Source organism: Onychomys torridus, chromosome 6 (assembly GCF_903995425.1).
Source record: "Onychomys torridus chromosome 6, mOncTor1.1, whole genome shotgun sequence".
In the NCBI taxonomy this organism is placed as follows: domain Eukaryota; kingdom Metazoa; phylum Chordata; class Mammalia; order Rodentia; family Cricetidae; genus Onychomys; species Onychomys torridus.
Genome location: NC_050448.1, coordinates 69877568 through 69946783, shown reverse-complemented (window position 1 = coordinate 69946783; position 69216 = coordinate 69877568). Strand labels below are relative to the sequence as shown.

Below are 69216 nucleotides of genomic sequence, written 5' to 3'. Positions count from 1 at the left end.
GCTTAGCACAGGTATGGGGATGTCCTAAAGGGGCACAAGATGGTGGACTAAGACTCGGGCCTCAACAGTCCCTCCTGTTACTATTTGGGGATGGCAGCCAAGTACCTGTATGTTATTAAGGTTCACTTCCTCCAGCTCTTTGTCATTGCTTCGAACTCGCTTTAGCATCTCTTCAATGTTTGTGGGATTTGGGGGTTCATCTGGTACTGGCTTATACTTGTCAGGCTGTACCACACCTGTGGGGATAAGAGCAGAAAGGAAACCCCAGCAGATCCCCCATCATCTCTCCCCATTGGCCCTTCATGCACCATGTCTTACACTTACAACCTCTTCTTTGCTGCTGGCCTGCCTGCCCAGAGCTCTGGGGGCTGGGGGTGGACACGCTTCCCTGGCACACACTTCCCTGGCACACGCTTCCCCGGCACACGCTGCCCCGGCACACTCACTGCTAATGCCTTCAGTGTTGCAGATCTCTCCACTGCAGATGGCATCATAGTACTGCTTGTTGCTCATTAGTGTGTACATGCCCAGGATCGCTAGGGAGGGTAAGCAGAGGGGCACGGGGTTACGGAGGTACCTGCCCCAAGCCTGCCTCTCTCTCCTGACCTTCCACCCCTGCAGAGTTTCTCACCCTCCCTCAGCTCCAGGAGCCTCCTCCATAGACCTGCCATGGAGTGATTTCTAAACATGAGAGGGCTCAGGGAAGGCCCCTGAGGAGCCACTAGAGGGTAAGGACCCTCTGCAGAGATCCTCTGCAGGTTTCAGCCAGAACAGGTCCACTTTCATCTGCCTTCACAATCCCTGGAAAGTGGCTCTTGAGATGTTAACTTATTAAATTAAAAAAAAAAGAAAGAAAGAATGAACCAGTGTACAAGCAAACAAATAAGAAAAGTTAACACCCACTGCCTGAGGCTTTCTTGGACGTCCTGTCCTGGCTCCGGTCTCTCCTTCTAGTTCTGTGTCAAGATAAGGATGCCACAAGCCCCATCCTTCCACCCTCCTCAACTTCCTGCAGCTGCCCACCTGCAATGTCACACATCTCAGCATCTGTAGCATGGGACAGTGCCTCCTCCAGCTCGGGCTCCAGTGTGATCTGTTCCTGTGCTGGGATTTCTCTCTTGGGCTGAATGTATGGTTTCCCTGATAGAGAGATGAAGGGACAGTTCAGGTGGAGGTCATTTCTTCCAAGGTGGCAGCCTCCACCTTCCTTTCCTTCTCCATGTGGGTTCAGACCGAAGCCTGAATTCTCCACAAGCACAGGACTCTTCAGTCCTGTCCTCTTCTCTCTCAGAAAAGCTGAAGAGTACAGGCTGGTGAGGTGTCTGGAATCTCAGCATTTGGCAAGCTGAACTAGTGGGTCAGCTAGCTCAGGACCAACCTGGGCTACACATTGAGATCTCAAAAATAAAAAAACAAATAAAAAATAAAAAATAAAAAGATTGGAGAACAGCCTAGCATGTAGCTGTCCAGGATCTGAGTCCCTGACAGAAGGCTGCCAGAATCCGGGTGGGAAGGTAACGGGGGTGCAAGAGTCAGCCACTTGGTTTCTGGAGGGCATAGACGTCAGGGCCCATACCCTTCTTCTCGCCGGTGAAGGGCACCAAGTCATCACGCTCCTTGACTTCTAGCGCCTGTTGCTCCAGGTACTGCAACAGGGCATCTCGGTCTAGTGGCCCTGTGGGACTCTTCTTGGTCTGATCACGCTGTCTCAGTCCAGCTGGCAGGAGCATATTCTTAGGGATGAGTTTGGGGACAAGTCAGGTACTCTCCAGACATCTTTTTCCTGGCCCTTCTGGGATTCCAGGTCCTGTTGGTAGCCCTGGTCTCAGCCACCCAGCATCCACTATCCTTCCCACATGTGCAGGGATGCCCTGACCCCTGTGCTGGTACCCTATCTACCTCAGGCCCTGGTCTCAGCCACCCAGCATCTACTATCCTTCCCACATGTGCAGGGATACCCTGACCCCTATGCTGGTACCCTACCTCAGGCCCTGGTCTCAGCCACCCAGCATCCACTATCCTTCCCACCTATATAGGGATGCCCCAGTCCCTGTGCTGGTACCCTACCTCAGGGTCCATTTCTTGTAGCTCACAGTCCAGCTGTTCTAGCTCTTCAGGGCTCAAGGTCCTTAGGATCTCGTCTTCATCTATGTCTCTGTATTTCTCCAGCTCCTTCTGGTATGATGACATGGTGGCCCCTCCCCCCTCCCCACTGGGTGACACTCACAGCCTGGGGGGGATATGGGAAAAGTTGTTAAACGTGGACACTGAGGACACAGAGGTCCAGCCATGGTTAGAACACTGAACTAAGTACCTTGGAGGCCAGGGTCTACTTGGGATGGAAAGATTAGATTGTTTGTTGTTACAATTTCCCTGCCAGTTCCTGCACTTTCCAGCCCTTCTGGACGGGGAGTCTGGGCTCCAGGCTGGGGCTGTCCGCCCACTGTGTGATGGAGAAAATCTGGCAGCACCCTCCCCTACAACTTTACCGGACAGCTTCTCTTGCCCTAACACAGCTGCTGGAGGCCCTGCCAGCCCAGCTGGCTCCATGCCCAGTTCCCATTGAGAGGTGGGAGGGGGTGGCAGAGAGCTTCAGGGAAACTCCTCCTCTCTTTCCCATTACCCGGGCCCTTTTCGAAACTGGGTAAGCAAGGAAGAGTGGCTGAGTTGGAGTGGTGGCCTCTTACGCCATCCTCATCTCCTCCTCAATCATCAAGGACCAAGGTCTCACTTTTCGTGTTTGCTAAAGTTCTAAATCGTAAGGGAAAGTAAGGCTTAGAAGCTGGGGTCCTTCCAGATTGGGGGCAGGGCAATATGGCCTCAGAAGGCATTCAGTTCCCATAATCTGTCACCAGAAAGATGACACTGGAACACTGGGCAAAACTGCCTTCTCCTTGGGGTAGTGGGATGGTTAAACTTGCAACCTTTCACAGTGTGAACAATGTACTCTGCGTACACATCACGCTCAACACGGAGGGTGATCTTGAGACACTGACGACATAGGCTGTACAGAGTCCAGGCAGGGAAGTGGCAGAGACAGACACTCGACAGAGGCAAAGACACGCCAGCTCACTTTCCTTAGGCCACTCTTCCCATCTCCCACCAGGCCCTCACCCACAAGACCCCTCTTTTCCTACCTACCAGTCCTGATTGGCACCTCTCACCTCCCCTTGTCAGTTGGTCCGTCTGTTCTCCTGGGGCACTGACCGGTCAGCAGGAGGAGTCTGGTGCCGGGGGAGAGAGTGGGGGAAGAGTGAGCTCAGCATTTTATTATTTTAGCTCTGGCCAGGTGGGGAATGGGGGGAGATCACATAGACACAGACCCCATACCTTGCCTGGCCCCGAGCGCCTCTAGTGGTCAGTATCAGCCATGACACCTTCTCTTCCTACAAGCAGGGGAGATCAGATGACTCCTCCTGAGTGGTACCCCTTCCCTTTAAAGCACTGAATGAAGGTGGTACGTCAGTGCAGCCAGGCATAGGGCCTCCACCTGTCTTCCCGCACAGGGGAGGCTGAGGCAGGGCTGCTACCAGATGGAGAGCAGCTGAGCTGTATAATGAGTTCATAGACAATGCGGGATGCAGAGCAGAACATTGTTTTTAAAAGCGGGCAGGAGAGCTGTGCAACTGTGAGGACTGGGGTTAACATTCCTGCACCCACAAAACAAGCCTGTCATCTCACACAGACCTGTAACCATTCCTGCACCCACAAAACAAGCCTGTCATCTCACACAGACCTGTAACCATTCCTGCACCCACAAAACAAGCCTGTCATCTCACACAGACCTGTAACCATTCCTGCACCCACAAAACAAGCCTGTCATCTCACACAGACCTGTAACCCCAGCTCCTGTGGGCAGCAAAGACAGAGGTCACTGGGGGCTTGCTGGCTTCTTATAGCCTAGAAAGCAGGACCCCAGGAACAGGAAGAGACCCTGCCTCAAAGGAATAGGTGGAATTACACAAGACACGGTTAGCCTCTACATATGCACGCCACCCAACACATGTATATACACACATACACATACACACTCTCTCTCTCTTTTTTTTTCTTCGTTTTTTTCGAGACAGGGTTTCTCTGTGTAGCTTTGCGCCTTTCCTGGATCTCGCTCTGTAGACCAGGCTGGCCTCGAACTCACAGAGATCTACCTGCCTCTGCCTCCTGAGTGCTGGGATTAGAGGCATGCACCACCACCACCCGGCTTACACTTCAATGTAAGGATTTTGATTTGGTATTTAACTTTAGTTCAATGAACAAATACTTGAGGATTAAATATGGACAACTCAGGTAAGTATAATAAAAATGATAGGCTTGAATAAAAGCATCTTTATGAAGCCTATTACTTTGTATAATAAATACATGCTAATAAAAAAAAGAACAAAACAGGCTGGAGAGATGGCTGTTGTTAAGAGCACCGACTGCTCTTCCAGAGGTCCTGAGTTCAATGCCCAGCAAGCACATGGTGGTTCACAAGCATCTGTAATGAGATCTGATGCTCTCGTCTGTCCTGCAGACATACCAGAAGACAGAGCACTCACATTAAGTAACAAATAAATCTTAAAAGATAAATCAAAAGGACAAAGCAGGAACAGTGATTTGTACCTCTAGGCCTAGCACTTGGAGGGCTGAGGCTGAAGGACTGGTTGAGCCTAGGAGTCTGAAATTAGCCTGGACAATTTAGTTAGAACTTGTGTTTTAAGATAAGAAAAAAAGCTGAGCAGTAGTGGTGCACGCCTTTAATCCCAGCACTTGGGAGGCGGATCTCTGTGAGTTCGAGGCCAACCTGGTCTACAGAGTGAATTCCAAGATAGTCAGGACTATTTCAGAGAAACCTTGTCTTGAAAAAAACAAAAAACAGAAAAAAAAAAAAAAAAAAAGAAAAAAAGAAAGAAAAGAAAAAAGAAAAAAAGGCCAGGCAGTGGTGGCACACACTTTGTTTGCTTGTTTTCAAAACAAGTTTTCTCTGTAGTTTTGGTGCCTGTCCTAGATCTTGCTCTGTAGACCAGGCTGGCCTCGAACTGACAGAGATCCACCTGGTTCTGCCTCCTGAGTGCTGGGATTAAAGGCGTGTGCCACCACTGCATGAAAGAAAATGGCCCCCAAAGGGAGAGGCACTATTAGGCAGTATGGCTTTGTTGGAGTAGGTGTGGTCTTGTTGGAGGAAGTGTGTCACTGTGGAGGTGCCCTTGAGATCTCATGTATGCTCAAGCTTTGCTCAGTGTGATACTCAGACCACTTTCTGTTGCCTGCAAGATGTAGGACTCTCAGCTACTTCTTCGACACCATGTCTGCCTGCACAGAGTATGTCCCACCATGGTGATAAGGGACTAAACCTCTGAACTATAAGCGAGCCACCCAAATTAAATGTTTTCCTTTGTAAGAGTTATCATGGTCATGGTGTCTCTTCAGAGCAATAGAAACCCGAAGACACTTGGTCTCAAAAAGAAAAAAAAGAAAAAAGAAAAGGGAAAAAAGGTTGGGCAGCCATGGCACATGTATTTAATGCCGGCACTTAAGAGGCAGAGGCAGTGGGTCTTCCTGAGTTTGGGGCCAGCCTGGTCTACAGAGCGAGTCCTAAGACAGCCAGGGCTACACAGAAAAACTGTTTCAAAAAACAAAAAAACAAACAACAACAAAAAAGGGGCTGGAAAGGTGGCGCAGAAGTTAAGAGCACTGGCTGCTCTTCCAGAGGACTCAGGTTCAATTCCCAGCACCCACATGGTGGCTCACAATCACCTATAACTCCAGTTCTAGGGGGATCCAGCAACTTCTGGCCTCTTGTGTACACCATGTATGTACACTGTGTTCATATACATACAGACAAACACCACACACATAAAAGAAAAGGACAGTTCCTAACAAGAGCGACCAACAGTACAAAGGACAGGGACAGGGTGGGACAGCCAAAAAAAACGAACCTTAGCCCTTGGGAGGCAAAGGCAGAGAGGTCTTATATGGGGCCATCCTGGGCTATGCAGGGACCCATCTCAAAAGAGAGAAAAAGAAGAAGGAGGGAGAAAGAGGAGAAAATAAATGAGGTGTCCCAGTGGTGGACCACTTCTCCAGCACGAACAAGGCCCTGTGTTAATCCTAGCACAAACAAAACTAAAACAACCGAAATACACAAACACACTCACAGACTCACAAATAAATCTTGCCCAATCCTACACACCACATATAAGGATTTTGCCATTTTATTAGCATAAAAAAATGACAACAAAACCAAACCATGAACAGGGAGGAAAGTTGGAAAGAAAAAAACACACCCAAGATCTGCTGGGACAAAGGAAAGAGCAGAACCGAGCCCTGGTCAGCAGAGGAAAGACGTTTCTAAAGAGCAAGTATCTACTTGATGACGATCTTCTGACGCAAGGCTCGGGGGCCAGAGCCAGGGAGAGGCTCAGGGGCTGGGGGCCCAGGGCCCAGGGCCGAGGCAGTGGGTGGCAGTCCATGGGCAGTGATGTACTTCTTGTAGGCCTCGCGAATGATCTTGAAGGCTCGAGCAGTGGCATAGGGTATGTCTGTAACAGGGTCCCGGTACAAAGCTGGACGATGGGTCACGGGGCAGACCTCCCGAACAGGGACCTTGGGGGGTCGCCCTTGGGGGAAGCACTCTTCAAATGTGGCATCATCACTGAATGTGATGAAGGTACGTGAGCAGTGAGCAGGTGGAGCAGCAGGTCCAGTCCCAGCATGTGGACTCAGTGCAGGAGCTGTAGGAGCAGGATCAAGTCTGAGGGCAAAAGACAGAAGAATCACAAAATGCTGAGAAGGCAAGAAACTCATGCCTGTAACGTCAGTATTGAAGAGACCAAGCGAAGATGATTCCCCTGAGTTTCAAGCCACTGCAGAGACAGAGCGAGTACCCGTGTCAACGAAAAAGAGCTGGGCATAGGGCTGGAAAGACAACTCAGCAATCAGAGCACTGGGTATTCTCCCAGAGGACATGGGTTTGAGTCCCAGTGCCCAAACAGTGGCTCACACCATCTGTCACTCTAGTTCCATGGGACTTGTCTCCTTCTTCTGGCCTCAATGGGCACCAAGCCAGACATACATGCAAGCAAAACACTGATACGCACTTAAAAATAAACAAATCATGAGTATGGGACTAGCCTGGGCTACATAGCGAGTCCAGGCCAGCCAGAGCTACAGAGTGAGACGGCTCAAGAAAACAAACCAACAGGAAGGAATGAGCCGAGTGCAGGATAAGATCTGCAGTGTGTCGTGGGGAAAGCGTCTACAAGAAGTCAGGCACACGGGAGGGACTCACCCTTCCACATCCACACTCTCCTCCTTGGGACCAGACTCCCCAACAAGCGGTACTGTCACAGAATGGTAGGTGATTATTGGCCCAGGGCACTTCCGCTTCTTGTGGACCTGCTTCTTTTTGTCCGCCTCAAGCCTTTCATAGGTCTCTTCAGGATCAGAAGGAGAAAGGAGCGAATTGTCAGTTTCCTTTCCCACACTCTAGCTCTGGCCCGTGATCTATTGTAGGAAGAGTTCATTTCCCAGCATATTCCTCCCAACCCCAAATAGCCTGTCAGCCTGCTCCTGGCCCAGACATGACGTCAGATCACGCAGCATTTGTTCAGTTTTCAGCTGAAATACAATTCCTGATGACAGTTTCCTTGTTGGTTTGCGGGGCAGACATGGTCTCATTATGTGGCTCTGGCTGGCCTTGAATTCAGAGATCCACCTGCCACTTGCTCCCCAGAAAGTGCGGGGACTAAAGGCATGTGCCACCACCACCTGGCCAGCTGGGACTGGTAAGTGTGAACTTTCCATCTGTCAAATCTCATTTCTCTGCCTCCAGGTTTCAGTTTTTCTCACAGTACCTCGTGTCTCCACCTACTTCCCCAAAGCACAGACTGACCCAGTGAACGCAAGTTGAGCTCCTCTGTGATCTTGGCCTCCCTGAGCAGCTCCTCCTGGGTCAGAGGTCGATCACAGTGGGGACCCTTTCGCCTCCGGGACTGTCCTTGCCTCTCTTGAACACGAAGGAAAGTTTGTCGAGTGTGCTCAGCTGTAGACTGACGCATAGACTTCCGACCTGTAGAAAGTGGGAGGGAAGAAATCTCTGAATTAGTTTCTACTTTCTCTGTCCTCCTCCTCCTCCTCTTTTTTAAAGATTTATTTATTTATTATGTATACAGAAGAGGGCGCCAGATCTCATTACAGATGGTTGTGAGCCACCATGCAGGTGCTGGGAATTGAACTCAAACCTCTGAGCCATCTCTCCAGCCCTCCTTCTTTTTTTAAAGACAGGATTCCAACAATGTAGCCCTGGCTGTCCTAGAACTCACTATGTAGACCAGCCTGACCTCACTCAGAGCATCCTCCTGCCTCTACCTCTGGAGTGATGGGATTAAAGGCACGCAACATCATACCCAGCTAAAAATTAAAAACAATAGCAACAACTTAAGCTTATAAAAAAAATGTAATACAAATAATGCCTATAGCCTTTAATCACATCATCTATTGTAAACATTGCACCCCATTTCAGGCTGTATATTACTATTAGTTATATTAATTAATTAATTAATTAAGTTTTTTGAGACAGGGTTTCTCTGTGTAGTTTTGGTGCCTGTCCTGGATCTCACTCTGCAGCCCAGGCTGGCCTCAAACTCACAGAGATCCACCTGCCTCTGCCTCCCAAGTACTGGGATTAAAGGCATGTGCCACCTGGCTTACAATGATTTTTTTAATGATTTAAGGGTTAAGTTGTACACAGCTATCTCTTAAATATCTTAGTTTTTGTGTGTGTGGTATTGAGGATTAAGTACTCTACCACTAGTTACATCTCTAGACATTTTCCTAAGTTATATTCTTTTAGTACCTTAAACTTTTTTTTTATTACATTCATCCATGGGGGGGGCGGGGATGGCACATGTGGAAATCAGAATTTTCAGGGGTTGGTTCTCTTTCCACCATGTGGGTCCTAGGGACAGAACTCAGGTGGTCAGGATGGCAACAAACACCTTTACCTACCAAGACATCTTGTCAGCCCTCATAGTTTTTAACCGGAGACATTCTCACTTAATTGTTGGGTGGGCTTGAACTTGCTCTGTAGCACAGAAGCTGGCCTTCAACTTGTGATTCTCCTGCTGTGGCCTCTTGACTGGTCGTGATCCAGGCCTGCACCATCAGACCAGGTACATTTCCAAGAATAAGGATTTTCCCCAAACTGAAGAGCTGGCTCAGCGGTTAACGTGCTTGTTGACCAGTCATGCCCACTGGAGCTCAGACACTGGCACAATGGAACGAGCCCCCCAGGAACTGTAACTCTAGCGCTCCTGGCCTCTGTCTGCGTCGCACATACAAGTGCACATACACCCCCGTAGGCAGACACACACACACACAGAGACAGGATTCTCTGCACATGACAATGTAGTTATCAACCTTAGGAAACTCACTGTCAGAGCCATCATCCTGGAGCTCCAGTGGCAGCAGTACCTTCTCCTCTCGAGCCTTCTGAGAGCTACTTGCTGGGGTGCTGACCTTTCGAGGCCTCAAGCTCTTTAGAGGCTCCTAGGGACACAAGAAAACAGAAGAGATAGGGTAAAGGTGAGGGTTTTATCAGAGAAAACTAGCACCCAGCAGGAGGAGAACACAGTTAAGAACAGTCCAAGGAGCTGGGGATGGTGGCACATGCCTTTAATCCCAGCGCATGAGAGGCAGAGACAGGCAAGTCTCAAGTTTGAGGCCAGCCAGGGCTACATAGCAGGAAAGAAAAAAAAAAAACCCTTTCCTTGGTGTCCAAGGAAATCAAGGTTCCTGTACCTTATAGGCTTTGGTGACGACTCTGCGCTTCCTTCTTGGCTCTTCTGCTTCTCCGTCACTGGATGGCTCATCCCCTTCATCAATGTCGAAGTCGGAGTCTACCTCATCCTCCGTGTCAGACTGGTCTCCCTGGTACTCATCATCTCCAGACTCCTGAGGACAAAGGGAGATGAGAACTGGCTGGCACCATTAGAGTTCCTGGAGGAGGAGGTGGACTAATTCACTTCCCTGATAGGGACTCTCAGATTCTTTCCTATTTAGCTTCTCACTCCCCACAGACAAAGCCTTTCTAGATCATGGTTCCTAGCTGAGTACCACTGCCTTCCAGTGTTACAGACAACTAGCCTATTCATCTATAACACCATGTTCATAACTGGGGATCTAAAGGATGTGGTTTGGCCTCATACACTGAAGGACAGGACATAGTTATGAAAAGAAGTTATAGCTGAGCCATGAGTCATGATGGTTCATGCCTATAATCCCACATTCAGGAAGCCTAGGCAAGAAGATTGCTGTGAGTTTGAGGCGGGCCTGGGTTACACAGTGAGGTCTGGGACAGCGTAAGCTACAGAGTGAGTCTCTACTTGAAACAAAAACACGAATAAATAAATAAGTTCTAACGCAAAGAAACATAGATATAAGATTCCTTGGCTAATTAGAGGTTCAAGACAAGCCTGGGTTATAAGAGATGCTGCTCCCAAGAAACTAAATAAGGGAAGAGGCCATAGCTCAGTTGGCAGAATGCTTATCTAGTATGAATGAGGCCTTGGACTCAATCCCCAACACTCCATATCCAGGTGTAGTGCTGCATAACTGCAATCTCAGTGCTAAGCAGGAGGGGGTCACAAGTTCAAAGTCACTGTGGGCTGGAGAGATGGCTCAGAGGTTAAGAGCACTGGCTGCTCTTCCAGAGGTCCTGAGTTCAACTCCCAGCAACCACATGGTGACTCACAACTGTCTGTAGCTCTAGATCCAGGGGATCTGACACCTTTATACAGGCACAAATGCAGGCAGAGCACCAATGCACATAAAAATAAAGATAAACAATATTTAAAAACAACAATAATAAAAAACAAATTCAAAGTCATCTTTGGCCATGTTGCCAGTTTGAGGCCAGCCTGAGGAACACAAAACTCTGTCTCAAAAACATAGAAACTGGGGGTTGGAGATTTAGCTCAGTGGTAGAGTGCTTGCCTAGCAAGCACAAGGCCCTGGGTTCGATACTCAGCTCAAAAAAAAAAAAAAAAAAAAAACCCTAGAAACTGGGACTGGAGCTAGAGACGGCACTTACTGCAATTCTGGAAGACTGGGGTCCAGGTGTAGACACCCACATAGCAGCTGACAACCACCTATATGTAACTTCAGTTCCAGGGGATCCTACCCTCTTCTGATATCCACCAGCAGTACATACATTTGGTGCACAAACAATCAAAAAAGCAAAACACCCATATACATAAAATAAAAATAAATTAGCCAAGCAGTGGTGGCACATGCCTTTAATCCCAGCACTCAAGAGGCAGAGGCAAGAGGATCTCTGTGAGTTCAAGGCCAGCCTGATCTACAAAGTGAGTTCCAAGACAGCCAGAGCTGTTATATAGAGAAACCTTGTCTCAAAAACCATAAATAAATAAAATAAAATAATAAATAAATAAAACAAAAATAAATCCTTTTTTAAAAAACTCACATAAACAAAAACAAAAATAGCCAAATGTGGCACATACCAGAAAGGATCATGAGTTTGAGGCCAGTCGGGGCTACACTTTTGGCTGGAACTACAGCTCAGTGGTAGAGTGCTTGCTTAGTATGTGAGAGACTCTGGGTTCAATCCCTACCAGTATTTAAAAAAAATAAAAAAGCTGCAAGCTGGGCAGTAGTGGTGCACACCTTTAATTCCAGCACTTGGGAGGCAGAGGCAGGCGGATCTCTGTGAAGCCAGCCTGGTCTAAATAGTGAGTTATAGGACAGCCAGGCCTATGTAGAGAAATCCTGTCTCAAAACCAAAGGCAGCCTTTTGTGATCATCTCACTGCCACCAAAATGAAGTTCAATCCCTTTGTGACTTCTGACAAGCGAGAACCTCCAAAAGCATTTCAGTTTACCTTCTCACAGTCAGAGGAAGACCATGTCTTCCCCTCCTCTTCCTGTTGGTTTTTAAGACAGGGTTTCTCTGTGTAGTCCTGTCCCAGAGCTCACTCTATAGAGCAGGCTGGCCTCGAACTCAGAGATTCGCCTGCCTCTGTCTCCCAAGTGCTGGGGTTAAAGGTGTGTGCCACCACAGCCTGGCTTTGTCTACCAAAGAGCCGAGACAGAAGTACAATGTTCAGTCTATGCCCATTCGAAAGAATGATGAAGTTCAGGTTGTCCGAGGACACTACAAAGGCCAGCAGACTGGCCAAGTGGTCCAAGTGTCCAGGAGAAAATAGTCATCTGCATCGAACAAGTGCAGCGAGAAAATACTAATGGCACACTGTCCATGCGGGCATCCACCCCAGCAAGGTGGTTATCATCAGGCTAAAGCTGGACAAAGACTGTAAAAAGATCCTGGAAAGGAAAGCCGAGTCTCACCCAGTAGGAAAGAGGGGCAAACACAAGGGAGAAACAATTGAGAAGATGCAGGAGTAGGGGCATTTCATATACAACTTCCATTAAAGACTGTTTAAGTTAAAAAAAAAAAAAAAAAAAAAAAAAGCTGCAAATTAGAACAGCCTGGCAATCCAAGAGGTCTAAACTTTAGACTTTACTCCTTTAAAAAAGCCACAGTCTGGGAAATTTTTCTTCTCTTTTCCTCAGGATCTTTATGTGTGTGTGTGTATGCTAAGTGAGTGAAGGTCCCTATGGAGTTCAGAAGACAGCATGCTGGGAACTGAACTCAGGTCCTTTGGAAGAGCAGCAGTACTTGCTCTTAATCACTTTGTTTTGTTTTTATAAGGACAGTCTCATGGTAGTAAACCAGATTTGAGCTAACTGAAGTTTGCTGAACCTGTACAACTCTGAAGGACAAAAAGGACATGGGCCTTGATGTAATAAATGGTAGCGTTTAAAACAGCCAAGAGGGAAGAATGAATCACAGGCAGGTGGAAAAGCCGACACGCACACAGCATGTTTACGGAATGAGGGGTTAGACCCAAGCACAGAGTTTTTCCCTGCCATGAAGCTGTATTAGGCCAGTGAGGTGGCTCAGCAGGAAAGAAGCTTTCCTCCAAGCCCAAGGACCTGATCCAGAGGACAGAAGCAACTCCTTCAAGCTGTCCTTTGACTTCACGAACAGATGTGGCACATGAGCCTCCCCCACAAATAAACAGCAAACAATGGAAGGAAAACAGGAGCCTGTTAGCCGGCTGCTCTAACTCTGGCACAGCCTCCTTCCAATGTGAATGCTCCCTAGGTTCAAAAGAAGCTACCCTTTTCCAATGGAGAAACACACTGATTGCACGTGGACACGGATTTTGCTTACATGCGTGTATGTGCATGTGTGGGTGTGTGTCTAGCGCTTAAGGCAGCCAGAAGAGGAATCAGATCCTTTGGAACCATCGTGTGGGTGCTGGGAACCAAATCCCGGTCCTCTGCAAAAGCAGCCAGTGCTCTTATCCTGACTCCAGCCACGCTATGGAAAAATGTAAATGTCAAGGTAATACGTTTAGGACTTAATGTGTAGACCAATGAGTCCCCACATCTCCTGACCTTTCCCACTGTTGATCAACACTGCTGAGGTAGAGTTACTGAGAGAAATGTGTTCTTCATGTGTGTTGGGACAGAAAAATACTTGAATACTGCTGTGGATAATGGGAGCCGCTTGTAGATTTGGGGTATGTACATGGACTGTCTCAGGAAGCTATGGGAGCGAGAAGGGCTAGAGCAGGGAACTCAAGTGCAGCCTGGGGTAATTCAGGTTAAGATACAAATGGCAGCTACACTGGAGGAGGGGGTCACCTGATGAGGGGAAGTCAGCTGGACCGGACAGCAGCCCCTGAGCCATGCTCTCCTCAATCAGTGACTCAACTAATGGATTAACTGTGGTGCACATGTTGCCAAAGCAAGCAAATAACAAATGGCTGAAACCCCGAGCCAGCCAGGGTTAATCCAGCACAAATGACGACCATTCTTTCTAACTAATGTTTGTTTTTTGTTTTGTTTTTCAAGACAGGGTTTCTCTGTAGGTTTTTGTTGTTGTTGTTGTTATTGTTGCCTGTCCTGGAACTCACTCTGTAGCCCAGGCTGGCCTCGAACTCACAGAGATCTGCCTGCTTCTGCCTCCTGAGTGCTGGAATTAAAGGCGTGTGCCACCATGCCAGGCTTCTCCCTAGAATTTAAGGCTAAATAAGTTGATCTTTCTTGAATATACTATATACTTCAGTCTGGCTGCCAGCAAGCTTACAGCTATCAAATGCCATTTCCATTTTAGCACAGATTCTTGGCACAATTACTTCTGATTTTTCTAATTAATATTTTTATTTAGACTGAAAGTTCCATACATTAATACATTTTGTTTTGCTCATTTTCTATTTTTACTGCTCCTAAATTTTGTTTCTATTGTAACCGTTCTTAAATCTTTTTTGGAAGCATGAGGTGCACCTATTAAATAACAGCTCATAAAATGACAGAGATCTATTTTAAACTAGTTTATTAAAGCTGTGGACATAGTAGAGGCTCCTAGTCAGCCATAAAGTCTTAATACTTTTTCTCAAAAATTGCCTTCAACTCTACTCAATAGTGTCCCGTACCCACCTCTATCCCATAGAGCTGGGAGATGGAGCCCAGGTCTTCAGGCATGCTAAGCAAATTAGCCCTGAACAACAGTGACATTTCCAGGCGGCCCTTGTCCAGGTTTCTTTCTTTTAGGCTTATCTCACTAGTTTTATATAGATGGCTGAGTCAGGATGCAACTGGAAACAGCAAAATCTGACTGGGGAGGTGGGAGGGAAATCCAAGGGTAGTGACAAGTACACACAGTTCCAGGATTCAGGAGTCTGAGGCAGAGGGCTGCCTCAACTCTGAGGATGGCTAAGTAACCCCATTTTAAAAAAAGCTATAAAAGGCCAGGCATACAGCATACGCCTTTAATCCCAGCACTCAGGAGGCAAAGGCAGGTGAATCTGAGTTCTAACACAGCCTGGTCTGTAAAGCAAGTTCTAGGAGGAGGTACTCCTGGGTACGGGGGACATCTAAGCTGACTATGGGAGGCAGGGGCAGGTGGATGTCTGTGAAGCCAGACTGGTCTAGAGAGTTCCAAGACAGCCAGGGTTATGTAGAGAGACCCTGTCTCAAAAACACAAAAAGAAGTGCTGGGCCTTTCATCACAGCATGTAGGAGGCAGAGGCAGGCAGATCTCTGAGTTCAGCCTGATCTATAAAGTGAGTTCCAGGACAGTCAGGGCTGTTACAAAGAGAACAGTGTCTCTAAAAATCTAAAAAACAAAAACAAACACCCCCCACCCAAATTCCAGCTCAGTCCTACCCCCTCTAGCCTGGATTCTTTATTCTACACCCTTAATCTTTATTCTCCTAGAGAACAAAAGCTGGATTCTTTATTCTACACCCTTAATCTTTATTCTCCTAGAGAACAAAAACAGACTTGGAGGTCTCACACCAGGACTTGAATGCCTCTATATAATCTATTTAATCTCTCCCCCCACTGTTCATCCAACCAAGGCCTACTTTTTATAATGTCCTCAGTTTAAATGTTATTTTCCCATGAGTGCCTTTTTTTTTTTTAGACAGGGTTTCTCTGTGTAGCTTTGCACCTTTTTCCTGGACTTGATAGCCCAGGCTGGCCTCGAACTCACAGAGATCCATCTGCCTCTGCCTCCCAAGTGCTGGGGTTAAAGGCGTGGGCCACCACCGCCTGGCTTTTTTGTTTTTTTTTTTAAAAGATTTATTTATTTATTTATTTATTAATTATGTATACAGCATGTATGCCTGCAGGCCAGAAGAGGGCACCAGATCTCATTACAGATGGTTGTGAGCCACCATGTAGGTGCTAGGAATTGAACTCAGGACCTCTGGAAGAGCAGTCAATGCTCTTAACCTCTGAGCCATCTCTCCAGCCCTGAGTGCCTATATTTAACCACTCTGGGGCCTTCAAGAGGGCTCAGTGGGTAAAGCAGCTTGCTGTCCAACCCTGGCCATCTGAGCTGATTACAGTGGCTCCTAGGATATGGAGGGTGAACTCTGATCTTCATATGCAGGCACACAATTACAACTTAAAAAACAAAACATGCCGGACAGTGGTGGCACATGCCTTTAATCCCAGCACTCGGGAGGCAGAGGCAGGAGGATCTCTGTGAGTTCAAGGACAGACTGAGCTACAGAGTGAGTTCCAGGAAAGGCGCAAAGCTACACAGAGAAACCCTGTCTCAAAAAACAAAACAAAACAAAACAAACCCCCACAAATCTCTCGCCTGTTACTAGAGCATCCCATATTTCCTTAATTTTAAGACTTTATCATAAAGTATCTTAGTTGACTGTGAACCCAGACAGTTCCCCTGTAGGGTGGGGTTTCCTTTTTAAATTTTTTTCCAGGGGCTGGTAAGCCAGAATCCAGGGCTTACTAGGCAAGTGGTCTACCACTAAGCTACAAACGATAGTCCCAACCACAGGGCAGTTTTTAATATGTTTTCTAGAAGCCCATCACAACCTATCACATATGGTACGCTGACCTGGGTGCTCAACATAGAGTCAATCAATGAATAGTTTCTATTAATAAAAATTCAGTCGAGAGTGGGCCCTGAACGTAAAAAACAAAAACAAAAACTGAACTCTAATGTTACAGACCTTACAAATCAGAGAATGAAAAGCCAAATTTAATTAGAAAACTGCAATTTTGTTTCTATGATGGAAATAAATGGGGATTCTCTTAGAACAGCCAATAAAGAGTCATCTAAGAAAATCGTACAGTGATTTGAAAGCTGAAAACAGAGATGCTAATTTTCTGTTTCTGAAGTGGTTCCTTTTTGTAGAAACCCCACAGCAGGACAAGAAATTGCAAAGCCGACACAAAGACACACTGTGTCTCAGCTCTCAACACCTCTCTACTCCCCGCCCCCTTCCTCTTTGTCCAGGGTGTTCCCGACACCACTCCGCTTCCTCCCCTCCCTCTTCCTGGGCCCGGCTCTTGCCTCTGTGAAACCCCCGTAAGTCGTCTGGTAGAATTCATCTTCCTCCTCTGCCTCCAGGAGCCCAGAAAGCCGGTTCCCAGCGGTCTTCCGAGGGGCCCGGCCCCCGGCCAAACTCATAGCGGCCACGGAGACTGCGCCGCCACCCGCAGCCCCTAGCCCAGCTCGGGTTCTCGGGATCGGCGCTCGACACTGTTTCCTGTGGGCGGCCGCCAATGGCGGAAGTCCGGCGTCTACAGGCAAAAGCAGCCGAGCGTAGAGCGGTTCTAAATCCTTCCTCTAAGGCTCCTTCTCCACCAAGGGGTCGTGGCCACTCTCAGTCAGAGACTAGGAACCGTACCAGGAGTCCCCCTCACCCCACCCACCTTTTTGTTTGTTTGTTTGTTTTTTCAGACAGGGTCTCACTGTACAGTCCTGGCCGGCCTGGAACTGTCTAGAGCAGGCTGGCCCCGAACTCATAGAGCTCCTCCTGCCTGTCTACCGAGAGCTGGGGCTAAAGGCGTGAGCCATTCGGCCCCAGAGGCAAGCTCGCTTCCCCCGACACACACACTTTGGTTTTAATTCTGCTAGTAGGAGCCTTTCTAAAAATCTTGGCTTTTTCACTTCCCACCTCGAAAACTCCAATGGCAGTCAGTTCTATATTCTCAGCAACTATAGGGCAGGCAAATTCAAGTCATGCCTAACTAGTGTAGTAGAACTGTTTAAAAATTTAAAAATGAAAAGAAGGCTGGGGATATAGCACAGTGGAGGTGTGCTTGTTTAGCATGCTCTCTGGATTCTATCCCTATCATTTCTCAAAACCAACATTACTGTAATTAAGAACAGAACCTGAAGCCGGCTGGTGGTGGCCCAAGACTTCAATCCCAGCACTAGGGAGGCAGAGGCAGGTGGATCTCTTAGTTTGAGGCCAGTCAGGGCTACAGACGGAGTTCCCAGACAACCAGGGTTACACAGAGAAACCCTTATCTGGAAGACAACAAACAAACAGAGAACAGAACCTTAAAAGTAGAGGTGGTGACAGAGATCTGTAACCCCTAGCACTTGGGTGTCTGAGGCAGGAGGATCACAATTTGTGGCCAGCTTGGATTAGCATAGGAAGTTCCAGGCCAGCCTTAGCCCCATAGAAAGCTTTTTGTCTAAAGAAAGAAAAACAATCACCTACAAGCAGCTAAGTACCTGGCCTAGTGTTCCACACCTTTTTAATTCCAACACTTCGGAGGCAGAGGCCAGGGATCTCTATCAGTTAAAGATCTATGCCTGTTCTACATTGCAAGTTCGAGGCCAGCCAGGGCTACAAAATATGACTCTGCCTCAAAACAACAACAACAACAAAAAAACAAACAGCAGCAACAAAAGCCCAGTGTGATATTCTAGACTTGTAACCTCAGCTCTTAGGAGGGAGACTGGAAGATCTGGACAAAACAAAATAAATCCATAGACTTACCTTGAAAGTTGTGTGACCCACGACAAGTAGCTTTCCATTCCCGAATCTCACATTTTTCACCTGTAAAGTGAGACATGATTGTTGAGGCAAAGGGATATAAGCCTTGTAAACTGCTTAGCAGTGTTTAGTAAGTTCATAGTAAATGTTAGTAGGAAACTGTCATTAACGTGAGCTTCTAGGTCAATGGTTCTCAATCTGTGGGGTCGTAACCCCTTTAGGAGGTCAAATGACTCTTTCACAGGGGTTGCCAAAGACCTTTGGAAAACATAGATATGTACATTACTATTCCTAACAGCTATAGAGTAGCAATGAAAAGAATCCCATGGTGGGTGGTCACTCATGAGGAACTGTACTAAGGTCCTTCATCTCCCTGTCTCTGCAGATTTGCCCCTTCTACATCATCCTGTTTTGGTATCACTCTTCCATCACTCAATTCTGTCATATTTCTAGGTTTTTCCTTCACTTTAGCATTCCTTTCCTCTCTACTGGGAAATTTAAAATCATATAGGACAATGAAGTATTCCCAAACACCCAGTCTTCTCTTTCTAGACACAGCTTCTGTAATCATGGAAAGGATGTCTCCTAGAGCCTCTGAAATAGTTGCAAATTCAAATAGTCTGTGTTGTCAAGACTGGGTCAACTTTTGTTCTCATTGTTTGTTCTGAAATATAGCAACTCTTATAATTCTATGCTAATACTTGTTAATTTTATTCCAGTGACTTATGGTCCTGTCCCATTTGTTTATGATCTTTTGAATACTTGTTTGTTTCGTTGTTTTGAAACAGGGTATCACGGTGTAGTTCTGGCTGTCCTAGAACTCTCTCTGCTGGCTTCAAACTGACAGAGGCCTTCCTGCCTCTCTGCTGGAGTTAAAGGTGTGCACCACTACAACTGCCTTGTTTTGTTTGTTTGTTTGGTTTTGGTTTTTCGAGACAGGGTTTCTCAGTGTAGCTTTGCGCCTTTCCTGGAACTCAAGTTGGAGACCAGGCTGGCCTCAAACTCACAGAGATCCGCCTGCCTCTGCCTCCCGAGTGCTGGGATTAAAGGTGTGCGCCACCACCATCCGGCTTGTTTTGTTTTGTTTTCTTTTTTTTTCTTTTTTGAGCTGAGGATCGAACTCAGGGCCTTGTGCTTGCTAGGCAAGCGCTCTACCACTGAGCTAAATCCCCAACCCTTGTTTTGTTTTCTTAATACATGGTCTCATGTAACTCCAGCTGCCCTCCAAATCCCCTTACAGCTGAGGCAGGCCTTAAATGCCTGATCATTCTGCTTCCATCTCCTAACTGCTGGAATTGTACGTGTGTGATACCATTCTTGATTTTTGTTTTGTTTTTCAAGACAAGGTTTCTCTGTGTAGCCCTGGCTGTCCTAGAACTCGCTCTGTAGACCAGGCTGGCCTCGAACTCAAAGATACAACATCTGCCTCTGCCTCAGGAGTACTGAAATTAAAGGCATGTACCACCACTGTCTGGTCCATTCTTGACTTTGTTTTAAAAAAATACATTTAAATTTTTATTACATTTTTAAAACTGAGTGTATTCATGTGTGTGAGCACATGCCACTGTACTGGTGTGGAGGTCAGAAGACAATTTTCAGGAATTGGCTCTCCACTTTTACTATGTGGAACCTGGGGCTCAAAGTCAGGTCATTAGGCTTGATGGCAAGCATCTCTACCCACTGAGTTTTGTTTTTTGAGATAGGGTTTCATTATGTAATCCAAGTTGGCTTAGAACTCCATAGTAACCCGGTCAGTCTTGAACTGGTCTGCCTTGGTCTTTTGATTGTTTCATGCCATGTTGAAGGGAAATTTTTTCCTTTTTGCTGTCCCCCCCCCCTTCATTGATGGGAATTGAACCCAAGGCCTTGGGAATACTAAGGAAGCACTCAACTACTGAGGATCCATGTGAGGATAAGGGTTGTATCTGTTCTATACTAGGAATTCTGAGTCCTGGGATAAAGCTGGGGCTAGGTAATTAATGAAAGACTAAATAAACAAATAAGGTACTCATTCTTTTACTGTTTTTTTTTTCCAGTGCCAGTGATTAAATTCAGGGTCTTATACAAGGTAGGCAAGCTCTCTGCCACTGAATTACATCCCTAGCCCCCAAGGGTGCTTTGATAAAGCACGTTCACATGCACTCAAGACTGAATGGGTGGCCCTACTTTGAGGTCACCAGATTGCCTTCCTCCTGAAAGTATGTATTGGTGAACTCCCTTTTCCATTTCCTCAGGAGCACTGAGCCCACGCATTCTGCTCTGCCCTTGCTTCCACACCTTGCCACATCACCCCAGTTCTGCTATGCTAGGAATGTTACTAGGGAAGAGTATCGCCATGATTCAGAGGACACCTCAGGGATTGAGTTGGAGCTTGGACAGAGAGATTTAGGGATAAAAATGCTTCTTAAACATTCCTAGCTCTCCTTTTTGTAAGATAAAGACATGCTACCTTGCCTATTGCCTAGGCTGTTCTGGAAATCGAGATTTTTCTCTCTTAACTTTCTGAGTAGCTAGGACCTAAGTCATGTACCACCACACCCAATTTTTTTAAACAATAATTATCTTATTGTTGTTACTATTTTAAGACAAGGTCTTACCATGTATCTCTGGCTGTCCTGGAACTGGCTTTGTAGACCAGGCTGGCCTTGAACTCACAGAGATTAGCCTGCCTTTGCCTCCCAGTGCTGGGATTAAAAGGCTTGCATCACCACTGCCCTGCTGGATCAATACCCTTATCCCACCTTAGTGACCCAGGGATAGAACTTGGGTCATCAGGCTTGGTACTTTTATCTGACTGAGACATCTTGACAGTCCCCAGGCACCTGAAAGCCTTTTTTTGGAAATATGGACAAGTTATTCAACATTATTTACTGAGTACCTGTGAGACAGATCCTATGCCTCACACTGTCTGATTCAGAATCAGCAGTGTGCTATTCAGCTGGGTGAAGGTTTTAGTTATACATAACATACAATACTTCCGTGCTATCCACTCACAGCACGGTTTGTCTACTTTCAGTACCCAAGGAACACAAAGAATCCAGCAGGTGGCGGTAAGGAAACCAATGTTTAAGTCTTGAAGGAACAGGAAGGAATCTGAGGTTAATGAATGGGAGATATTTGATTCTGGTCCTGGTTTCCCTCCGGATAAACATCTAGGTAGGTATCCAGGCTACCTTAGGGCCAATAATCTGAGGGTTGTTTTTCCATGCCTTTTTAAAATTCATTTCTCAAATAGTTATTGAGTGCCTTCCTTGTACAAAGACGTGACAGGAGATGGACATACACGAATGAAGCAGTCTTTGGAAGCTCGGTTTGTTTGAAAGGTCCTCACTAGGACCTCCGCAATGTTCACAGACACCACGGTTCTTTGCTAAACCTGGGCAGAGTTCATACGAAGATTAGGCTAGAATGGAATTCCTCTGTTTTCCGTGCCCTTTGGAGTACAGGTAATTACACTGAACACTAAGGAGGACTTTGGATCGGAGGAAGATTGTTGTGATGCAGTCTGATCGAGTTCTGTAGTCGTTTTCACCGGTCTTTTAAACTTTGTTTTTAATGTATTTTTCTTATTATTATATTGTTGACAAATCCCTATTGACTTATTTATCTAACATTTACATTTACTGAACTCTGTCTCTGTGTCTAGCATTGTTTGAAGCAAACCAAACAGATCTCGTCTCAGGTCTTGAGAAGGAAGGTCCCACACGCCCGCACCGTAAACAGTAAAGGCTGGAAGAATTGATGGTTGTGATGTTTTGTAGTACACAAGTGCTTAGCATCTCGGACTTGACACCAGAGCTGCGTCCTGGGTTCCTTCCAGGGCTGTCATTTGAAGCGCCCAGTCCTCCCGAGTCCAGCTGATCCTCACCCAGAATTCACAGCAAGCTGAACGCCGCACGGCCAAAGATACGAACCTATATTGGCCTACCGAGCCACCGTAGGCACACGGCCTTCCGCCGGTGGATTCCTCGGGGTGTGACGTGGTGTGTCACGTGATCCGCGCTCCCCTCCGGATTGGCTCCGCTCCTCTCTGGATTGACGGCTGGAGCCGTGAGAAGGTGGGGCGCAGGCGCAGTGCTGGGATTTCCTTGGCCGCCCACCCTGAGCGGAGCGGTGGAGTTGGCGATAAACAGGCTGCGGCTGGGGAGCAGGGGGAGGGGGCACGGGCTTTCGGAGGACTCCTGCCGCCTGCTTTTTCCTTTAGGGGCGTTTGAGCGGGGCCGCGGGGCCGCGGGCAGCCGGCTTGGGTGCCGCTGCCTTGTGAGAGAAGGTAGCTTTCGCGGGGAGCAGTTAGGTTGCTAGGAGGGTGAGCGACGGCGGCTCTCCCCCATGCCGGGCGAGTGGTGCGGCCCTGAGCGGGTCCTGGAGCCTGGACGACGCCTGTGAGAAGCCCGCAGAACGCGGGTTCTGTGAAGAGACGTGGGGAAGATTCGATTCCGAGAAAAGGAAGAGCCGACTTGAAAGGGAGCGAGGCCGCTGACGGGGAGGGGGCGGCCAAGATGGCGTCCGCCTCCTCTGGGCCAGCGGCGGCCGGGCTTTCGTCCCTGGACCCCGGGGTCCCTGCCGGCACCTCAGGTGAGCCGGGGGCGGCGCGGGCGGCGGGCTGGGGAAGACTGTGAGATGGGGCCAGCAGCCGGCCCTGCGGAGGGACCGGCCGCGGGGGTGTCCGACTGGTTGTCCCTAACAGCCTGGACGGTCCTGAGGGGTCTAGAGGGGTTTGGGGGAGGATGGGCGCCAGCGGCCGTCGAGAACTTTGGGGAGGAGGGGGAAGATGAGAGCGGGAGTGGGTACAGCTTCGCCGGCGTGCACCAGGCCCTGGCTGCAGTCGCCAGCATCTGAATTCAAACCTACTAACGTAAATGGAGTGTGGGTAGATGGAGGCGAGACTGATGTGGAGTTAATAGAGCAAAACGTTGAGGGGGCAATGGGACCTAAAAGTGTTGGAGCGTGGAGGGGTGCTTTTGACTGCTGAGGAATTAGGAAATTGTGAACCTGATTGGGAGTAAGAGTTCCTGGAGTGGCCTTGCCCCACAGACTACCTCTAATGCGTCATCCCTCCACCCCTCAAGTCCTGTCCGCAGCCGCGCAGACACACTGATTTTCTCAAATTAACTCTTTTGGTGATTCCTAGCCTTGGCAAGGAATGGGGAGTTTTGTTGTTTTGTATATTGAGACGGGCACTTTCTCTCCCTGACTGGCTCGAGATCCCTAGGGCTGGGTTTACAGGTGTGTTCCCCAGCCAGCACAGAAGAAAAACTTGGAAGAATCTCAAAGATGGGGAGTGGTGGTGGTGGTAAAGGTCAGAAGACCCTAAAGCGGGCGTGGGGGGAGAGGGAGGGATGAAATGGGCTTGAGTTGTAGAAGAGCCCTAGTTAGGGCTCGGAAAGAAAGATGGGGAGGGGTGTGTGTGACTCCTGGTGCTGTGAGGGAATATTGCATAAGCGGATATGGACTGGAGGAATGCTTACGATGATGTGTGAAGAAATTGCAAGGGAACTGGGCAGTGTAGAGAGGTCAGTCAGGGTCGTTAGAGGTTGATGGAGATTGGGGGCTGAAAGGGCCCACAAAGAAAAGCCACAGATTGTGTGTAGGCGGGAAGCTGTGTATGGGAGGTGAATCAGAAGCTGTTCTAGAGGCTCTGTCAGGAGTGCCAGTGTTCCTCAGTAACTGTTGCCTGAGCAGCTGGGTGTTAGATGCTTTTCTTGAGAGTTGATTTTTTTTCTTAGGCCTGGGATTTTGCCCTTACCATTTTGAATGGGCTTGAGTTCCACCTTAAACATTACAGTTTAGACAGAGGAAACATAGTCATAGATACCCTCTTCTTAAGCTGCAATTTTATTTATGTGCCTCTATTTTTAGTTTCTCGGAGGGGTGTCTTTTGCCTTTCCTCTAAAAGCATTAGAGAGCCATAACAATTCTTGTTGCTTTATAAACGTGAAAAAGGATAATATTTACTAAAGTGATGGTTTTCCTTTTAATTTACTTACTTGATTTTCGTTTTTGTTTTTTTCTAGACAGAGTTTCTCTGTATAACAGCACTAGCTGTTCTGGAACTCACTCTGTAGCCCAGGCTGTCCTTGAACTCAGAGATCCACCTGCCTCTGCCTCCTGAGCTCTGGGATTAAAGGTGTTCGCCAACACCACTTGGCTTAGTTGATTATTTTTCTACTGTATGTATGTGCATAATATGTGTGAGCACATGTGTCAGAGGCTAGTTTCCTCCTTCCACCTTTATGAGAGTTCTGGTTCTTGAATCAGGTCATCAGGCCTAGACAGAAAGCACCATTGCCAGCTGAACCATCCCTCCTACTCAGATGACTTTCTTTTTAATGCAGTGGCTTCTTATTTGAAATTCTTAAGTATTTCCTAGCCAAGCATTCTTCTTTTCTTTTTTCCCTCAAGACAGTGTTCCTCTCTGTAGCTCTGGCTGGCCTCGAACTTGAGAGAGATCAGCCTGCCTGCCTGCACAGTGCCAGAATCAAAGGTGTGTGCCACCATGCCTGACTTCTAGGCATTCTTGTGAGTGATAATTTAAGCAAGCTTCCCACCTATCAAGTTAGGTAGTATCTCTGCTAAAAAACAAGTTAATCTCACTTCTTTTAAAAAAAAATTTTTTTTTTTTAGTGTCTGGCATGGCGGCATATGCTTTTAATCCCAGTATAGGGGAGGCAGAGGTAGGAGGATCTCTGGAGTTTGAAGCCAATCTGGTCTGTGTAGCAAGTTCAGAGATAGCCAGGACTACATAGATCTTGTCTCAAAAACCGAAAAAGAAAAAAAATGTGTGTGTGTGTGTGTCACTTTGTGTGTGAGTGCCCTAGGGACAAAGAGAGGCCTGCATCCCCTGAAGCTGAAGTCCATACAGTTGTGCGCACTTGACAAGGGTGTTTGAGGTTGGATCCTTTGTTTTGAAACAGGGACTAGAACTTGCTTTGTAGACCAGGCTGGCCTTGAACTCGCAGAGATCCACCTGCTTCTGCTTCCTGATGCTGATATCAAAGGTGTGCCTCAAACTTTCCACGTAGCAGATGAGCTTGAACTCTTTAGCTTTCCCTCTCTACCTTGTAGGTGCTAGAATTATAGGCCTAATTCCACCATGCCTAACTTAGATTACCTTGAACCTTTTTTTTCTTGTTTTATTTTTGAGGCAGGGTCTCTCAATGTAGTCCTTCCTGACTACTCAACATATAGAGCAGGCTGGCCTCAAACTCATGAGATCCTCCTGCTTCGGCTTCTCAAGTGCTGGGATTACAGGTGTGCCTCACCACACTGGGCAAACCATAAGCTCTGAAATGATATTTACAATCTTTTCCATTAGAGTTGTTACCATGTTTGAATCTGGAGGAATCCATTATAAATGAATTGTCAAGCATCCATCGTGTGCTTGTCCTTATGCTTTGATTGGTAATAAATGATGATGTAGTTTGCCACTTGGGTTCTGCTGTTTGGTGTGTATTAAAAAACGTATATGGCCGGGTGGTGGTTGCGCACGCCTTTAACCCCAGCATTTGGGAGGATCTTTGTGAGTTCGAGGCCAGCCTGGTCTACAAAGTGAGTTCCAAGGAAAGGCGCAAAGCTACACAGAGAAACCCTGTCATGAAAAACCAAAACAAAAAACCCAAACGTATATGTTCCCTTTGTTTTTCCCATCTTCATTATCTGGACAATGGCACCCACTTAATAAAATCAGCCCTGGTGAAGTACTGTTGACGACCATCTGTTCACGGTTCTGAGATCCTGGTTTTCTGTTCTGCCAGTTAACAACTTGAAATTCAAGTCGTCAAGTTCAGCTTTTACTAGAAATGAGAGCCAAGAGTTTCTGTTTGGAGTGTGCGTTTGTTGTTATTTTGAGATAGGGTCTGATGGTGTTGTCTTGGTCTAGAGAACTCTCTGTGTAGACCATGCTGTTCTGGAACTCAGAGGACTAAAGGTGTACGACATCATACCTAGCTATTTGGAGTCTTGATTTGAAATCAGGGTAGAAGTTACGAGGGCAGTTAAATGCCAAGATGTACATTGCTCCACTGAAATAAAACTCTGATTAAAATCACATTTGCCTCCCCAAAGGAAAGGCATTTGAAACCTTAGATGATCTTCAGCTCTAGTTCCTTTAGAACAGTTTTGAAATAGTCACCCCTTGCTCATCTGTTGGGTTTTATCAGAGCCATAAATGATTTGTGAATAATCCCACAGCTCCTATACTCACCCTACCTAGTTAGCTTTTTTGGTTTGGTTTGGTTTGGTTTGTACACCAGTCTGGCCTTGAACTCGGAAATCTGCCTGCCTCTGCCTGCCTCTGCCTTCCAAGTGCTGGGATTAAAGTTGTGTATCACTGCACTTGGCAAGCTAGTTGTTGTTTCCTTTCTTTCTTTTCTTTTAATTTTCCATTGGTGTTTTTCCTGCATGTATGTCTTGTGTGAGGGTGTCAGGTCCCTAGAACTGGAGCCACAGACAGTTGTGAGCCATCATGTGGGTACTGAGAATTGAACCCGGGTCCTCTGGAAGAGTAGTCAGTGCTCTTAACCACTGAACCATCTCTCCAGCCCCAGCTAGATGTTTTTCGAGGCAAGGTTTGCTGTGTAGCTCTGGTTTGTCAGTAGGGTTATAGTCCCACACCTGCGGTTCTTCAGATTTCTTGTTTGCTTTTTGCTTTGTTTTTTGTTCTAATCAGCTTGAGCTACCACATGTGTTTCATTAGGCCTACTTTCTTCTGCTTTTAAATTTTTAATATTTTTTATTTTGAGAGTGAATGTATGTACGCATGTATGTGTTCATAAGTGGAAGCTAGAGAACAACTTAACAGGTATTGGTTTTTTTCCTTCAGTCATGTGGGTCCTCAGACTTCCTGTGTACTTGGTGACAAATGCTCTTACCCACTGAGCCATCCTGCTGGCCTAATCTCCCTACTACCTTTTAAATCACAACACAGAACATCAGGTCTTACTGGACTCCAGCTCTGGACTCCAGGGACTTCAATCAATCCTTCTGCCTAAGACTGCTGTAGTTACTAGCTGATATACAGGTACATTCAATTCAACCACACTTGGCTTTTCAGAGTATCATTGTTTTTTGTTTAAATATATTTTTGCCACGGCTGTTTAAGCTCATGTCAGGTATAATTACAGTTTGTTTTATAGGTGTCTAGTATCTGAGATTAGTTGATATGTATACTTTAAAGTTAGCTTTGAGTGTCAAAATGGTATGTTTTACTTGTTGCTGTCTGTGGACTCCTGGTTGATACTAACTCTTCTGATTAATACCTTTGCTGAAATATATGCTACCTAAAACCTATAAAATATTTTATTAGCTTGTTTTTTCTTTGATCATATAATGGAAACTATGGCCTGTGGTATGAACAGAGATAACAAGAATCAGAGCTGGATAAAGGGGAGAAGGGTTTTGGTTTGGTTTTTGGTTTTGCTTGCTGGCTTTTTTTGAGCCAAGATTTTTTTTTTCTCCTCCTCCGCTCCCCCCTCCTCCTCCTCCTCCTCCTCCTCCTCCTCCTCCTCCTCTTCCTCCTCCTCCTCTTCCTTCCTCTTCTTTTCCCTTTTCTGAGATAGCGTCTTCCTGTGTCACCCAGGTTGGTCTCTTTATTTATTTACTTGTTTGTTTATTTGTTTATTTATTGAGCTGAGGATCAAACCCAGGGCCTTGCACTTGCTAGGCAGGTGTTTTACCACTGAGCTAAATCCCCAACCCGTTCTCTTAATTTATAATCTTCCAGCTTCAGCCTCCTAAGCTGAGAGTACAGGTGGATGACACTGCCTAGTGTTATTTTATTCTTTTAAGTTCAACCTTATCCTCCCCTCTCCCTTCCCCCTTTTCCCGTCACTGTAGCACTGACTGTCCTGAAACTCATTCTGCAGATTAGGCTGGCCTTGTACTCCCAGAGATCCATCTCTTCTGCCTCCTGAGTGCTGAGATTAAAGACCTGCACCTCTACCCCCAACAGAAAGCAGGAGGATCGGGAGTTCAAGGCCAGCCTGGGTAACATGAGACCTGTCTTTAAAACCTTCCCCCACATACCCCCACACACCCCCCCCCCCGCAAGAAGATTAAAATTACAAGTTGCTTTTTTTTTTTTTTTTGACCAAAGATAAAAACACACTGGTGAAGTACACTGTTTTCTCTGTAGTCACCCAGGTGGAGGGAATCTCTCTTTCTATATTCCAAACTAAGCCCAACATTCTGTTCCAGATTTTATTAGGATAGATTAAGTAACCAAGGAGAGTTATGAGGGAAGGGGAAGAGGTCTTTCTTAAAATATAGGCTATATATGATTAACTAGACTTTTTTGGTTTTTTGGTTTTGTTTTTCGAGACAGTTTCTCTGTGTAGCTTTGCGCCTTTCCTGGAACTCACTTTGTAGACCAGGCTGGCCTCGAATTCACAGAGATCCACCTGGTTCTGCCTCTTGAGTGCTGGGATTAAAGGTTTGAGCCACCACCGCCAGGCCCCCAAAAAGTCAAATTTTTGTGTGTGTGTGTGTGTCTGTGTCTGTGTCTGTGTCTGTGTCAGTGTATGCCACATGTGTGCAGGTGCCTGCAGAGGTCAGAAGATAGCATAAGATCTTGGAGCAGAAGTTACAGGTGGTTATGAATAGTCAATGCAGTGCTGGAAACTGAGTTCCCATTCCTGGAACAACAGTCAGTATCTGTTGCACCCCCAAATTCATACCTTTGAACTTAGACATGGAGGTCAGAAAAACTGAGAAAGTCCAGTGTTTCAGAGAAAACATAACTCAGCTTTGGGCCAGCATCAGAAAAAAGAAAGAAAAGAAAAGGCAGAGTTAAATTAAAAAAAAAAATTCTGTCTCAGGCAGGCTTCATGGAGGAAACTCCATTAGCAGTAGCCTATATTTTTTATTTTGCTGGTTGAGGGAAGTGCTGTTGGGGCAATTAATGCTTGTTTTGAAATCATAAAAACTAACTTTTTCTGCTGAACTATGCATGCATTTTGTTCACATAAACCTCCTCCCCCCAGTACCGGGATTGAATGCAAGCATATGCTAGTCAAGCTCTACCACAGAGTGCTATTGTTAACCCTGGAATATGTGTATAATCCTGCAAAACTCCAGATGGTTAGAACCAGAGTAGAGTGTCATGACATAACCCTGAGTTGCAGGATTCCCAGGGCTCGGGCAGAAGCAGGAGGATTGCCACAAGTTTGAGGCCTGTCTGGTTTACATAGTTCCATGTCAGCTAGGGCTATAGAGCAAAAGAGACTCTCCCCCACCCCAAGAAGATAAACCCAAATTTGGACATAGAATTGGGAGATGGCAGTCTGTCAAAAATCCTTTTTAATTTTTTTGAGACAGGGTTTCTCTGTGAAGCAGTTCTGGCTGTCCTGGAACTCACTCTGTAGACCAGGCTGACCTGGAACTCACAGAGATCCGCTTGTCTCTGCTTCCCAAGTGCTGGGATTAAAAGCATGCACCACCACATCCCAGCCTGTCAAAAATCTTAAATGCCTTTTGACTATGGCTGGCTAATTCAAAAGTCTCAGGTCTTTTAAGAAAAGACTTGGCAGCCAGCAGTGGTGAATCTGTGAATTCAAGACTAGCCTGGTCTACAGAGTGAGTTCCAGGACAGCCAGAGCTACATAGTGAGACTCTGTCTTGGGAAAAAAGAAGGAAAAGACAGCCGGGCGGTGGTGGTGCATGCCTGTAATCCCAGCACTCGGGAGGCAGAGGCAGAGGCAGGTGGATCTCTGTGAGTTCGAGACCAGCCTGGTCTACAGAGCTAGTCCAGGACAGGCTCCAAAGCCACAGAGAAACCCTGTCTCGAAAAACCAAAAAAAAAAAAAAAAAAAAGAAAGAAAAAAAAAGAAAGAAAGAAAGAAAGAAAAGGCAGATCTTTTTTTTTCTTCATAATTTTGAGCAAAATATTGGTGTTAAGTGATATGGTGAAATTTGTTCTCGTGGTACTGGAAGTAAAAGTTCATTAGAAGGAAATAGTTATTTTAATTTCACTTCCTCATTTCCTAAATTAGGCAGCTGAGGTTTAGAGAGTTTTACTAGAGACAAGGGTGCTCAGAATGCTATTAAAAAGGATCTTAGTAAACTTACGGCTCATTCCTTGGTATTTCTGGTATTATGTTGGCTATTAGGTGACAGGACTGGTAGATTAAACTAAAACATGGGGTTTTTTTTAAACATTTATTTGGTGATGGGGCTTGTCAGGGTGTGCATGTATGGTCAGAAAACAGCTGTGAGAGGCAGAGGAGTTGGTCCTCTCCTTCCACCGTGGCTGGTAAGTGCCTTTACCTAATGCACCATCTTGCTGTCCCAGTTCAAACTATTTTTGTGCACCCGTGTGTGTGTGTGTGTGTGTGTGTGTGTGTGTGTGTGTGTGTGTGTGTTGAAACAGAGTTTGACTATCTGGGAATTTGCTCTGTAGACCAGGCTGGCCTCCAACTCACAGAGATCCACCTGCCTCTGCCTCCTGAGTGCTGGGATTAAAGGCGTGTGCCGCCTCCGCCTCTGCCACCTGTCTCAAACTACTTTTGAGCTTTTATTTTGAGGCCCTTCCTTGACTTTTCTGACTTTCCCTGAGAAAGGAAAATTGATAACCTGATGAGAAACAAAATTGAGCTTTTCTTTGCAATGTGGCTTCGTTTTAATTGCTTTGATTCAGTTAGTGTTATGGAGGTAGTAGTGGTCAGTCCCTGCCCTCCCCACTTACTTTTGATACAGAGTCTAATCTGCCCAAGCTGGCCCCAAATTTACTTTGTGTTAAGGCAGATCTTGAACTCCTGGTCCTCTGGCTACTTCCTGGGTTCGAAAATTAAAAGTGCGCTGTTCAGGTGTTTTTGTTTGTTTTTTTCAGGGAGTGGAGGGTGGTGGGTAGTGTAGTGGTGGTGTTTCAAGACAGTTTCTCTGTGTAGCCCTGGCTGTCCTGGAACTCGCTTTGTAGACCCGACACTCAGATCACCTGTCTCTGCCTCCCAAGGGCTGAGACTCAGGGTGTGCCCCACCATCCCTGGCCAATTGTAAGTTTGAGTTACTGTTTAACCTCTTGAAGCACAGTCTTCCTATGTGGCCTCTGCTGGTCTTAATCTTGAGATCCTCTTGTCTAAATTTTCTGAGTACTCAGATTACTGGCATGTGCCACCAGGCCTAGGCAGTATCTTTTTTTTGTCTTAGAACTAACTGTGTGATCCGCAGTACTTCTCTGAAGCATGCTGATATTTCTGAATATTTTTATTTGGAAAACATACTGTGCCTCCCGCCTGAAGGGGTATAGGTAGAATGATTTTCAGTATTCTAAATTAGGGGAGCAAAGAGGTATTCTGGATAGTTCAGCAAACAAATTCGCTTTGTTTTTTGTTTGCTTGTTTGTTTTGTTGTTGTAGAAAGTTTTTTGTTGTTTATTTTGCTGGAGTTTTGTTTGTTTTTTAATCCTTGGCTCTTGATTTTATCTAACTAGTTCCTAAGAGTTAGCATTTTTACTTTGTGAAACATTTAAGTTATGTTATTGGTAAGCGGTGGATTGAGTCTCTGAAATACTTTGTCTATGACCTGTTCAGGCAAAACTAGTCTGAGGAATGCATGTCCGGCTAGCCTCAAGCATCTGCAAATTATATGTGTACTTCAAACACTGAAGTCAGTCACACAGTGTCTTTTAGTTTCTCGACTGCTGGATGATGTCATCTCATCTCCAAAGGAAATGCTTCTCCTCTGAAAGTGCTGGGAGAGGCTTTGCTATTGAGGCCAATTCTGTTTTGTTCCACATGCTAAGGGGAGCCCAACTCACTTCAGAGTTACTTGCTGTATGAAGCTATCTTTGTTTAAATTATCACCTCTTTATTTTTAGAGATTTCACTTTTATTAAAATGACGTGTATCTGTGTGTATTATATGTGAGTGAATGCCATCTGTGTGCTAGTGTTCAAGGAGCCAGAAAAAGACATTTGGATCCCTTGGTGCTAGAGTTGCAGGCTGCCCCCTGTTGTGGGTGCTAGGAACTGAACTCAGGTCCTCTGGAAGTATAGAAAGTGTTCTTAACCCTTGAGTGCTCTTAACCCTTGAGCACTCCAGACTCAGTTATCACCTCTAGTACATTTTTCCTCTGAAATGCACTGTTTTCACACTTCTCAGAATCATGCTGATAATTTTTCTCTCCTCTTTCTTGACATTTTTTAAAAATTAGTATTATTTTTAGTATTAAGGGTGTTTTGCTTTCATGTACCACATATGAAAGGTGTCCACAGAGACCAGAGAGAATGTTGGATCTCCTGGGACTGGAGTTATAGACAATTATGAACTACAGTATGTGTGGCTGGGTCCTCTGGAAGAGCAGCCAGTTCTCTTTAACTACTGAGCCATCCATTGTCACTCTATCACTACCACCCCCTTATTTTATCATTATTATTATTTTAAGTCTTCTAATTCTTCTTTATTTGAAATTCTGTTTCAGGTTGTCTGGTATTACTGAACAAATTTGTAGAGACCAAGATTGGTGTTTTGCACAGTGGCTAGAAACCAGTCCTTCCAGTGTCCTCCACAAACACAAGCTAGGGTGCTGCAAAGGACTAAACTGGAATGCTTCCCTAAACTGGTACAGAGTTACTCAGAAGTTTTTTTTTAAATAGCTAGGTGTGGTGGTGCATACCTGCTGTCTTAGCAATTTGGGAGACTGTGGTATGAGGACTGCTGTGAATTCAAAACCAGATTAGGCCACATAGTGAGTTCCAGGCCATCTAGGCAATAAAATAAGACCCTCTATTTTGTTGTTTGTTTTTAAAAGGGGCAGGAGAGGTAACTGAGCGGTCAAAACTGCTGGCTGCTCTTCCAGAGAACCTAAGTTCAGTTCCCAGCACCCATATGGCAGGTCACAGCTGCCTGTAACTCCAGTTCCAGGGAACCCGAAACCCTCTTCTGGCCTCCACAGATACCAGACATGCACATGGTGCACAGACATACAGATAGACAAAACAATCATACACATACAAGTCTGGCTCTGCCTCCTGAGTGCTGGGATTAAAGGCATGCGCCACCACCGCCCGGCTCTGCTTCTATTTTATGTTTTAGGATTATTGGATCGTGACACCACACTTTGCCAGCCAGCCTCCTCTGTTTATTACTAATTTCTTATACTTTCCTCTATGTGTATATATGTATGTGTGTGCATAGATTTGTGTGGGAGGATGTCAAAGAATGACGTGTAGGAATCAGTTCTGTTCTTTCTTCCCATGTGGGTCTCAGGGATAGAACTCAGGTTGTCAGGTACCATGGCAAGCACCTTTACTAAATGGCCCTCTAGGCGGTTCTTTTCGATTTTTTTTTTCCTTCTAACTTATTTTTGTAGCATAGGACAGTGATTTTGTTATGAACTTTAGTTGGGGGTGGTGGTAGTGGTAATGGTTTGTTGGGTAGCTGTTGAGCACTAGAATATTGGGAGCTAAAGATTTTAAAACAGGAATGACACTAAAGCTTTCTCTGTGTGTCTCTTTAGTTTGTAATATATAGATTAACATACTTCTTGGGTTGGAGAGGTAGCTCAGTGGTTAAGGGCACTGACTGCTTTTCCAGAGAACCCAGGTTTAATTCCCAGCATCCACCTGGCTCAATTCCCAGCTCCCACATGTCAGCTCACAACTGTCTGTAACTCTGGTTCTAGGGGATTTAGCTCAGTGGTAGAGTGCAACACCCTCTTCTGGCCTCCATGGGCATATGGGCATGCACATGGTGGATGAAGGCAAAATACCCATACATATAAAATAAAATGAATCAGTCTTAAGCTGTGGGTAGTGGTGGTGCACACCTTTAATCCCACCACTTGGGAGAAGAGGCAGGCAGATCTCTGAGTTTCAGGGCAGCCAAGGCTATTTGTTACACAGAGAAACCCTGTCTCAAAAACCAATGAATGAATAAATAAATAAATAAGAGGTTTATACAAGGCTGTTAAACAGAAAAACCCTGTCTCAAAAAAAAAAAAACCCCAAAAAATAAATAAATAAACAAGTAAATAGACAAATGAATAAATAAATAAAAGATAACTATGGTTCAAGAAAAATAGAAACTAATCAAATCAAGCTGATACCAGCATATATACAGTTTCTTATTTGAGGATCTTTTATATATGAATATGTGCATGTATAATTGTTTTCAAGTATATCGTATTCTTTTTGGTTTTTTTGAGACAGGGTTTCTCTGTGTAGCTTTGTGCCTTTCCTGGAACTCACTTGGCAGCCCAGGCAGGCCTCAAACTCACAGAGATCTGCCTCTGCCTTCTGAGTGCTGGGATTAAAGGCGTGCGCCACCACCATCCGGCTATATATCGTATTCTTTTTTTCCCCATTTTATTCTTCTTTATTTGGGTGTTTTGCCTGCGTGTATGTCTGTGTACCACATGTGTACAATGCCTACAGAAGCCAAGTGAGGCCATCAGTCTTCCTGGGACTGGAGTTAACAGAGTTATAAATACTTGTGATCTGTGGGTGCTGGGAAAAGGCTTCATCTCTTCAGCCCTTAAACTTTCTTTTAAAACAACTTTTTTTTTTCTTTTCAATAATTTACTGTGGAGCTGGATGCAGTGTTTCACACCTGTAATCCCAGAGTTTGGAAAGGTAGGGCAGAATGTTATGAGTTCAAGGCCAGGCTGACTGAAATTTTATTTTATTATGACATGCCTCTAAGCTATCTATAAACATGCATTTAAAAATAATGATTATTTTTGCTGGGCAGTGGTGGTGCACGCCTTTCATCCCAGCACTCGGGAGGCAGAGCCAGGCAGATCTCAGTGAGTTCGAGGCCAGCCTGGGCTACAGAGCGAGTTCCAGGATAGGCTCCAAAGCTACACAGAGAAACTCTGTCTCCAAAAACAAACAAACAAACAAAAATAATGATTATTTTATATAAGATAATGGTTATATAGTATTCCACTTTAAACTACCCTGTGATTTATTTATCCTTGTTTACTTATATTCTTTCCAATACAGTTCTTGTACATTTATACTTATTACATACATTACTACAGTGAATATTCTTATATATGTGCCCTATATAGAAGAAGCCTGTGTATGGAATAGATTTAGATCTGAAAAATTTGTCCAGTTGGAATTCACTGGAAAGATAAATGATTTGGAGTAAAAGTTTTGTGACTACTATTTGCTTTTTTTTTTTTTTTTTTTTTTTTTTTTGTGGAGCTGAGGATTGAACCCAGGGCCTTGCACTTGCTAGGAAAGCTCTCTACTACTGAGCTAAATCCCCAACCCCTATTTGCCTTTTTTGAAACAGGTTTTCTCTGTGTAGCTCTGGCTGTCCTGGAACTCACTTTGTAGACCAGGCTGTCCTTGAACTCAGAGATCCACCTAACTCTGCTTCCTGAGTGCTGGAATCAAAGGTGTGCGCCTCCACTGCCTGGCAAGTACTAAAATTTTGTGCCAGAACTACATCTGTTGGATAGGAACAGTTTGCCTAGAATAACTAAAGCAGTCAGTTCACAGTGTGGTGCTGGAAACTGAGCACCATGGTGTGAGTATAGATTTTTATTGAATAATGTGAATATATTTAGTCTACCATAACAAATAGTACCCCAAAAGTAAGTGATAACTTTCTGTTTTCCCTTATTAGGTTTCAACTTTCTGTGCTGTGGGGTCCACCGTAAGAGAGGTAGATCCGATGTGTGTCTGTGCTAAAAAAGCATGAGCTCCTTGCAGTAACTAGCAGCCAGCTCTTCCCCATAACTGTTAGAGTCGTGATGTTCCTCTCCCAGGTCAATGCTATCCTCACAAGAACGTGTGCCCCTTCTCAGTTTTGTTACAGTAAATTAGCCCCAGCTTTTCCCTTTTTGGTTTTTCTTTTTTTGTTAGTTCAGCTCTTTTTTTCTTTTCCATTTATGTTATACTTATTCCTCTTAAGTTTTCCCATCCTGTAGATGGGGGTTTAAATGTATGTATGCTTATTCCTGAGCATGGTGTCTATGTCTTTAATCCCAGTGCTCAGAAAGGGGAGACAGAACTGCAGTAAGTTTAAGACCAACCTGAGCTACATACGTGAATTATGGGTGGAGCTGGGCTACAGAGTAAGATCTTGTCTTGGGAAAAAATCATTCACAGTGATACTTGATAGCATTTCTAGAACAATTACTGCAAGTCCTTATGTGACTTGATTCTCTTAACAACTCTGTGGAGGTACATGATGTTATTCCTTCTGTTCCTATGACTTCTTTTTCTTTCTTTCCCTCCCTCCCTCCCTCCCTCCCTCCCTCCCTCCCTCCCTCCCTTCTTTCTTTCTTTCTTTCTTTCTTTCTTTCTTTCTTTCTTTCTTTCTTTCAGGGAGTGGGATGGGATTGCAGGAGATTGATCCAAGACTTTATAGATTTGAATATACTCTATCAAAAATAGTTTATTTCTGGGCTGTTTTGGGAGGCAGAGACAGGTGGATCTCTGTGAGTTTGAGGCCAGCCTGGTCTACAAAGCAAGTTATAGGACTGTTACACAGAGAAACCTTGTCTCGGGGGAAAAAAAGTTTCTATTATCTTCAGGCCTTATTTCTACATTTTATGAGGAAGTATCCCAAGGCCTAGAGAAGTTTAGCCAAACTGCCCAATTGGTCCACTCAGTACATGTTGAACCTTGTGTTGAGACCTAGCAAATCTAAGTGCCTAAATTGTAAAGCCCATGTTCTTTTCTCTCTCTTGCTTTTCTTCTTTTTTTTTTTCCTGGAGCCCATATTCCTACCCACTGTGTTGTTATTGCCCCAGCTAGTCTGTTTCTCTGGTGCTGTGGATAAACCCAGTGCTTTGAACATGGAAGAGGAGCAGCACTCTACTGGATTCCCTGTTCTCCCCTTGCTAACCTGTGTGAACTAACTTGGCTGTCAACTAGCTATTTCTTTCTGAATGTATTCTGCTGAGCCAGAAGTCCTTCAAGAAGGAGAAAATAGCATAGAACAGAACTTAATCTTTCTGATCTCCTTCAAAAGCATAGAAATTCTGAGCTCTTGCAAGCAGAATAATATATGAATTATTAGTCATTCTTTCAGAAACTTTTAAAAGTTAACGTGCAATTTTAAAAATGTTTTATTTATTTTGATTTTATTATTTTATGTGTATGGGTGTTTTCTTGCATGTTTTTCTGTGTACCCCCTCTGTCTGATGCCTGTAGAGGCCAAAAGATGGTATGTAATCCCTTGGGGCTATGGTTACAGATGGTTGTGAGCTGTCATGTGGGTGCTGGGAATTGAATCAGCTCCTCTGGAAAAGCAGTTAGTGCTTAATTGATAACCCATCCCTCTAGCCCTGTTAACAAATGTTTTTTGTCAAGAATTAGTAACTAATCTTGTAGACAAGTACAAGATCTAAAAGAAACTCTTGAGTTTATCTATTGGAAGTCTTCTTTTGGTCTAATATAAACATAGCAGTGAGAAGCCATGCTGTTTTGTTTTAAATTTATTAAAATTTATTGAGTGTGTATGAGTGAGAGAGATTTGTGTGGGGACATGTATATGTTGAGGGCAGAGGACACCTGTGGACTCAGTTCTCTCCTCTCATCTTGACCTGGGTTCAGAAGATGAACTGAAATTAGTAGATTTGCATAACAAGTACCCACAAGTACCATCTTGCCAGCTTTGCTTTTGTTTTGTTTTGTTTTTGAGAAAGGTCTCATGTAACTCAGGCTGGTCTCATGTACTCAGATCTGACTGCCTCTGCCTCCCAAGTGCTGGCTTGTGCCACCATGCTGGCTCAGCTGACATCTTAAGCAAAGACAAAAAGGTACTTTCTGAAATGTGTTTGTTAGTCTATTCCTGTAATCCTAGCTAGTGTAGGAGGATTGCTTTAAATTTGTGAGGGCAGCCTGGGCTATATATCTCGTACTAGGCTAGCCTGGGTAGAGACCCTGTCTCAAAAAAACCAAAACCATAAAGAATACCTGTACTTGCTGGGCTTTCTGAGCCAGGTGTGTATGCTGGAAGCAACTTAGGAGGCTAATGTAAGAGGATCATTTAGGCAGTATAGCAAGACCCCATCTCAAAATAAAAATGCTATTATTATTTTGTTTGTTTGTTTTTGAGACAGGGTTTCTCTGTGTAGCACTGGCTGTCTTAGAGCTTGCTCTGTAGACCAGGCTGGCCTCGAACTCACAGAAACCCCCCTGCCTCTCCCTCCCGAGTGGTAGAATAAAGGCATGGGCCACTGAGTCTGGCTAGGCCCAGCTTTGTTGTTTGTGAAGCAAAGTTTTTTGTGATGTTTGAAGTGAGACCTCTAGCTCACTTCAAACTCGTGTAGCAAGGTAGCACAGATTAGATCCTTCTGCCTCTGCCGCTCAGGATGGTGGAAACAGAAATATGTGGTATCACAGCTTCCTTCCCTCCCTCCCTCCCCTTTTCCTGCCTTCTCTTTTTACCTCCGCTTTCACATCCTCCCCACTCGCTGCTTTTTTCCCTTGCTCTCTCCCTAAATCTCCCTCCTCCGTATCTTGGAATGTCTTCAAAAATTCAGTTATCTTACAATTTCACTGACAGACTCTTCAGAACAATATTTCTGCAGATCTGGGCATGGTGGTGCAAGCCTGCAGTTCCATCATGTGGGAGGTGAATACAAGAGGATCAGGAGCTCAAGGTCATCATCACCTACATACCAAATTGGAGGCTAGTCTATTACTGCAGAAGACACTGCCTCAAAAAAAGGGGGGGATACTTCTATAGATAAGTGGTCTATTTTGCGGGGGTAGAATGTTACCACAATCACAGTATTAATGTTATATCTACAAACTTAAGAATAATTGTGGCTAGAAATGCAATTCGGTGGTAGAACATTTATTTATTGTGTCTGCATGTATGCGAGGGTGTGCGTGCCACAGCATATGTATGGGCCGTCAAAGGGCAACTTGTGAGAGTCGGTCCCTTCTTGCCATTATGGGGTTTCAGAGATAGAATCCAGGTCATTAGGCTTTGTCAATTGTCCTTTCCTCTCAGTGGTCTTACTAGCCCTGAAGCCTTGGATTTGTTCCCTGGTGCTGCAAAAGAACAAACAAACAAGTAAATAAACACTTAATAAAAATTATTTGCCAGGTGGTGGTGGTGGCGTCGGCGTCGGCGCTCACCTTTAATCCCAGCACTTGGGAGACAGAGGCAGGCAGATCTTGAGGCCAGCCTGGTCTACAGATGGAGTTCCAGGACAGCCAAGGCTACACATAGAAACCTTGTCTTAGGGGGGAAAAGAATTATTATTTAAATTTTCTCTCTTAAGGCTTCTGTCTACATCTTAAAATTGTTTATTTGTATGGGGGGAGGATGTTGTGTGCTATGGCATACTTACGGAGGCCAGGTGTCTGTTCTCTGCTTCCACCATGTGTCCTGGGATCAGACTTAGGTAGCAGGCACCTTCACCCACTGACCCCTCTTGCTGGTTCAGTTGTTTTTCTAGTCAGCATCTAAACAAGTAAGGTAAACGTGTCTTAAATTTTAATTTAAATAGCCCATACTCCTTGTAGTAAGTTTTTTTGTTTTTGTTTTTGTTTTTGGAGACAGGGTTTCTCTGTGTAGCTTTGTGCCTTTCCTGGAACTCGCTTCATAGACCAGGCTGGCCTCGAACTCACAGAGATCTGCCTGGCTCTGCCTCCTGAGTGCTGGGATTAAAGACGTGAGCCACCACTGCCCGGCTGAGATGTATTTGTAAGCTTTTAAAAGTTTTATACTAGCTGGGCGGTGGTGCTCGCCTTTAATCCCAGCACTTGGGAGACAGAGGCAGGTGGATCTCTGTGAGTTAGAAGCCATCCTGGTCTACAGAGGGAGTTCTAGGATAGCCAGGACTGTTACAAGAAAAACCCTGTCTCGAAAAAACAAAAAAATAAAATAAAATAAAATTTTATACTAATAGGTAGGGTGATGGTATGTACTTGTAGTCCCAGTTTCAGGAAGTGGAAGCAAGATGATCAGGTGTTTAAGACCAGCTTTGCTGTATGTTGATCAGGAGTTAGAGGCTAGTCTGGGCTATGTGAAATCTTGTCTTTTTTGTTCATTTGTTTTTCCAAGTCAGGGTTTCTCGGTGTAGCCCTGGCTGTCCTGGAACTCACTTTGTAGACCAGGTTGGCCTTGAACTCTTAGAGATCCACCTGCCTCTGCCTCCCCAGTGCTGGAATTAAAGGCGTGCGCCACCACTGCCCAGCTACAACTGATCTTAATACATTTAACCATCAAAGAAAATGTCAGTGACACATGGCGGAAGGGGAAAGGGCCCAAGATATTTTAAACAAATGCTAGGAAAACTTTCTGATCAACAATAGTCTATTGTTTGTATCAGACAGTATCACATGGTCCAGGCTTTCCTTGAATTCACTGTGTAAATAGTATGACCTTGCTTCCATTTTCCAAATGCTGGAATTAAGGCGAGTATGCTAGCTAGGTCTTCCAGGCATGTCCCACCTCCACCCCAAAACTTGGAAATAGATTCAGATCTATATGTTCTAGGCAAGTATTCTATCCTAGCCTGATGTTCTGGTCTCATCTGTGGAGGTAAAGCTTTTTATTGTTTTGTTTGGGTTTGAAGTTTACTGTGTAGCATACTCTCGCCTTGATGAACTAGCAAGCTTCCTGCTTTGATAATCCTGCATCCTCTGAAGTGCTGGAACTATAGGCATATACTACTAGACCGAGCTCCTTGGGTATCTGTCTGTCTCGTAGGCCCTTACACTTTCTGCCATGTGTCACTGACATTTTCTTTGATGGTTAAATGTATTAAGAACAGTTGCAGCCAGCTGGTGGTGGTGCATGCCTTTAATCCCAGCCCTTGGGGGGGCGTGGGCAGAGGCAGGCCAATCTTTGTGAGTTCGAGGCCTGCCTGGTCTACAGAGCGAGATCCAGGAAAGGCGAAAAGCTATACAGAGAAACCCTGTCTCAAAAAACAAAAACAAACAAACAAAAAGAACAGTTACTAGTCTTGGTGGTACCCACCTTTAATTTCAGCACTTGGGAGGCAGAAACTCTTGGATATCTGAGTTGGAGGCCACCATGGTCTACATAGTGAGTTCCAGGACAGCCAGGTCTATGCACAAGCCCTGTCTCTAACTCTCCCCTTTACTCCCCACCCCCACAACCAAAAAAGAAAGAAAAACAAGAACAATTATGCTTCCCATTGAAAACAGTAACACTGGGCTGGTGAAGTGGGTCAGTGGATAAGGCTTGATAACCTGAGTTTGATCCACAGCACCCACATAAAGGTGGGAGAGAACTCATTCCACAAAGTTGCCCTTTGACTGCCACACGCATGCTGTGACTCACGTGACACACATAACAGACACATAATGATAAATTATGAAAAGAGAATTTGACCGTATGAGTTAGAAAGGGGGTAGAATAAGAATGGAGTATGCAGCCTGGTGTTGTGCCTTTAATCTCAACACTCAGAGGCAGAGGTAGGCAGATCTCTTGAGTTCAAGGCCAGCCTGGTCTACAGAGTGAGTTTCTACACAGAGAAACCCTGTCTCAAAAAGCAAAAAAAAAAAAAAAAAAAAAAAAGGAATATGCATAAGGCTCTTGTAAGTATGAAAAAGCATTTAAAAAGTGCTCTTGGCTCAGCTGGTAAAATCACTAACCATGTATAAGCCAAAGCAGTCAAGTTTATATCTGGATGTGTTGCCTCACTATTGTAATTCTAGCAAGGAGGGGGTGGAGATAGAATCAGGGAAGGTCATTGAGCCAGGAACCAGGAAATAAGCAGCATAGAGTGAGTGAGTGAATGAACAAAGAAATGAATAAACAAATAGTTTTTCAGAGTTGTCCTAAGATAGCTATATAAATGATCAAGGTGCATACACATATACACACAATAAATAAGTCAGTAAGTTTTATTTTAAATGAGCTTTTTAAAAAAGTGTTATCCAAAAGGATTTGGTATTAGTGTGAGAGGCACTAAGTAGTTCATTACCATGTTTAGTTTGACTTAAACCTTGATCCTCATAGTGAGTTTGGTAGAGGTTTTGTGACTGTGTTTCTATATACTTAAGATTTTCTTTTTTCTTTTTTAAGCAGCAGCATCTGGAATCAGGAGAGCCACGGGATCTGAGGTGAGTTTTATATTGATTCATTGTTGCTAAAAGTATAATTCTGGAATAGGAGACTCTATCCAGGTATGTCCAAACTTCTGACATCACAACACACTGCTGTCATGTACAGAGTTCATACTTGAGAGCCATGTAATTGAGTTACCAAAAAAAAAAAAGAAAAGAAAAAGGACTGGAGAGATTGCTCAGTGGCTAAGAGCACTGGCTGTTCCTTCAGAGGTCCTGAGTTCAATTCCCAGCAACCTCATGGTGGCTCACAACCATCTATAATGGGACCTGATATCCTCTTCAGGTATAAAGGCATACATACAGATAGAGCACTCACATACAGAATATAAATAAATCTTAAAAAAAGAAAAAGAAAATGACACAATATCTCAAGGTATTTTAAGTAAGTTTATGGTGTTGTATTGGGTCATATTCAAAGTTATTTTGAGTGTATGCAGGCCTTGGGTTAGGCATGGCTATCATTTTCTCTTTGCTTATGTCTTGGAGAGTTAGACAAGATCTGTGTGTGTGTGTGTGTGTGTGTGTGTTGTGAGAGAGAGAGAGAGAGAGAGAGAGAGAGAAAACATTTATTTGACATGTTAATTTTTTTTTTTTGAGCTGAGGATCGAACCCAGGGCCTTGCACTTGCTAGGCAAGCGCTCTACCGCTGAGCTAAATCCCCAACCCTCTGACATGTTAATTTATCCAAAAAACCCACATGCAACTGCATAAAAAGAGTCATAATCACATAACATAGCAGTAGTCTAAAATAATGTACAAGTAATTGTGGACTAGACTATAGGATTTAGTGCAAAAATCACACTGTACAGAAAAGTTTGAGTCTTCCAACTTTTCTGACTCCAGTACTGAATGTGTTTCTTTACATTTCTCAGTTTCTTCCAAGTCCTTTTCCCTTTCTGAGTCTGTTGAAGACTCAGTGTGTGTGACCTCTTAACTGTGTAGCCCTGGCTGTCCTGGAACTCACTCTGTAGCCCAGGCTGGCCTTGAACTTACAGAGGTCTACCTGCCTCTGCTTCCTGAGTGCTGGGATTAAAGGCGTGTGCCACTACCGCCCCCCTCCTGGTTTTTAATGGCAGAGTTTGTGGTGATATTGTGTTCCCCAATATATTGTGAACACTAATAAACTTAGCTGGGGTCAAAGAACAGAACAGCCACTAGCTAGAGAGGCCAGAAAATGGTGGCACACCTTTAATCCTAGCTTTCCAAAGGCAGAGAGAGATCCATCCGGATCTCTGTGAGTTCAAAGACACACTGGAAATAGCCAGGCATGGTGAGTCATGCCTTTAATCCCAGGAAATGATAGCAGAAAGCAGAAAGGTATATAAGGCATGAGGACGAGGAACTAGAGGCTGGTAAAGCGTTTAGGCTTTTGAGCAGCAGTTCAGCTGAGGTCTATTCGTATGAGGACACAGAGGCTTCCAGTCTGAGGAAACAGGATCAGCTGAGGAATTGGCAAGGTGAGGTGGCTGTGGCTTGTTCTGCCTCTCTGGTCTTCCAGCATTCACCCCAATAACTGGCACCAGGTTTGTTTTTATTAATAAGACCTTCTAACAATTTGTGCTACAAGAGTTTTCACTATTCTGTGGTCTTATTTTTTTTAGTCCTGTTTTTGCTGCTTTTTCACATGCCACTTTTTCTCTGCCCAGCCACTCACCACATTGCTCTTGATCTGCCTCACTGATAATCAGTCTTGCTTCCTTGAATGCTGTGGAAAAGGCAGGATTCTCTCTGTGTATTGGATGGTGGGTGGGTGTTATGTTGCTGGAAACCAAATCCAGGGCCTTGTGCATTAGGTGAGCACTCTAGGCTGAGGATGTAGCTCAGTGGTAGACAGTGCTATTTTTGCATCTTTTTGGTCCTCTAGAAGTCACACAGTTCTTGGGACAGGGCATTACTGTATAGCCCAGCTGTCCTTAGATTTACCTTCCTTCCTCAGCCTCTGGAGCACTAAGATTATATGGACCACCAGACCTGTCTACAGGCCTGTGTTTGTTGTAGGGGATTTGTGAGTTGTTGTTGTTTGTTTGTTTGTTTGTTTGTTTTAATTTCTGTTTTCGTTTTGTTTGTTTTTTGTTTTTGAGACAAGGTTTTTCCTCTGTAGCTTTGGCTGTACTGGAACTTACTATATAAATCAGGATGACCTTGAAGTCTCAGTAATCCACCTGCCTCTGCCTTTGAGTGCTTATAGGATTAGTCATGTGCTGCCATGTCTAGCTTTTGATTTTGTTTTTGTTTTTTCAAGACAGGGTTTCTTTGAGTAGTTTTGGAGCCTTTCCTGGAACTCACTCTGTAGCCCAGGCTGGCCTGGAACTCACAGAGATCCGCCTGCCTCTGCCTCCGAAAGTGCTGATATTAAAGGTGTGCACCACCATTGCCCAGTTTTTGTTTTGTTTTTTTGAGACATTTCTCTGTGTAGCTCTGGCTGTTTTGGAACTCACTATGTAGACCAGCTTGGCCTCAAACTCAGAGATCTGCTTGCCTCTCTACCTTTAGAGTGTTGGCATTAAAGATGTGCACCACCACTTCCTGGCTTTTGTTGTTGTTGTTTTCCAAGACAGTGTTTCTCTGTGTAGCTTTGGTGACTGTCCTGGTGACTATCTGCCTCCCGAGTGCTGGGATTACAGGCGTGCACCACCACTGCCCAGCTGATATTATTTTTGACCTGATATAGCTAATGTGTAACCAATATTGGACTTGAACTGCTGGTCATTCCCCCTCCCCCTTCCAAGTAGTGACAGGGCTTATAGGTGATCACTAGCATGCCCTTTTATTAAGGGCCTTAACTACTAGGTCCTGGGATTGTGGAGTACTGTTTTCACTGGTCTAGTCCTCTGGATTCTAACTTGGTGGATATTAATGACATGGAGAGGCACTTGGTGTTGGTTGCACTGGCATATTGACTCTTGGGAATAGCTAGTTAGAGTTTGCTCTGATGGTTTTATTCCTTTTGTATTTCTGCAACTAACAATCCTGTAACTCATCCTCCCAAATGTTGGGGTTATAAGTATGTACCATCACCTGGCCATATATTAATCTTAATTCTTTGTTTATTTTTCTTTAGGTACCATATGCCTCTGTCATGCCTGTCAAGAAAATAGGCCACCGAGGTGTTGATTCCTCTGGAGAGACTACATATAAAAAGGTAAGTCTGGATGGACTGGCTGGAAAATCTTACTTTGGTAACACACCAAGGGCAATACTGTTGTTTTCTTTTGTTGTTTGTTTGCTTTTCTTGAGATTGTGTCTCATTCTAAAACAGGGTGACCTGGAATTTACTATGTAGTTGAGGCTGGCTTTGAACTTCCTGTAGTCTTTCTTCTTCCTCAGCCTCCCAAGTGCTTAGATTATAGGTATGAGCCACCATGTCTGGCCAGTACTCTTTTGATACTGCTCTCCACAAACTATTCCATTTGGTTTTTCTTGTTTTGTTTGTTGGTTTCTGGTTTTGTTTCACTTGAGACAAGATCTCTCTATTTAGTCTTGGCGGTCCTGGAATTCACTGTGTAGACCATGCTGTCTCAGACCCATAGAGATCCGCTTGTCTTTGCCTCCTGAGTGCTGGAATTAAAGGTGTACACCACCACACCCAGGCCATTTGTTGATAGACAATGAACATAATGTAACTTGTGTTTTGAAATTAATTCACAAGAATGAATTATTTTCTTTTTATATATGTGATTAAAGGAGACTTACTAATGAAAAATCTAGTGTTGGTTGATACTATCTTTTTAAAAAAATTTTTTTTAAATGGGGTCTCTCTATATAGCTCTGGCTGTCCTCAAACTCACTATGTAAGCCAGGACAGCTCAAACTCACAGAGATCCACCTGTCTTTGCCTCCCAAGTGCTGGAATTAAAGTTGTGCACTACCATGCCCAGCCATGATTGATACTTTCATTGAGTGGAAGAAATTGGATTTCATTATTAGATGGAAATTTATTGCTGAGTCCTAAAAGGCCACTTTTTCCCTTGCCACAGGAAACCTGAGTTTTTGTTTTTGTTTTCTTCCTTTTTGAGAATGGGTCTTTTCCATACCCCAGGCTGATCTCAGACTCACTGTAACAGATGATGCTTTTGAATCACTGACCCTCCTTTCTTCCATCTCCCGAGTTCTCTCTTTTTTTTTTTATTTCTTAAAGATTTATTTATTTATTATGTATACAGCATGTATGACTGCACACCAGAAGAGGGCACTAGATATCATTACAGATGGTTGTGAGCCACCATGTGGTTGCTGGGAATTGAACTCAGGACCTCTGGAAGAGCAGTGAGTGCTCTTAACCTCTGAGCCATCTCTCCAGCCCCTGAGTTCTCTTGAGATTTACAAGCATGCACCACACCTACCTGGATCCCTGTTTCTGTTTTTCTTCTCCTTCTTCCTCTTCCTCTGCCTTTTTTCTTCCTTCTTTCTTTTCCCTTCCTTCCTTCCTTCCTTCCTTTCTCTCTCTCTTTCTTCTTCTCCTCCTCCTCCCTCTCCTCTTCTCTCCTCCTCCTCGTCCTTGTTTTGTTTTTTGTTTTTTGGGTTTTTTTTTGTTTTTTGTTTTTTGTTTTTTGTTTTTGGTTTTTTTTTTTGTTTTTGGTTTTTTTTTTTGTTTTTGGTTTTTTTTTTTTTTTTGAGACGGGGTTTCTCTGTGTAGCTTTGCGCCTTTCCTAGATCTCACTTGGTAGCCCAGGCTGGCCTCGATCTTACAGAGATCTGCCTGGCTCTGCCTCCCAAGTGCTGGGATTAAATGCGTGTGCCACCACCTCCCGGCTTGTTTTGGTTTTTTGAGACAGGGTTTTTCTCTGTAGTTTTGGAGCCTGTCTTGGAACTCATTCTGTAGACCAGGCTGGCCTCTGCCTCCTGAGTGCTGGGATTAAAGGCATAGGCTTTTTTTCTTTTTCTTTCCTTTTTTTTTTTTTTTTAAAGACAAGGTCTCATAGTCCAGGCTGACCTTGAACTTGCTATATACTGTTGGATCCCTTGGAGCTAGAGAGAGTTACAGGCTGCTGTGATCCCATTTTGGTTTCAAGGCCTGAACTCAGATCCTCTGGAAGAACAGCAACCCCTCCAGACCCAATTATCACCTCTAATGCATTTTCCCTCTGAAATTTTACTGTTTTCACATTTCTCAGAATTATTTTGATAATTTTTTCCATCCCTTTTCTTTCTTTTTTGAGACAGGGTTTCTCTGTATAGGCCAGGCTGTCCTGGAACTCAAGAGATTCTACCTCATGAGTGCTGGGGTTTAAGGAGTACACTACCACCACCTAACTAAATTTAGTATTTTTTGTTTTATGGGTGTTTTGCCTTCATGTATGTCTGAGCACCACCTACACGCCTGGTGCACAAAGAGGCCAGAGAAGGTGTTGGATCCCCTCAAACTGGAGTTACAGATAATTGTGAGTCACCATGTGGGTGGTTGTGCCCTCTAGAAGAGCCAGTGCTCTTAACTGTTGAGCTATTGTTGAGGCATGCGCTCGCGCACGCGCACACACACACACACACACACACCTACCTCTTTTTTTTTTTTTCTTCTTACATTTTCTGATTCTTTTTAAGTTGCTCAGTCTCAAGTTGCTCAGTATAACCAAGCAAATTTGTATATTTTAACAGTGGTGATTTGCAAAATGACTAGAAACCAGTCTTCCAGTGTCTTTTCTTCCACAAACACAACTATGTGTCTTCAGTCCCTCGGGATCTGATTCCTTCTTCTGTCCAGGATGCTGCACCCATGTGGTACTTAGACATACATACATGCAGGCACAATACCCATATACAAGTTGAATTTTTCATGTGTGGTGGTTTTTCTTTTTCTTTTTTTAAAATTTATTATGTATACAATATGCCTGTATGCCAGAAGAGGGCGCCAGATCTCATTACAGATGGTGTGAGCCACCATGTGGTTGCTGGGAATTGAACTCAGGACCTCTGGAAGAACAGCCAGTGCTCTTAACCTCTGAGCCATCTCTCTCCAGCCGTGTGAGCCATCTCTCTCCAGCCGTGTGTGTGTGTGTGTGTGTGTGTGTGTGTGTGTGTGTGTGTGTGTGTGTGTGTGTATGTGTGTGTGTATGTGTGTGTGTATGTGTGTGTGTATGTGTGTGTGTATGTATGTATGTATGTGTGTATATATATATTTGAGACAGTATCTCTAGTTTGGCTGGCCTGGAACTCTGCAGCCTGGCCTCCAAATGCACAGAGATCCACCTGCTTCTGCCTCTGAAGTGCTGTAATGCACCACTTATCCTGGTCATGTTTTCTTTTTTAATTAAGAAGGTTTCTGTTTGTTTGTTTTACTACTTTAGTGTTCTTGGAATACTTGTTCTTCTTTTAGAGGACCAAAGCTATACAGTCAAATCAGATGTTAATGTTCATTATATTCTTTATCAGATGAATCAAATATTTGGAGGGGCTCAGCTACCCCCAGGGCAAGTAGTAGTTGTATATGGAGTTCTTCTTCAACTGAAGCCAGCACAGATTGTCCTCCCTTGCTATTCTGAATCTTCACTGTTTTCTTTTTTTTTTTTTGAGATAGGGTTTCTCTGTGTAGTTTTGGTGCCTTTCCTGGATCTCGCTCTGTAGACCAGGCTGCCCTCGAACTAACAGAGATCCACCTGCCTCTGCCTCCCGAGTGCTGGGATTAAAGGCGTGCGCCACCACCACCCGGCTGCACTGTTTTCTTAATCATTTCTAGGTTTAATTGCAATGTAAAGGACTGGGATAGCTTAAATTCTGTCTAAACTATTGGAAAGGCATTTGCTTACAAGTTTCTTCTTACATTTCCATCATGGGTTTAGAGCATTTGATTGATTGGTTTGATTTCTTAAGTCCAAGTGTAGACCAAGCTGACCTAAATTTGTAAATTTCTTGTCTTAACCATTTAAGTGATGGTATTCCAGGTGTGTGTCTCCATGCCCAAATTTCTCCTTGGTTATTATTGGTATGGTCAGAATTTGGTTTGTTTGTTCTCTTTTAGGGGTTTCAGAGTTGAAATACAGACAGGGTCTTTGCTTGGCCTTGAACTTAAGGCAGTCCTCCTATTTCTGTGTTCTGGGATTATAGGCATGTGCCACCATCCCCAGACTTTGTTTAGACTTGATACCAGAACGTTTCTGTCATTTCTTTACTGTTTTTTAGACAACTTCATCAGCCTTGAAAGGTGCCATCCAGTTAGGCATTACCCACACTGTGGGCAGCCTGAGTACCAAGCCCGAGCGAGATGTCCTCATGCAAGACTTCTACGTGGTGGAGAGTATCTTCTTTCCCAGGTACAGAGGTCAATTCGTTTTTAAGAGAGTGTCCTAGAGAGTCGGACTTTCTTTACATCAATCTTGGGGCTTTAGTCTAATTTTAGCTTGTTAAGTCCTGAACCTTCTTGTGAATAGGGTAAGTGAGATTAGACAGTTTAGAGAGCAAGCTTTTCTATATGCCTCTAGCCAATGGAATGTCATATATAAAAACCAAACAAACAACTTATTTAGGCTAGTGAGTTGGCTTAGCAGATAAAGATAAAACCTAACAACCTGAGTTTAATCCACATGATGGGGATAATGGAATCCTGCAGGTTTTCCTCTGACTTAACACATATACCAAGGCATGTATGCTTGGGCGCGCGCGCGCGCGCGCACACACACACACACACACTCACACTCAGAATAAATGTAATCTAAAAAGTTTTCAGAGCTGGATAAGATGGATCAGTGGTTTAGAGCACCTGCTGCTTGTTCAAAAGATCAAGGTTCATTTCCTAGTACCCACATTTTGGCTCACAACCATTTGTAACTCTAGTTCCAAAGGATCTGACACTTTCTTGGCCTCCAAAGCTACCAGGCATATATATGGTTCATAGATATGCATTCAGGCAAAACATTCATACACACAGAATTAGCTATGTTTGGTGGTGTCTGTAATCCCAGCATTTGTGAGGCAGAAAAAAAGTTGATCTCTGTTAGTTCGAGGCCAGCCCTGGCTACATAGTGAGATCCTATCTCAAACAAACAAACAAAAAACAAAAACAAACTTTTAAATGACTTAATGCCTTGGCTAGGAGGCAGTGTTGTGCCTTTGTCCCACAAATTGACTTATCTTCATCCCTGTTGTGTCTCTTAGAAGTATTGTTGGGCATCCCTTTCAGCATTGGCCCAGGGTGGATTCCATGGGTAATGGGGTCTCGCAAGTTAAGGTTTCTTTCTTTCTTTTGTTATTTATTTACTACTTACTTATTTACTTATTTATTTAGTGGAGCTGAGGATCCAACCCAGGGCCTTGCGCTTGCTAGGCAAGCACTCTACCACTGAGCTAACTCCTCAACCCCAAGTTCAGGTTTCTTTATATTCAACCCCACAGTGAAGGGAGCAACCTGACACCAGCTCATCATTACAATGACTTTCGTTTCAAGACCTATGCACCTGTTGCCTTCCGTTACTTTCGAGAGCTATTTGGCATCCGACCTGATGATTACTTGGTAAGTAAGTTTCTTGTCGCAGAACCTGTGATTATAAGGTCAGAGGAATATTCCAAAAAGAATTTCCTTCTTCCACCGTCTTGCTTTAGTGTTGTTTAGAATGGATATTTATCTGTGCTTGATCTCTGATAGGCAGGCCTTGGCATGTCTGACTCTTAACGTCTTATTTTCAGTACTCCCTTTGCAGTGAGCCATTGATTGAACTCTCCAACTCTGGAGCTAGTGGTTCCCTCTTCTATGTGTCCAGTGATGATGAGTTCATCATTAAGACAGTCCAGCATAAGGAAGCAGAATTTCTGCAGAAGTTGCTTCCGGGATACTACATGGTGAGTGAGGAGGGCTGGCAGAGGCTATCCTCAGCTGTACCAGTCCTTGTGTCTTCATGTTGGGGGTTGAGTTTACTTAGAAGTCAAAATCAAGACAGACGATTTTTTTTTGGTGCTTTTGGTTTTTGAGACAGTATCTTCCCTGCTGCCTCCCAAGTACTGGAATTATATGTGTGCCACCACCATGCTGGGTTTAAGTGGTGCTGAGCATTGAACCCTAGGCTTTGTGAATGCTAAGCTAGCACTCTTTCTGATGTGTTTGTTTGTTTTGAGACTGGATCTTCCTGTGTAGTCCAAAGCCATTCCTGAATCTCCTGTCTCTGTGGTATCAGGATTATAAGTGGCCATTACTGTGCCTGGGTGAATAGTTTTCTCTTTAAACTCTCTTAGATGCCAGGATAAATTTTGAACAAATATGTAGTTCAACACATTTTACCTAAATCCCTTGTAAAGCAGAGGAAGAGTGGGTAGCAACTTTTGCTTTGAGTTTCACTGAGAATCAGCTAACTTTCTCTACTGCTTCTCACTTTTATGTCTTAGAATCTTAACCAAAACCCTCGAACTTTGCTGCCTAAATTCTATGGACTGTACTGTGTGCAAGCCGGCGGCAAGAACATACGGATTGTGGTGATGAACAATCTCTTACCTCGGTCGGTCAAAATGCATATGAAATATGACCTGAAGGGTTCAACTTACAAACGGCGAGCTTCTCAGAAAGAACGAGAGAAGCTTCTCCCCACCTTTAAAGACCTGGACTTCCTACAAGATATCCCTGACGGTCTTTTTTTAGATGCTGACATGTACAGTGCTCTGTGTAAGACTCTGCAGCGTGACTGTTTGGTGAGTTGCTATGTTTTTCTCTATTGTAGACACAGAAATCATTTTCATTGAAAAACCTCAGTGATTCTCTGGCATTTAGTCTACAGGAGATGGAACTCAGATCATTAGTTCCCTGTGTCCTGCTTTTATTTATTTGTTTGTTTATTTTGGGGAGTATGTATATGTGTGTGAGGGGTACAGTTGCACTTTGCCATGTACACAGCACAATTGAACACAGGTGCGGTCACTTACGTATGAGTGTGTGCTTGCCTGTGTGTGGACGTGTAGAGGCCAGAGGTCAGCACTGGGTGTCTTCTTGATGGAACTCCCCCTTATTTTCTGAGACAAAGTCTCTCACTGAACCTAGAGGTCACCATTTCAGTTAAACTGGCTGACTAACCCATGAGATCTGCCTATATGTGTAGTTAGAGTTTTCCTGCCTGACCCACAGTCAGAACAAATCTCTCTTACCCGCCAGTCTCATAGTCGCTCAGACCCAACCAAGAAAGCACACAGAAACTTATATTGCTTATAAACTGTATGGCCATGGCAGGCTTCTTGTTATCTACTTCTTCTATCTTAAATTAACCCATTTCTGCTTATCTATACTTTGCCACATGGCTTGTGGCTTACCAGTGTCTTTACATGTTGCTTCTCATGGCGGCGGCTGACGGTGTCTCTCTCCAGTCTTCTACTTCCCAGAATTCTCTTCTCTCTTGTCCCGCCTATACTTCCTGCCTGGCCACTGGCCAATCAGTTTTATTTACACAGAGCGATATCCACAGCATATATGCCTTTCCCCATAGTGCTGGGGTTACAAATGTGCACTGTCATGCCCTGCTTTTATGTGGGTGCTGGGGACCCAAACTCCACTCCATATGTTTGTGCAGCAAGCACTTTTCCCACTGAGTCTCTTCTCCACCCCCGATTGCATTTTAGATGACTTTTACATTCGCTCATTGCTGGTCCTTTACATCTTTGCTCTTATTGTTTACCCTCACCTCCTGGGCTGTAGTCCTTGTGAAGCAAGTCTAGCATTCATAGGAGAACTTTAACTTAGTTGTACTACACAGCCATTATTCCTTAGATTTTGGTCTTGCCTGCCCAATCCAAATTTATATCTTAAATTTAAATGCTGTTGAACACTACACAACTGTACACTAGATCTGCTGATTTGTAATATTTTTCTAGACCAGTGGTTCTCAACCTTCCTGATGCTGTGACCCTTTAATACACTCATGTTGTGGTGACTCCAACCATAAGCTATTTTTGTTGCTGCTTCATAACTATAATTTTGCTACTGTTATGAATTGTAATTAAATGTCTTTGTTTTCCCATGGTCTTAGGTGACATCTGTAAAGGGCCATTCAACCTCCTAAAGTGGTCGTGACCCACAGGTTGAAAACCACTTGACTAGACCGTCAGTTTTACTCATTCTGTTTCCTCCTCTTCCAGTAGGCATTTCATTGCCTCTAACCTTCAGCTGCTCTTCTTGACTGGTTCCCTAGCTTGGGGATTACAAGTAAAAGCCATTATGCCCAGTTTTCTAAACCTCTCTCCCTCTTTCCCAATCCAATCTCTCTCTTGTTTTTTTGAGACAGGGTTTCTCTGTACAGCCCTAGCTGTCCTGGAATTCACTCTGTAGACCAGGGTAGCCCCAAACTTAGAGATCCACTGGCTTCTGCCTCCCAAGTGCTGCGACTAAAGGTGTGCACCACCACTGCCTGTCCCCAAACCAGACTCTCAGCGATGACTGGAGCACTCCATCCTGTTCTACCCCTTTGTGTTGCCTTGTTCTCACCCTTATTTGCTCACTCTGTGTTGCTTCCTCATTTAGTCTGTCTCCTTCAGTTCACTCAACTAAATGAGCCAATAGTTGTTTTCAGTTTGACTCGGTCAGTTGTAGCCAGCACTCCTCATCCTTTTTTCTACATACTCATCATGGCACCTTTGGCTGAACAGCATTGTTTAGAATGAGCTGTGGGAGCTGAAATGAGTAGACCCTTTCACCTTGTTCTAGGGAACAAAACCAGTTAACAGGATGAATGTGCTTCTTGCTCTAGGCTTTTGTTGTTTTTTGAGACAGGGTTTCTCTGTGTAGTTTTGGAGCCTGTCCTGGATCTCACCCTGTAGACCAGGCTGGCCTCGAACTCACAGAGATCCACCTGGCTCTGCCTCCCAAGTGCTGTGATTAAAGACGTGTGCCACCACCATCCAGCCTTGCTCTGGACTTTTATAATGGTCTTTTCTCACCTTATTTTACTTGGTCTTACTTTTTTTTTCTTGGAGACAGGGTTTCTCTGTAGCCCTGGCTGCCCTGGAACTCTCTCTGCAGACCAGGCTGGCCTCGAAATCCACTTGCCTCTGCCTCCCAAGTGCTAGGGTTAAAGGTATACACCATCATTGCCCAACTCAGTGATCTTTTTTTTTTTTTTTTTTTAACATTTTCTGTGGTCTTCTATCATGTAAACATTTGTACTGTATTGCACTTATTTTTATATTTGTATTCAGTAAGTGTTGAACGAAACTGAAGCTGACTGTATAAAGTCCTGCCACATATCTGCTCTGACCCAGATCTGTCACAGTGTACTTTTTTGTTTGTTTGTTTGTTTAAATTTTTTTTTTTTTTTTTTTTTTTTTTTTGAGATTGGGTCTCAGGTAGCCCAGGCTATCCTTGTCTTCCCTATGTAGCTATGGGTGACCCTGAATTCCTGGTGCTGTCTTCATCTTCCAAGTTCTGGGGTTGCAGGCTTTCACTACCATGCTCAGTTTATGCAGTGTTAGGAGTGGGGCTTAGCTACAAGACCCCAGCCTGTTGTTACAGATTCTTTACAGGACAGACACATAGATAGTCCTTGTTCCTGGAAAAAGACAGTGATCTTTACATAAGTGACAAGATGAACTAAAAAAAAAATAAGTTGCAATGGGTACTCTGGTGGCTTGGGCCTCTAATTCCTGTTGTGGGGAACTTGGTGAGACCATATCTCAAAATTTAAAGGGTAAAGGGAGGGCCAGGCAGTGGTGGTGCACACCTTTAATCCAAGCACTTGGGAGGCAGAGCCAGGCAGATCTCTGAGTTCGAGGCCAGCCTGGTCTACAGATCGATATCCAGGACAGTCATCAAAACTACACAGAGAAACCCTGTTTCAGAACTCCCCGACCCTCCAAAAAGGGTAAAGGCTGAGGATAGACCTTACCTGTATTCAGTCTCCAGTACTGCGAAAAATATTTCTTACTCAGTAGTTAATATTATTCCAATGGCAGAGAAAAGGAGTCTAACTAAAGACCTACCAGAGTGATGTCTTTTTTTCGAGACAGGGTTTCTCTGTGTAACAGTCCTGGCTGTCCTAGAACTCGCTCTATAGACCAGGCTGGCCTGGAACTCAGAGATCTGCCTGCCTCTGCCTCCTAAGTGCTGGAATTGAAGGTGTGTGCCACCATCGCTTGGCGAGTGATGTGTTCTTTAAGAGCAAAGACAGCCTATGGTTGTCTGGAGTTTCACTGTCTAGTTAGGTTATGAAAGTGATGAGAACCTGAAAAGAGTCCTGACACCTCTCAGATCTTGATTATGTTGTCCTCTCTCCTAACCCATTAGGTGCTACAGAGCTTCAAGATAATGGACTATAGCCTCCTGATGTCAATCCACAATATGGATCACGCACAGCGAGAGCCCGTGAACACTGAAACCCAGTGCGCGGTTGACACCCGCAGACCAGCCCCCCAGAAGGCTCTCTATTCCACAGCTATGGAGTCCATTCAGGGCGAGGCTCGACGGGGTGGCACTGTGGAGACTGAGGACCAGTGAGTGGGCTTGGGGCCACGTCTGTCACACGAGTTCTCACAGTGCTTTTTCTTGAAGGCACCTGGCTTCTGGGAAAGAAGAGCTTTGGTTTCGCAGTGAGGCCGACAGCAGTAGTGCTCATGGGGCCATTGACCGATCTTTTATGAGTATAAGGGAAGAATAAGAGAATGTAAGAGGAAAGGAAAATATCTGTGAGTTTGCAGTCCATCTGGGAAAGAGTTGTCTAAGGTGAAATGTTAACACTTCAAAGCTGTAAATCACGTTAGGTTCTTTTTGTTTGTTTTTTGGAGTTTTTTGAGACAGGGTTTCTGTATAGCTCTGGCTGTCCTGAAACGCCCTCTGTAGACCACGCTGGCCTCAAACTCAGAGATCCCCCTGCCTCTTCTGGGATTAAAGGTGTGGGCCACCACCATCGAGCTCACATTAGAACTTTTATCACAGCTTACTGTAGGCTTCTTGGCCGAGGGCCTGTTACTGCCTTGAGTTTATCCAGTGACTGTGGTTACTAAGTTTCATGTTTCATTGTTTTAGGTGTCTTATAACATGACTGCCAAGGAAGTTATCTTAGTGGGAACAAACAAAGATACAAAAGTACCCGCATGTTCATTTTTATTTGGGGACTAGTCCCAGAATTACTGAGTAGTCATGATTTCAGTCTCTTTGATGGAGCTATGTGAGACAAGTACAAGGCGATTATCATACATGATCCAGAGCGGTTCTTTGTCTGTCTGGAGGATGTGTCAGTTATATTTAGCTCTTAGTTCCATGTCCAGGTTTGACTGGACGTTAGAAGCCTCAACCTGCTAGTGAGCAGATTTGTCTAACTCTCTTCCTTTTGTTTCCCTCAGCATGGGTGGCATCCCTGCCCGGAATAACAAAGGGGAAAGGCTCCTGCTTTACATTGGCATCATTGATATTCTACAGTCTTACAGGTGAGGTTGATGGATGTGTGGATTGCAAACTGGGGACAGGGTACATTGAGCTGTGGTTGCTCAAGGCTTTTTTTTTTTTTTTTTTTTTTTTTTTTTTTTTTCACTCCCCTGTCCTTGTGGCTTTTTGAGACAAGGCTTCTCTGTGTAGCCCTGGCTGTCCTGGAACTCACTCTGTAGGCCAGGCTGGCCTCTGCCTCTTGAGTGCTGAGATTGAAGGTGTGTACCACCACTGCCCTGGCCTTCCTTTCTTTTTAAAATTTTTTTCCTTTTTAGCCCCTCATTTATAGTGAGTGTTTTGCCTTTGTCTATGTATGTGTACCACTTGAATGTCTGGTGCCCATGGAGGTCAGAGGAGGGTCTTGGATCCCCTTGGATCCCGTAGGACTGGAGTTATAGATGATTTTAAGTCATCGTGTGGGTTCTGGGAACTGAACCTAGGCCTTCTGCAAGGGTAACAAATGCTGTTAACTGCTGAGCCGTCTCGCCAGTCCTCAACATACATCTTTTTAGATGTGTTCTTTTTTTTTCTTTCTCAAGATAAGGTCTCTCTGTGTATCCCTGGCTATCCCCTGTCCTGGAACTCCCTCTGCAGACCAGGCTGTCCTCAAACTCAGAGGTCCGCCTGCCTCTGCCTCTCAAGAGATGGGATTAAAGGTGTGCGCCACCGCCGCCTGGCTGAGATGTGTTTTTTTGTAAAGTTCTTCGTGATGCAAGAACAGTGAGTCACAGTCTGGTCACCTACAGCTTTTAGGCACTTTGTTCCCTGGTTTTTCTGGATTGCCACCTCTCCAACACAACATACACTTTCCGTGGAAAGTATATTCTGAGTCAGTCCTCTGATAGACGCGATAGATAGCATCTATCTGCCTTGACTCACTGAGAAACCTGTGTTGAGTCATCTTCCATAGAGGGAGGTAGCTGGAAGCGCACTCTGACTTCACGAAGGAGAAGTCAGATCTCTGTGTCATGTAAAAATGACTGGCCCCTGGCAGGGAAGTGGTAATGGGGAGGAAGGAGCTGCAAATGGTAGGCTGCCTAGTCAGTATTTGATTTACTGATTCTTACTAAAACTTCTTTACATTTAGTTATCTGTTGTGTGTGTTTATGCTACAGTGGGCATGTGGAGGTCAGAGGACAATTTGTGGGAGTCGGTTCTCTCCATCTTGTGGATTCTAGGAATTAAACTCAGGTCATCAGACGTGGTAGCAGGCACCTGTACGCACTGAGCCTTCCCACCAGCCCTCTCAAGTGTAGCTGCACTTCTCAGCCTTACCCTTCTATTCCTTTAGCTTCCTCTTCTTTTTCTCTTCTGGTTTGTTGTTTGTTCTGGGTTTGGTTTGGTTTTTCAGACCAGGTCTCACAGTGTAGCCCAGGCAGACCTGGAGCTCATGGCAATCCTCCCCCCTGTCTCTCAACTGCTTGGTTACAGGCATGTGCTACTACCTTACCCTGCCTTTCCTTTACAGTTAGTCAGTTTTGTTTTGCTTTCTGTGCTTTTCTAGCAGTTGAACCCAGGGCCTCATACATGTTGGCAAGTACTTTATTACTGAACTGTCCTGCTAATTTAATTGGCTTAGCTGGAAGTAGCATTGGTCTTCATGTGGAATAAGTACTACCATGGCAGTTCTTTGGAAAGCCAGTGTACCACAGTGGGTGTACTTGCCCACTGTTTATCTGTTTAAGGATTTCTGTTATCATGGCCTCTTTTAGCCCTTTAAAATAAGTAATCATAATGGTCTTTCATTTAAAAAATTGTGTGATACACATTTTCCTGGCAGGTTTGTTAAGAAGTTGGAGCACTCATGGAAAGCACTGGTACATGACGGGGTGAGTATAGCAGTCAGCTAAAGACCCCACCTCTCCATTCCTTGCCATTTGCTCCCTCAAATGTATGTATGCATTCTATGTAGAATTCATCTCATTTCTGGGCTGCCCATCTGGTGGGGTTTCAGTGTGAGGGGACAGGCCCTTGGATGACACAGCCTCTGGCTGGCCTTTCCGTTTAACTCTGTAGTCATCTCTCCTGTCCAACAGGACACAGTATCAGTGCATCGTCCAGGCTTCTATGCTGAGCGGTTCCAGCGCTTCATGTGCAACACAGTATTCAAGAAGATTCCCTGTAAGTGGCTTCTACCAGATGACCCCCCAGTGGCTCCCTTCCCCCAAGAGATGGTGGGCAGGACACCTCTGTCAGGGAGCTGCCAAGGCCAGAGGCCTCTCCTGCTCCGCCTCCACCCTGCGAGCGCTGCTTCTCGTCCTTGTGTCCGCCCCTGTCTGTCCCAGTCGTTTCCGAGTTGCTGCCCCCCCTGGCTCTCCCTACTTGTCTCGTCGAGGTGAGGGCTACTTCTGGGAAATTGGTGGGACTGGAAAAAAGTGTGTAGCTGTCGCTGTAGACTGTGATACAGGCTCAGGCGTCTGAAAGCAGACTTGGGTGTAGAAAGCACAGGCCAGGGTGTTAGCAGAGTTCTTCTTACTGCCATGCAGGCAGGGCTTCTCTGGGCAGTCAGGAGGCTGACTGTTGTTGATGACTGTTGAAGGAGGTTTTGGTCTTGGCCCACTTTCCAGACACAGAAGTACCAGTGCTCTTTTTAACTTGGGCGTTTGACACTGGCAGGTTCAGGGTCCTCCTCCTTTGCTGACATCATAGGCGCGAGTTGTCCCTTTGTGAGGTGAAGAAGGCGTAGATCACAGACAGGCTGTGAGGCCTAGCAGACTGTTTTCAGATTGAAGCCCAGTGTAAGTTACAGTGCACTAAGAAGGGTGGAGACCTGTCGTCTGTAGCTTTTACTGGGTCATGTTAATAAAGGACAGGTACACTCCATCGGTGAAATCCGAGCAGAAGGCAGTGTTTTTGTCACTTTCGTCTTAAGTTTTCTGTTTCTTTCCAAAGTGAGTGACTTGACTCATCTCTGAGCAGTACTCTGTGGGCCACTGTTTCTGACATTAACCCGTTTCTGCCTTTGCTTCAGAACAACTTTGTGTGTGTTGGGGATACTAGCAGTTGGTGTCTGTCTTGGTGATGGTTTCTGCGGTGGGTGCTAAGTAGGCTCTCTCTTTCCCTTTTGAAGTGAAGCCTTCTCCTTCCAAAAAGTTTCGGCCTGGCTCGTCTTTCTCTCGGCGATCAGGCCCCAGCGGCAACTCCTGCATTACTCACCAGCCGTCGGTCTCTGGGGAACACAGAGCACAAGTGACAACTAAGGCGGAAGTGGAGCCAGGTCAGCCCCGGGCTGGGGTCCCCTTGCCTTTGGACACCCTCCTTCTCCTGAGCACATAGGCTTTCTGTTTCTCTGCAGTAAAAACTAACCTGCTAATTTGTCTTGAGTTTTTTGTTTTTGTTTCTTACCCCTGAGAACAGGGTTCTCTGTGTGGCCCTGGCTGTCCTGGAGTTCACTATAGACCAGGCTGGTCTCGAACTCAGAGATCCTCCTTAGTCTGCCTCCCAAATGCTGGGACTAAAGGCATGCACCACCATACCCAGCTGTTTGTCTGGAGACAGGGTTGCACTATGTAGCCAAGGCTCTCATGGAATTAACTGTATATGTAGCCAAGCTGACCTCAACCACATGACCCTCCTTTCTCAGCCTCCTAAGTACTAGGATTACAAGAATGAGTCACCATGCCCCTCTAAGTCATTATACATTTTTCCTGTTTCCCTGACCATACTGTCCTTCATTTATTAATTCATTCCTTGTTTATCAACTGACTGTCTTTTTTTCTCCAGATGTGCACCTTGGGCGTCCTGATGTCTTACCTCAGACTCCACCTTTGGAGGAAATCAGTGAGGGCTCACCTCTTCCTGGCCCCAGTTTCTCACCTGTAGTTGGAGAACCTTTGCAAATACTAAATTTGAGGTTGGTTTCTTAGCCTGTTACTCCATATAACTTCTTTCAGGTCCTCAGAAATCTTCATTTTGACATTTTCAAGAGCCTATGCTGGGTGTTGTGATGTGCTAGGGAGGCAGTGACAAGTAGATCACAGAGTTCAAAGCCAGCCTGAGCTACCTAGTAAGTTCCAGGACAGCCAGGGCTATTGAGAGGCCCTATCTCCAAAAAAGGAAAAAGAACGAAAGAGAAGAAAAGAGAGAGAGAGAAGAAGAAAAGAGAGAGAGAGAGTGTGTGTTTATTGTTTGGTTGGTGGTTTTGAGACCGTCTGACTGAATAGCCCAAGCTTATCTCAGATGTGCAAATCCTTCTGTATCAGTCTCCTGTGTCCTGGGCCTGTAGTCCGGTGCTACACCCTGTCAGCAGTCAGCATTCAAGAGGCTAGTATAATAATCATGACTTCATTTGTTATCTAGTATATAATCTTTTCCATTATAATAAATTACTTAAAATAAGAAACAACTGGGTGTTAAATCCTAGCACTGAAGAGTTAGGGAATGGAAGATAGGAATTCAAAGCCAGCCTGGGCTGTATGAGACCTGGTCTCAAAACAAACAAAGCTGAACAAACACCTGTGTCGTAGTTTCTTGGGTTAGTAACCCAGATTTAGCTTATGTAGATTTTTGAGCTAGGATTTCTCAGGAGAGGGTAATGTAACTGTTGGCCAGGAATAGGATCCTGTCCTCAAGTGGAAGAATTTCTTTCTAAGCTCATTGTTATGGTTAGTGGTGTGACTTGGTTCCTTGCTGGGGCAAGACTAAAGACAGCCTCTGTTTGCCATATGGGGTCTCCACTCAGAACAGAGCTACTAACTCTCTGTCAGTGTGTGTGTGAGATAGAGGGTATCTACAGAGAAACTGCATCTACATAGAAACTATAGATAGAATTTTTTTTTTAAACATTTTTTTGGTTTTAAGAGACATGGTTTCTCTGTGTAACAGTCCTGGCTGGCTTGAAATTCACTCTGAAGACCAGGCTGGCCTCGAACTCACTAAGATCCACCTGCCTCTGCTCCCAAGGGCTGGGATTAAAAGTGTGCGCCACCACTGCCTGGCTGACTATAGAATTCTTGATACCTATTCTTAGAATTGATAGCATGCTCTCACCCATGCTACATTTTCATTCGTGACTCAAGGCTCTGACTGCTGGCAGCAGGGATCATTGGGAGCTATCAGACTCTACTTTCCACTGGGCATGGTGGCACTTGCTTGTAATTGCCTGTAATCATAGCACTCTGTGGGCTCAAGCACAGGTGTTACGGGAGTGCGAAACCAACCTGGTTTTGAGTGGCTCCCGGGTACTGTGTCATAGCACTGCTCCTCAAGTGCTCCTCCTCCTAAACCCTCCTACAGTGGGAAGGCACTGCAAAGGCTGGATACATTGCTCTCAACAGTGAGAATTCAGGGACAGGAGGGAGTGTTCAGTGGTACAGCATTTCCCTAACATAGCTAGCCCCCTGGGTTTTATCTTTAGTGCTGTACACAAAGAGAAAGACACAGAGTCATTAGCTGCCCTACAGTCCAGGGACTGTTGGTCTTTCTTCAGTTGGGTCTCAGCGTGTAGAAATCACTCTGCAGAGCACTTGCTTTCACTTTGCCCTTGGTCTTCCTGTTTGAGGAAAGCTAGAGCATATTTTCAGCTTTTTTTTTTTCCTAAATAAAGATTTATTTATTTATTTTTATGTGCATTGGGTTTTTTCCTGCAAGTATGTCTATGTGAGGATGCCAGGTCCACTGGAACTCGGAGATCTATAAATAGTTGTGAACTGCCATGTGGGTGCTGGGAATTGAACCTGGGTCCTCTGGAAGAGCAGCCAGTGCTCTTAACTGCTGAGCATCTCTCCAGCCCTGTTCTCACCTTCTTTCTAGTAGAATTTGGAGGAGGATGTGTCCAATGGTCTCTTGTTTCAAATTTTATTTACATTTATAAAGTTTAGCTTAGCATGGTAATGCCTTTAATTCCGACATTCAGGAGGCAGAGGCAGAAAGATCTTGAGTTCAAGGACAGCCAGCACTATACAGTGAGACCCTGCCCCCCAAAAAACATACAACTTTTATAAGAAATTTTAACTCTGTGTGTGTGTGTGTGTGTGTATGTGTGTATGTGAGAGAGAGAGAGAGAGTGTGTGTGTAAGTGCGCACGAACAGTGTCATTGCAAGCGTAAAAGCTTGTGTAACAGGCTCTAGTGATGTCTTGGTGGTGTTCTGTCTCAGACCCTTTTGTTTTAAGTTAGCACTGTTTCTGCTGCTGTAGAATTCTAGCAAAGGGTCATTCCATGTGTGACTCTTACTAGGTTTTACTCTATTAGATAAAAGCCCTATTCACAAATACCTTTTTTTTTTTTTCTAATTGTTTTTTACCTTTATTTTATGTGTATTAGTATTTTTGTCTCCATGTCTATGTACCATGTGCATGTCAAATGCCACAGGGGCTGAGCATTGGCTCCCCGGGAACTAGAGTTCCAGGTGGTTGTGAGTTGGGTATGTGCTGGGAACTGAACTCAGGTCCTCTGCCAGAGCAGTAAGTGCTCTTAATGACTGAGCCATCTCTCTAGTCCACAAATGCCTTCCTCATATTCCCTATGATTTTCAGAGTTACGATATCTGTAGACAAACCCGCAGCTCTGTCTTTTGGTCTTTCTGTTGGTACTTGAGGATAGAACCCAGGGCTTCATACATTACATCTGTATCTCATTCTGTGTTTTGTTGTTTGAGAAAAGGTCGCACTTATGTAACTTTGACTAGCCTGGAATTTGCTATGTAGAAAGGCTGGCCTGGAACTCACAGAGTCACCTGCCTCTGTCTCTGAGTGTTGGGATTAAAGATATGTACCACCATGCCAGGCTTAGGCCTTTAATTTATTTTATTTTTTTAAAGAAGTTTTCTATTCATTTTACATACAAACCATAGATCTCCCTCCTCCCGCCCCCCAGGCCTTTATTTTTTTAATTTTACATTTTCTTCACATTTGGAAGAATGTGAGGGGGCGGGCACACATATGCCACACATTGTGGATATTGGAGAATAGCCTTCCATATAGTTTCCAGGGATCAAGCTAAGCTGCCTAACCAGCCTTATTTGGCTTTTGAGATGCCTGACTCTGTAACCTAAGCTGGCCTAGTGCTACAGCAGTCCTCTGCATCCGCCTTCCCAGTACTAGTATTACAGCGTGAGGCACTACATCTGGCTGAGGTACTTAAGTCTGAAATCAAGACCTGAGGCATAGTGGGTAAGATGGGCAAGCACCATTGCCTCTGGGCTCCAATACTACCCACTCCCTTGGAGGTGTCCTTACAGGATGTTGGCCAGCGATACTCCATAGTTACTTGTCATTTCCTTTATATAGCTAGCATTCTTCAGAGCAAACAAAGAAAACCTTCGGCTGGGCGGTGGTGGCGCACACCTTAAATCCCAGCACTCAGGAGGCAGAGCCTCCTGTGAGTTCGAGGCCAGCCTGGGCTACGAAGTGAGTTCCAGGAAAGGTGCAAAAGCTACACAGAGAAACCCTGTCTCAGGGGAAAAAAAAAAAAAAAAGAAGTAGCCACAACAGGTGGTGGTGGTGGCGCACGTGCCTTTGATCCATCCCAGCACTTGGGAGGCAGAGGCAGGCGGATCTCTCTGAGTTTGAGGCCAGCCTGGTCTACAGAGTGAGTTTGATCTTCAGAACCCATATAGTTTGGTCTTCAAAACCTGTATGGTGTAAAGAGACAGGTGATTCTATGATCTGTCCTCTGACCCCCACAGTCATGCAATGGCATTTATACATATACCCCAAATGCAAACAGTTGGTTGAGGGCACTGGCAATCTTACGGGGATCCTGAGGAAATTAAAAATTATTCTCCTGACTGGAATAGTCTGTAAGGCTGCATTGTCTGAGCCAATTGCCTTGAAGCTGTTTTTGGTTATTGGATCATCTGGGCCATCATGTCATCAGAGACCTTTCAGGGGGGTCTTGGCTGATGACCATATTAGCCTGGAAGCCAGCCATGTCTCACCTCATTAACTCCATGAATTCTCTGACTGAATGTCTATGTCCTCAGCTGAAAAGGGCCTCTAGCCGAAAAGATTTTAATTCCTGTCTCCCCATGCCTTTATCTGCCCAGCAATATTACTTCTTTCCTAATGCTGCAATTAAAGGTGTATGCCGGGCTGGAGAGATGGCTCAGCAGTTAAGAGCATTGGTTGTTCTTTCAGAGGTCCTGAGTTCAATTCCCAGCAACCACATGGTGGCTCACAACCATCTGTAATGAGATCTGGCGCCCTCTTCTGGCTGCAGGTATACATGCAGGCAGAACACTGTATACATAATAAATAAATCTTTAAAAATAAATAAAATAAAATGAAGGTGTATGCCATCACTGCCTGGCTCTGTTTCTCTCCTAGACTGAGTCAATCTCATATAGTTCAGGGTGGCTTTGAACTCACAGAGATCCAGACAGATCTCAGCCTCCTGAGTACTAGGATTAAATGTGTGTGCCACCACTTCCTGGCCTCTATCCCTGGCTTGTTCTTTCCTCTGATCTTCAGGCAAATTTTATTAGGGTACACAGTATACCAACCACAGGTTGTTTGTTAGACAATAGCTAGAAATGCCAAGATTCACTTGCCTCTTGACTCCCTGCCTGCTGGGGTTAAAGGTGTGTGCCATCACTCTGGGCCTTTGACTATGAATCTTGAAAACAGTATCTTATAAGTATATCCAGAATAGCTGTGAGGTCACTCTGTAGCTAGACAGACCTTGAACTATCAAACCTCCGGCCTCAGCCTCCAAGTAGCTGGGATTATAGACATGCATCACTGTGTCTGGCTTAAATTTAGTAGCTTCTTAGGTTTTCTCTTCTGTATTTAGTTTGTCCTTCAACCTTGGTGTGGGTTCCAGGGATCATATTCAGGTTGCCAGGCTTGTACAGCAAGCCCCTTTTATCCACCGAGCCATCTCTTTAGCCCAGTGGTGTTTTGTGAATTTTTTTTTTTTTTAAGATTTAATTATTTATTATGTATACAGAAGAGGGCGCCAGATCTCATTACAGATGGTTGTGAGCCACCGTGTGGTTGCTGGGAATTGAACTCAGGACCTCTGGAAGAGCAGTGAGTGCTCTTAACCTCTGAGCCATCTCTCCAGCCCAATTTTTTTTTTTTTTTTTTTAAGCTGAGGATCAAACCCAGGGCCTTGTGCTTGCTAGGTGAGCGTTCTACCACTGAGCTAGATCCCCAGCCCCTGAATCTTAAAAGAAATATGAAAAGGCAATGTAATTGAACTTGGAGGATGTGCTGGGGATGGAAGCCAGGGTCATACATGCTGTCCATCTGTTCTGCCATTTGAGCTACACCCATAGCCCCTTTCATCTTCTAATTCTCTCTGCCTGTTTCTTTTTTTCTCCCCCTGTTAGTTCAACCTTGGAAAAGCTTGAAGTTGCAGAGTCCGAGTTCACCCATGTGAGTATCTGCCTGAAGGTTGTAGAGTGGATCACTGATGGGATGGAGCAAAAAAGCTGATTGGGAAGTATTGGTGCACCCTTGAACCGTGCTTTTAAAAGTTGTGATCAGGCATGATGGCGCACACCTTGAATTCCAGTACTTGGAAGTCAGGGCAAGGTGTATGCCACCATCCCCAGCCAGGTCTGTGGTTTTAAAACTTCATACATACTTGGAGCTGGGTGTGGTGGCGCATGCCTTTAATCCCAGCACTTGGGAGGCAGAGGTAAGTTGATCAGTTCGAGGCCAACCTGGTCTACAGAGCGAGTTCCAGGACAGCCAGGGCTACACAGAGAAACCCTGTCTCGAATAAAACAAACATTAAAAAAAAAAAAAAGCTTCATACTTTGGAAGTTGAAACTAAAAAGAGAAGGGAAAAAGTCAGTTTTGCTAGCTGAGACAAACTTGAATTCCATCCCTGCCTCCTTGTCTCATGGTTGACTTTACGTTCTTGCTCTTTTCAGTGAGCAGTGATCCTCGGAAGACCTGAGACAGGACTCAACTGTCGCTTTGATCCCGAGATGTCAGCCCTTGCCCCAGGAATGCTGAGCCATCTTCTCGGTCATCAGAAGAGGAGAGAAGCATGGAGCTAGCAGGGCTCTCCAACATGCCTCCCTCCACTGGGCATCAGTGCCTCTGACAGTTGGACAGCAGAGTCCCCACCACTCCAGGATTGGGCGGCATGAATTATCCCTGGGCCAGTCATGGCTTCTGTGACTGAATGTTTTCAAACCCCATTCTTTGTGCTGATGTGGGGCTGCTGGACGAGGTGATTTTCTCTCTTCACCTTTCACCTGGAGCTGGACTCTTAACTTCCTCAGGACAGACTAGCTGGACATCGTTCCCACACTCGCTCTTCCCTCTGGTCTTTGAGAAGACCCCAGTGAATTTTATTATAAAGGTTTTCTGTGGGAGGCTAGGGATGAGCCTACTCCCAGCCTTCTTTCTTCCTTACAAAGGAAAAGAACAAACAGACATTCTGTGGAAGTCTAGAGTGTCAGGACGCCCTAGTGTGTGCAGCAGAAGGACTGGACTGCCCTGCCAGCAGCTGCTCTCCCTTAGGGCTGAGGGCGTAGAGAGGGCATGGCCACCTGTCCCCTTTGTGAAGAGAGGGCAGCCATGCCGGGAGAGTAGACCTTCTGAGCAGGGCTCTACTCACTGCCAGGTCATACAGTTACTATTTTGCAATTTGGAATGTATTCTAATAGTTTTTCTAAATATAAAGAATTATCAGATGATTTTAGACCATTCTCCAAAGGAGATTTCTTTGTTCTTCCCTTATTTTCCAACAGTATTCTGCTCTTTGTGGAGCTATGGTGGAGGGAGACATTTGTGTCTGTTTAACAGGCAGTCGTATCTATGAGGCTAGAGAATATTTTCTTAAACTTCTGGGGAGCTGCAGACTTCCCTCAGTAGGGTGATTGCCGTGCCCCCTGGCCTGCCCCCCTGCTCTGTGTAGAGAAGCTGGAAGTGGGGTCTCACAAGCCCTCTCCTCTCTCCCAGGGTTGTGGTTCATCTGGTCCTGGCCTATGGGGCAGTACATGGTGTTTCAGGCAGGCTGTTGAAATCTCATGTTGTTACTTCTCCAACCCATCCCACCTTGATAGCAAGTTAGTCTATCCCCCAAGTAACTGTCTATATTAGACACCCCCAGCCAGTTTCTCTGGCTGCCTGTCTTTGCTGCCATGTTCTTTTTTACAAGAAGGAAAGAAACAATTCTTGCTATTTTTTTCATAATTTACTATTTATGATGTATTTAAGTGTTTTATTCAGGACAGAGTTCTGTAAGGGGTGGGAGGGAATATCTGAGGGCGGGCTGGGACTTAGGGAATGGACATGGGGAGTCAACATTTTTATGGAGTGTTACTATTTGTCTCTACTTTGTATTGTTGAAAAATGACAAATGCAATATAAAAAGTAATAAATACCTGGTTTTAATGTATTAAAACTCTATCAGTTATTTAGACCCATTTTTAAATATTTTGATTAGCCTGATAGTGATGGCTTTATTACATTTTCATACATGTACATAAAATACATGATCATTCTCTTGCACTCACTGTTTGTGAAGTAAATGTTAAACTGGTGGTCAACTTGTAATAGTTGACTCAAGACTGGAGAGATTTGGTGATAATAGTCTTAGAGGCTGGTTCTCAGTTACAGTGGAGGAGCTGGTGGAAAGATGAGGCTAAGACCATTGAACAGTGAAGTAGAGCTAGAGGTATGGAAATTTCCCAAGGTCACCTTCTTGAAGAAGGCAATCATGCTGATATACAAAGACAGTCTTTATATGATGACCACACCCTGGCTTTATGCCACACAGCAGCCTTGAATGCTTGGGAAAGAACTGAAGAAGTAGGAAAGAAAATTGAGTCATTTACAAAAGTTATACAGGGCCCAAAAGAAACCTTCACTGATTTCTTACGAAGATTGACTTTGGCTGTAAATGGAATGACACCAAATTCAGAAGCTAGAAAAATAATAATTGAATCTCTGGCTTTTGAAAATGCCAATGCACAATGCAAAAGGGTAACTAGGCCATTAAAGGCAAGATCAGCACCCTTGGAGGAATGGGTCCGAGGTACACTGAAATTGAATCTCATGACCGTGACTCTTGTATAGGAGAGGTGATCTCCAGAGGTTTGAAGGAAAGTGATAATGTAGATGTTTCAATTGCATAAGCAAGGCCACCTAAAAGGGAGTGCAAACAGGGCCTTCCTAGAAACAATGTTTCTTCAAGGAATAATTCCAACAGAACACCCGCCCTTCTCTATTATGCAGAAGGTGTGGCAAAGGCCGACGGTGGATTAACAAATGTAGATCAACAAGGGACAGACACGGTGATCCTTTGCCTTTGCTGTCGAGAAATGCCCTGAGGGACCTCTCACAGGCCCCCACGTCCTGTCATAGTGGAAGAAACTACTTCTCAGAGCAATTAAAGAACCTAATGCCTATTGTAAAAAACAAAAAAGCAAAACAAAACCCCAAAAAACCCCACACTGCTCTGGATGATAGAACAGCTACGGAAGACAACAAAAAATCAAGAGACATTATAAATCAAAATTGAGAAAGATTATTAGAAAGGGAACTTCCCCAAAGTTAGGGTTGGGGAAGGGTTTTGTTTTTGTCTTTCTGGAGAATGAAGGCTAAGGAATCTAAAGAACACTGGACAAATGAGACATCTAAAGAAAAAGGAG

The 69216-nt window shown here is 44.8% G+C and overlaps 3 protein-coding genes and 1 pseudogene across 10 annotated transcripts in view; 2 read left to right on the top strand and 2 right to left on the bottom strand.

Annotated features, from left to right (window-relative positions):
- Nucleotides 1-3379, bottom strand: part of Tmod4 (tropomodulin 4) — a 4804-nt gene extending 1425 nt beyond the window's left edge. The window contains exons 1-8 of one of the 3 annotated variants that reach the window (XM_036190264.1): nt 3331-3379; nt 3142-3224; nt 2068-2230; nt 1577-1733; nt 1024-1140; nt 447-536; nt 106-236; nt 1-24 (exon numbers count right to left, since the gene is read on the bottom strand). The exon at nt 1-24 is cut by the window's left edge and continues 84 nt beyond it. In XM_036190264.1, coding sequence (XP_036046157.1) covers nt 1-24; nt 106-236; nt 447-536; nt 1024-1140; nt 1577-1733; nt 2068-2190 — 642 coding nt within the window. In that variant the 5' untranslated portion in view covers nt 2191-2230; nt 3142-3224; nt 3331-3379. Of the gene's footprint in view, nt 25-105; nt 237-446; nt 537-1023; nt 1141-1576; nt 1734-2067; nt 2231-3137; nt 3308-3330 lie in introns of those variants that run through there. The other 2 variants (XM_036190263.1, XM_036190262.1) reach the window with 2 other exon arrangements.
- Nucleotides 3380-6178: 2799 nt separating this feature from the next.
- Vps72 (vacuolar protein sorting 72 homolog) lies at nt 6179-17076 on the bottom strand. Its single transcript, XM_036190430.1, has 6 exons — nt 16894-17076; nt 9781-9933; nt 9414-9528; nt 7874-8050; nt 7271-7415; nt 6179-6733 (listed from the first exon to the last, which is right to left on the bottom strand). Exons 1-6 carry the CDS (start codon nt 17008-17010, stop codon nt 6346-6348), a joined length of 1095 nt encoding a protein of 364 aa, XP_036046323.1. The 5' UTR covers nt 17011-17076; the 3' UTR covers nt 6179-6345.
- On the top strand, nt 11817-12401 carry LOC118585647 (annotated as a pseudogene).
- A 5303-nt stretch (nt 17077-22379) lies between the features above and the next one.
- Nucleotides 22380-68318, top strand: Pip5k1a (phosphatidylinositol-4-phosphate 5-kinase type 1 alpha). Of its 6 annotated transcripts, none has more exons than XM_036189705.1 (16): nt 22418-22906; nt 35902-35940; nt 42301-42335; nt 45403-45483; nt 49458-49588; nt 50667-50784; nt 50958-51110; nt 51651-51950; nt 55525-55730; nt 56580-56663; nt 58442-58490; nt 58698-58782; nt 59732-59878; nt 60385-60514; nt 65935-65980; nt 66484-68318. In XM_036189705.1, the coding sequence occupies exons 1-16, from the start codon at nt 22831-22833 to the stop codon at nt 66484-66486; spliced, it is 1683 nt and encodes a 560-aa protein (XP_036045598.1). In that variant the 5' UTR covers nt 22418-22830; the 3' UTR covers nt 66487-68318. The 6 variants fall into 6 exon arrangements, with proteins under 6 accessions (XP_036045600.1, XP_036045599.1, XP_036045598.1 ...); XM_036189704.1 differs by having other exon boundaries at nt 42298-42335; XM_036189708.1 differs by lacking the exon at nt 35902-35940 and adding an exon at nt 27258-27350 and having other exon boundaries at nt 22859-22906; nt 66484-68317.
- Nucleotides 68319-69216: the final 898 nt, after the last annotated feature.

Coding starts and splice junctions, on each gene's coding strand:
- Vps72 (XM_036190430.1), bottom strand. CDS start 17,010: ATGAGTTTGGCCGGGGGCCGGGCCCCTCGGAAGACCGCTGGGAACCGG. Junction 7,416..7,873: donor GCTCAACTTGCGTTCACTGG/GTCAGTCTGTGC, acceptor CTGATCCTGAAG/AGACCTATGAAAGGCTTGAG. Junction 6,734..7,270: donor GAGAGTGTGGATGTGGAAGG/GTGAGTCCCTCC, acceptor TTTTGCCCTCAG/ACTTGATCCTGCTCCTACAG.
- Pip5k1a (XM_036189704.1), top strand. CDS start 22,831: ATGGCGTCCGCCTCCTCTGGGCCAGCGGCGGCCGGGCTTTCGTCCCTG. Junction 42,336..45,402: donor GGAGAGCCACGGGATCTGAG/GTGAGTTTTATA, acceptor ATTTTTCTTTAG/GTACCATATGCCTCTGTCAT. Junction 58,783..59,731: donor AGTATTCAAGAAGATTCCCT/GTAAGTGGCTTC, acceptor TCCCTTTTGAAG/TGAAGCCTTCTCCTTCCAAA.